General features: G+C 34.0%; 4 protein-coding genes across 8 annotated transcripts; 2 read left to right on the forward strand and 2 right to left on the reverse strand.

Annotated features, from left to right (window-relative positions):
- Positions 1–5,832: 5,832 nt before the first annotated feature.
- On the reverse strand, positions 5,833–7,750 carry LOC7475070 (glyoxylate/hydroxypyruvate/pyruvate reductase 2KGR). Its single transcript, XM_002299676.4, has 2 exons — positions 7,130–7,750; positions 5,833–6,546 (listed from the first exon to the last, which is right to left on the reverse strand). The coding sequence occupies exons 1-2, from the start codon at positions 7,634–7,636 to the stop codon at positions 6,028–6,030; spliced, it is 1,026 nt and encodes a 341-aa protein (XP_002299712.3). The 5' UTR covers positions 7,637–7,750; the 3' UTR covers positions 5,833–6,027.
- A 23,235-nt stretch (positions 7,751–30,985) lies between these two features.
- On the forward strand, positions 30,986–34,304 carry LOC7470557 (rop guanine nucleotide exchange factor 12). Of its 2 annotated transcripts, none has more exons than XM_024581565.2 (8): positions 30,986–31,355; positions 31,486–31,790; positions 31,977–32,093; positions 32,341–32,495; positions 32,593–32,667; positions 32,792–33,064; positions 33,167–33,487; positions 33,642–34,304. In XM_024581565.2, the coding sequence occupies exons 2-8, from the start codon at positions 31,535–31,537 to the stop codon at positions 34,050–34,052; spliced, it is 1,608 nt and encodes a 535-aa protein (XP_024437333.2). In that variant the 5' UTR covers positions 30,986–31,355; positions 31,486–31,534; the 3' UTR covers positions 34,053–34,304. The 2 variants fall into 2 exon arrangements, with proteins under 2 accessions (XP_024437333.2, XP_002298221.3); XM_002298185.3 differs by having other exon boundaries at positions 30,986–31,353; positions 31,469–31,790.
- An 8,461-nt stretch (positions 34,305–42,765) lies between these two features.
- Positions 42,766–46,293, forward strand: LOC112328367 (30S ribosomal protein S17, chloroplastic). 4 transcript variants are annotated; one of them, XM_052453247.1, is made up of 2 exons: positions 42,766–43,301; positions 46,006–46,293. In XM_052453247.1, the coding sequence occupies exon 1, from the start codon at positions 42,816–42,818 to the stop codon at positions 43,296–43,298; it is 483 nt and encodes a 160-aa protein (XP_052309207.1). In that variant the 5' UTR covers positions 42,766–42,815; the 3' UTR covers positions 43,299–43,301; positions 46,006–46,293. The 4 variants fall into 4 exon arrangements, with proteins under 4 accessions (XP_052309207.1, XP_024462193.1, XP_024462185.1 ...); XM_024606425.2 differs by lacking the exon at positions 46,006–46,293 and adding an exon at positions 43,792–44,118; XM_024606417.2 differs by lacking the exon at positions 46,006–46,293 and adding an exon at positions 43,807–44,118.
- LOC7470559 (homeobox-leucine zipper protein GLABRA 2) lies at positions 44,721–49,721 on the reverse strand. Its single transcript, XM_024606411.2, has 11 exons — positions 49,501–49,721; positions 48,872–49,149; positions 48,455–48,572; positions 48,145–48,342; positions 47,633–48,007; positions 47,424–47,525; positions 46,435–46,644; positions 46,052–46,226; positions 45,689–45,960; positions 45,469–45,555; positions 44,721–45,373 (listed from the first exon to the last, which is right to left on the reverse strand). Exons 1-11 carry the CDS (start codon positions 49,576–49,578, stop codon positions 44,993–44,995), a joined length of 2,274 nt encoding a protein of 757 aa, XP_024462179.1. The 5' UTR covers positions 49,579–49,721; the 3' UTR covers positions 44,721–44,992.
- Between the last annotated feature and the right edge of the window lie 11,227 nt (positions 49,722–60,948).

Below are 60,948 nucleotides of genomic sequence, written 5' to 3' on the forward strand. Positions count from 1 at the left end.
AAGGTTTGGATTTCAGGTTTTGACCAGGTTATCCGGGTCAATTTTATTTTTTAAAAAAATCAAAATGACGTTGTTTTAGTAAAAAAAACAAAACAAAAATCAACTAGTTGCAACCGGGTTTTTAATCGGGTCATCCTGGATTTTAACTTTCTCTATTTTTTCTAAAACTCGGCCCGGTTCCAGTCCTGGGTCGACCCGCTAGGCCAGGCCGAATTTCAAAACTATGTAAATTACCTACAGCCCTGTATCATTTTTGTGAAAGCAGTGATTTTAAAAAAATAAAAAATGCAATTGGTAATGGTGACTGAAAAAATAAAAAATTAAACTCAAATACAAATACAAACTCTAAGCAATATTCTAATCATAAACATAACCTTAAATCTAAAAAATAAACTAAACACTAGCACTAATCGATCGCTAACCTTAATTAATTAATAACCCTAAAAACAAACACTAATTAATGACCTCCTAATAAATACAAGCAATTAGTTTCTTCTAAACTTGTTTGCTTGCGTGTTTAAATTTCTTGACAGGAAAGCAAGTTCACCCTTCAAACTCAACCATGAAGATAAGCACCTTGAGACTTGTCAAAAACAGTGAGAACAAGTTGGAGAGAACAAAATAGTGAGGTTGGAGATGATTGGTACCCAATAACTCTGTAAATGATTATGAATATTTGAGATGCTTAAACAAATCTCAAAGATGTTTAGTGCATGGTCGACCGGACCCATGATTGGTATCGAGTTGATTATTGAATCGAGTTTTAAAATTATAATAATAACCACTTTCATTGTTACGTTAACCCGAGAGTCAATGATCCTAACTCTTTTTGGGCTCAGTTCAACTCTTTTAGACTTGGTTTGACCACCGGTTAAACTGAGCCTAACATGGAGGTTGTTTTTACTAAGTCAAACTGAACGTAACTGAGCCCATGTTAGGTTGGGTTCGGCTATTTTTAGGTTCGGTTGGACTCTTTTAAGCTCAATTCAATTGGATTTTTTCATCCTTTCCTTCACTTTCTTCCCTTTCTTTTTTCTTTTTCTATCTAGTTTATTATTCATGTCACCTATTTGTAATTTATAATGAGCTACTCCTTATTAATTTTTCAATTACTATCTTTATATTTTTTCTGATAAAACAAACACATCCTTCGAACACAACACTAACTTAACCATTAAAATGTTATTTTATAGATAACACCCACATCTCTAGCTCAATATCATCCCCGAATTGAGCCCCCATCCACACGAAGTTTTTATGAGCTTCATGAACACCCCTGCGGTATAGCATCCAATCAAAGATAATGTAAATAAAATGATATTGAAATGATCCCAGAAACACTCTTGTACCCATCTTAGGAATCACAGAGTCGAAGATTGCTGCTCGTACGACTATCAAAATAACCCACGAGCCTGCCATTGGCCCATAGACTCTTGGGGATTCAAACGGCTAAAAAGCGACTGGTTATTGACATTTTACCTTGTTTTGAGCTTCCATGAGAATTTTAGCAAAGTCTTTGTAGGAAAAAACTCAACTATACCTCGCCGTATCTCAGTCACAGACATATCAGAAGTCACTGATTGCCGACAGGAAAAAAAAAAAAAAACATTTCAAGATGTTTCACTACAGGTGTACTTCAGCTATCCTTTTATCTCTGAAGCATCAATTATTATTATTATTATTATTATTATTTTTATTAATTGTTACAAAAATCCCTGCAGTTGTCGTTACTAAAGTCTGAGGCACCTTTGCTAGGCACTGCTGATCAAAGACCAATCAAGTCACCATGGGCTAGCCTAAAGCAATCACTGCCAAATAGTGATGATAATAAAGAGACGACGACGACGTTAGTGGGGACCCCTAGAGGTGCTGAGCGGTGACCATTAGCTAGTCCAAGAAGAGACGATCGAATATGAGAAATAAATAATGACGTGGATCATGTTACGTCGCGTATTTGTTTTATTTTTTTACTTAACGTTTGGGGTTATAGTCTTAATATAATATAATAAATTGAATTAAACAATAAAAAAATAGCTAATAATAATAAATAGATCAAAATAAAAAAAATACGATAACAATAGCTTGAAAAAAAAAATTGAAATTACAAAATTGAATAAAATGAATAAAAAAAAACTTGGTCTAAGTCAATCTGAAATAGCGTAATAACATATAACCTGGGTAATAAGAGGCGAGTCATCTCAGGTTAACCCTCAAAACTTGCTGTCTAAGTCATAAGAATAAGATAACTTGATAGAATATAAACCAAAGAAAATCATAAAGCTAATTTTTTTTAAAAAAATTAATATTGAATGATAAAATAAAAAAATAACTCAAAAAAAAAATGTCAACTCGTGTCAACTATTCAAACCCATAATCCGAGTCATTAAAACAGAAGCACTATATATGAAAAATTCACGAAACTTAATCCTAAATAAATCAAACATTAAATGATGAAATTGAAAAACAAAAATCTATTATACAAAAGGATAAAAAAACAAAACAAAATAAAATAACAATTAAAAAATTACAAATCAAATTCAAATAAAAATTAAATTAAAGAGTGTTATGCTGTATTTTAACCGTTCAATAACTAATAATAATAATAATAATAATAATAATAATAATAAAACCCTGTTATCTCTATTATTCAAGCTAAATGTTTCTGTTACGAGGAGTAAAGTAAAATCGTAACTTGACTATTACAATTCACAGTGCTCTTGATTCCTAGAGCTACAGAAATTTGTTTTCTAGATTTCACTATTTTTAAGTATATTTTTTTTGTTTTTTTTTTATAACCCAGAGTATTCGAATCAATTTACGCATATTACAATTAATTTTTGAACTCATTAAACACTCTACAAGCCTAATAAATAGGTAAAGCACTATAAAAAAAACATGCAAAAAAAAATCAAACCCAGATGAAGAAGATGGAACAAGTCCCTTTATGCTAAGTGAATGAGAAGGACAAAAAAAGAAAGTGCGAGACAAGTTGCTAAAAGTCTAAAAAGTAAAATCCACTACCGCGCCCGCGTGCTGTGGATGGGACATTATTAAAATACTATGTTGGGCCACTTACTGGTTATGTTGAACCTCTGTAGATTGAGCTTTGATGAATTTATGATTTCTTGTTGATTTTTATGCATGAAAATCTGTGCTGTCCATCTTCATCACTTGAACTTTCTTCTGCCTTTTATAATTGAACCCAATATTGTGTATGAAAATAATTTAATAATATAATTAATGGAATGATAATGACTTTAATTCAATGGTGTTTTCAATATAGTCAGAAGAAATCATTGTTTTTTTTCCTCTTTTAAGGAAGTATATTGATTTATTAGAAGTGATGTATAATATCTTTAAATTTAATATAATTATTTAAATTATTTATAAAAATAATCACTTTTAATTTTTTTCATTAACACCTTCATCGATCATCCTCATTTCACTATCTCATCAGAGTCGTCACCACAATTACAACAACAACCACCATCATCCAAACATCATTCATTAACCACCACCTAACTATCTTCTCATAATCAATGCTTTTGTTACAAAAACCTCCATCACTTAAATATCATCAAATTAAAAAGAAAATTCATCATTTTATATATGTTTATTCATAGTTAAAATTGGAATTGAAACAAATTTTCAAAAAAAAATGGTAGGCTTTAATCTCTTTTTTAATAAAAATAGGTTATTATTTAGAAAACAAACCTAACTAAACACAAAAGCTAGAAGAGATTAGTTTTTGACTATGCACCAAGACACAATTCATTATGGACTGGAACACTGAAATGACCATTTTATCATTCTCAAATAAGATCAGTTGACTAGCTATTGGGAGTAAAATAGTTTTTCTATAAGGTTCATTTGTCATTATTATATTGATTGGGGGGAGTAAATCAGTCCTTAAATACACTTAAAAATAAGAGAACTAAAGTTGCGATCAAGAGGCTTTTTGGTATGTTAATGCTATGATTGCACAGTGAAATGATTACGTTACCCTTAAAAGAAAAAAAAAACAAAATTGAAATTCAAGGGCTTTTTTTGTATTTTCATCATAGTTTTTTTTAGTTATAATCAATTTAAATGAGAGACAATTTCATCTTTTAACTAATATAAATATACTTAAAAAATAAAAGTGGTTGGCGCATGCAGTGAGTTGGAGCCGCCCACGCTTTTTGGACGGCGTGTGTGGCATCTTCTAGAGATCAAACGTCACCTTTCGTGATGGCGTTGAAAACATTGCGTTATCCTCTTCATGGTGGTCAGGTACGTGTGCACGACGTAGCAGCGGTTGGTCTCTGGTGGATTTCTTTTCTTTTCCTCCCTCTTTTCTCTCTCCTCACCTTAGATTTCATGCCAGCCCTTTCAAAAATTAAATGTGTCATGTCAGTTTGTATTTGTATCGATTTTAATCCTTATTCTTTTGATTGTTATTTGTTTTATTTTTAATTCTTTTTCAAGTTGATTTTTTTTCAATTTAATCCATCAACATTTAATTTTTGTGTTAAATTTGGTCCTTATATTTTTTATTGCTATTGTTTTTATCATTTCTTGATTATTTTTTTTCAATTTCATCCATCAACATTTTATTTCATTTAAGTTTTTATCCAATTTGGTCCTCATTCTTTTGATTGCTATTTTTTTGTATCCTTTTCTTGATTGATTTTATTTTTCAATTTAGTCCCCCATTGTTTTCTTTTATTTAGTTTTTATACCATATTTTATCCTTATTATTTTGATTGCTATTTCTTTTGTGGTTTTAATTTTAAATGATTAGAAATTTTGCTTCGTGATTTTTTTGTGTTTGCCTTCTATGGCGTAATCTCGATCCAATAACTTGAGTCACAAATTTTAAAAATTAACCTAATTTAACTTCAGTTGTTTTAAGTTCTTTTTTTAAATTTTTTTTTTCTTTTCAATTTTATCATTTGACATTAGGTTATTAGGTCTTGAACTTCATGATTTTTTATGCTTTTTTTTTTGTGGGGTTATCCCGATCTCATATATTAGGTCGCAAGTTAGTCTAGTTAACCTAGGTTGACTTGAGTTTTTTTTTAAAATTGATTTTTTTTATTTTTTTATTTCATTATTTAGTTTGCTTGAGAGTTAACCTCTATTATTTTATTCAATTTCTTTGTGTGGAGTTATCTCAATCTCATGATTGGGCTACAAATTTGGCATGCTGACTCGAGTCAAATATTTTTGTCCTTTTTAAAATTGATTTTTTTTAGTTCATCCTTCAACATTTGTTATAATGGTAAGTGATCTTTATATTTCTTTCATTTTTTTTTTATAATGTTATTCTCATTCAATTTTAATCTATTCGATTGTGTGTTAGAAAATGCTCTTTCAGCTGATTCATTTGTGGTGTGATTGGCAGGAGTTTGACCTGAGATATGGAGGGGGATGGCCATGTGTGGTGGGTTCAAATTTTTCTTGTTTTTTTCACTAATTCTAAAGGGACTTTTATCTAGTTAACATTGGAGACCCTCAATTTCCTAATCTTCGAAGGAGCTTCTTCTCCCTGATTGATTAAGTCTCTGCATTTGATTGCCAAGAAAGTTCCATAGAGGCAAGTGGAAGGGAGGAAAATAGGTACTTCAGAATAGTAGAAGTGAAAAAGAACAAAAAAGAGGCCACAGGGCAGTTGCACTGATCTTTTCATGTAAATATGACAGCTAGTGATCATGATGTTCACCATTATCATTGCGCTTTCACATTTTTCCTCGTCTTTTATGGTTTTTTCCCCATGATTTTGTGAACTAGTTCTAGTTAGCAAACAACCAATGGTTGCGACTTGCCAATCTCCTTGGAGGTACTGGGTGATTCCTGGAGACTGCCAATTGGGCTACTAACTTCATTAAATTTCGTAGCTAACAACCAATATGAGCTCAAATGGACTTTTCAATATGCTAGAAAATCATGGACAGAGCTTCTAGCGATGTAGACATGACAAAAATCTGGAGAATCGAAGGAAATCTACATGAGCACCTGACTCAAGCCTTGTCTTTGGCATAACCATCATATAACTGGAGTCAACAGGGACTTTTTGCTAAAGTGTGCCTTCAAGTTTGAAATGACAAGGTCTGCCATTGCGTCGCTGGTTTCTACAGTGTCAGATCCCACATGAGGCTGGAGGACAACATTGCCAAGACCGAGCAATTCTTCAGGTACATCAGGCTCATTTTCATACACATCAAGCCCTGCGCCACCTAGCCGACCTTCAAGCAATGCAGACACAAGCTCAGTTTCATCCACGTGAGCACCCCGTCCAATGTTTATTAGAATGCCCTTTGGACCCAGAGCATCAATGACTTCGCGATTGATAATATGGCGGGTTTCCTCTGTCAAAGCACAAGCCACGATGAGGATTTGGCAACTGGTGGCCAAGTCAATAATGTTCGAGTAGAATTTGTAGTTTGCAAATGGTTTTTGTGACCTGGAGAAGTAACTTATGGAGCAACCAAAAGCTTCAGCTCTCTTCGCAATAGCTGTACCAATTCTGCCCAACCCAACGATGCCAACTGATTTACCACTAAACTGAAAGGGAAAGGAAATATATCAACGAACAAAATTCAAACTCCATATAAAACTACAAGGGGAGGACAGTCAATTCAGCTTCCAATTTGTCCACTCAAGCATTTTGAATTTCTGCAGTGTTCATGGCATGGAGTTTATCCAACTCCTTCCATAATGTCAGCTCTCTACTAGCAGGGCACAAAGAATTCGTGATGTATATAGTTTCTCCCAGTCAATTGTAACCAAAAAATGATTCTCGTAACGAATCGTGGTCCTTTCTGGACATAACCTCCTAGTTATCATTCTATACCAGGATTCAAATCAAGAGAGACAGCAAGTGACTTCAAACAAAACATGAGATCTGTAATGCTAGACGTACAAACGTAAAGGAAACTAATCTTGTAAGTTACGAATGATACAATCTACAGAATTCCTCAAGCTATACGAGATTTTCATATCTAACAAGCCTGTACCTTCCATTCACCAATTATCAATCCAAGAATCCAAAGACAGCAATCCACATCACACAAAATCAATATTAAAATGCTGATAAATAACCAAAAAAAAGAAGAAGAGAGAGAGAGGGAGAGAGAGCTTAGTCGACCTTTGTTGCCAATCCAAAATCAGCATCCTTCCACTTGCCAATCCTGACGTAAGCATCAGAAGCACAAATCCCCCTCAAAACCCCCAATATCAACCCAATTGCTAAGTCAGCAACATCATCAGTCAAAACATCAGGGGTATTAGCAACTCTAATCCCTTTCTCTTCACACTTTCTCAAATCAATTTTATCCAATCCTACACTGTAACTGGCAACAATTTCCAAACTTGGCAATGACGCAATTAGTTCCACATCTGCACCAATCTCAGTGTTACCCACTACTGCTCTGATTGTGTTTCCTTGATGGGTTTTCAAGAATTCAGTTATTGAGGAGTTGCAGTGCCATAGTTTGAAGAGATTGAAGTGGGTTTCTAGCTGTTGTTCTAGGTATTTGTGCATCGGACAAGTCATTAGGACTCCAATGGACTTCATTTTTATGCCTGAGATTTTTTCAAGGTTAGGGTTCTTCTCCTTTTCTGTTTGTTGGGTTGTGTGGTGGTTCGTTTCCATTTTGAAAGTCAGTTAACATGGTTGGGGACCTCCTCAAACGACATGTCAAATCTGTGCAAAACCAGAACGATACAGTTAACATTGTATGCTACGTTTTGGAGAGACTAGGGCAATAGAGAAATACTTTAGTTTTTCAATCACAATATCATGTTCTTTTGTTCTCGTATTTCTATAATCCATGAATTTGGTTCCAAATTCATAATTTTGAAATTACATTTCTTTGTTCAGAATCAATTTTCTAAATAATTTTTTATTCTAGTAAAAAAGTATTTTTTTATAGATTTTCTTTAACATCATAAATATGTATAAAAAAGATTAAATTTGTAGCTAGAAATTATTATATCTTGACTTATTCAATAAACAGAAAGCTTTAAGGAGCATAGTGAGAAGTTGTTGAGAAGTTGTTGATGTTCATTTAACATAAAGAAGAAGGAAGATACATTATTTAGAGATTAAATAATAGTTGACTTTACATTTTATTTTTATAGTCAAAAGATAATGACACGAGTTTGAAATTTTTATTTAGAAAATCCTGAAATTTTACAATTACAATAAAAATTAAAATGTATTGTTATGTTACTGTTCATTCTATTGTGGATACTGACCCATTAGCATTGTGGATTCTCGCATATTGTATTTATTTTCTTTCTTTCTTTCTTTCTTTCCCCTATTCTCTTATGCCTAGACGACATGGCTACCACAGTATTTCTCCTTCTTTTCCTCTCTTTCTCAGCAATGATAGAGCAATATTGCCTTTTTTCTTTTTCTTCTCTCCCTTTGCCTACCTATCTTCTCCACATTAGTGACACAACTATTGACCTATGAGTCATACATTAATATTTATAATATCTTCTATTTTGATGATAACAATTAAACATAAAATAAATTAATAATATGCTTGAATAAAATGAAGTTTAAGCATGTTTTATATGAAAATCACATCAACAAGCATATGGAATTGAATGAAGAAATTCATCAACAAGTCTAAGATGCAAAACAAATGAAGACTTCACTATTAATGATTCAACAAGTCTAAGATGCAAAACAAATGAAGACTTCACTATTAATGATTCATTTTAGAGCTTATTATTAAATATTTATATTTTACTCAATAGAAAACTAAAATGAACTCACATGCTTCGCATTGCATGTATAAATATGATTGATTACACTTAATCAGTTTAAGTTTCACCAAGTTTGAAACTTCAAAACTAGTTTTTAAGTTGAACCAAACGACCGTTTGGGCATACCAAGTGATAAACACCTAAGAATTTTGCAGGAACTGGTCGACCGAATGATATGGTCATTTGAATCGATCGACTGCTTTAGATGTTAGAGGCATTCTAACAACTATAAGCACTTAGTTTCTTTTGGAAACATATATATAACTCTCTTTTATGCAAAATTAAAGAGAGATTTGAACATGCATTATATAGAAGTTATTCCAAAAGAAAAACAAACTAGAAATCACCAATCCTAACATGCTTTAAGTTGTGTAAAATTAAATCTTTATATTCTAACACAAAAGTATAAGATCTCACAATCATTACACTTACACACATTCAATCATACTAAATGCTATTGAGTGAACTATAGAGATTATAGTTTTCAATTATATAATCTACTATTTGAGAGAGTGAATCTTGTTGCAAACAAATCATAATTATAAACACCTGGGAGTTTGGATTAACTCTTGTCATTAGTGAGGTATTGTCACAAAAAAAATTATTGAAGAGGGGAAATCTTTAAATGATGTAATTGCTTGATGTGGATTCATCAAGGTCATTGTATCTTTTACTTGGATTAGTAAAAGAGAATAATATTCAAGCGCAGTTAGTACTTGAGATGTTGATGTAGGCTTGCCGAACCACATTAAAAACTGAGTTTGCAATCTCTCTTTCCTTATCTCTTTACTTTAAGTACTTTAATTATATTATTGGTTATTGTGTTATATATGCTTAGTGTGATTATTTGTATTATTTGACATAATTAGTGGAACACCTAATTCATCTCCTCGTAAGTGTTGTTTTTTCCTTAATCTTAGAACAACAATTGGTATTAAAACTTAGTTCTCATATATACAAGTTAGGTTAGAATTGAGTAGAATGGAAACCATTAGCTATATTGTTCAAAATGAAGAAGCATCTACCTCTAGGCCATCCTTTTTTTATGGCAATGATTATGTCTATTGAAAAGTTATGATGAGTATATATCTTCAATCTATTGATTATGATATATAACCATCTATTAAAAATGAGCTTCACAAGCCTACTAAGATTGAAAATGATATGCTTGCACGAGATTAAATTTAAATAGGTTTTATATGAAGATTACATCAACAGGCATATGGAATTGAATGAAGAAATCCATCAACAAGTCCAAGATGCAAGCAAATGAAAACTTAGTTATTAAAGATTCATTTTAGAGCTTAATGTTAAATCTTTATAGCTTACTCAATAACAAACTAAAATGAACTCACACTATTCACATTGCATGCATAAATAAGATTGATATATATATTTAATCAGTTCAAGTTTCACTAGGTTTGAAACTACCAAAATTAATTTTTAAGCTAAACCGGTCCACCGTTTGGGCATATCAAGTGAACCGGTTGATCGTTGTTCATCTATGATGAACACGTGAGAATTTTACAGGAATCAATCGACCAAATGATATGGTCATTTGAATCGATCGACCGCTTTAGGTGTAAGAAGCATTCTAACAACTATAAACAACTAGTTTCTTTTGGAAACATATATATAACTCTCTTCTATGCAAAATTAAAAAGAGATTATGATACATGATATAGAAGCTACTTCAAAATGCAAAATAACTAGAAATCATCAATCCTAACATACTCAAAGTTTTGCAAAATTAAATCCTTTTATTTTAACACAAAAATATAAAATCTCACACTCATTACACTTACACATCTTCAATCATCCTAAGTGCTATTGAGTGAGCTATAAAGATTATAGTTTTCAATTATATAATCTACTCTTTGAAGGAGTGAATCTTATTGTAAACAAATCATAATTGTAAACACCTGATAGTTTGAATAAACTCATGGCATTTGTGAGGTATTGTCACCAAGAGAAAAATCTTAAAGAGGTGACATCTTTAAGTTGTGTAATTGCTTGATATGGATTCATCAAGGGCATTGTATCTTTCACTTGTATTAGTAAAAGAGTACAATACTCAAGTACATTTGATACTTGAGGTGTGAGTGTAGGCTTGTCGAACCATGTTAAAAACCGAGTTTGCAATCTCTTTTTCCTTATCTCTTTACTTTAAACATTTTAATTATATTGTTGGTTATTTTGTTATATGTGTATAATGTGATTATTTGTATTATTTAACATAATTAGTGGAACACCTAATTCACCTCTCCTTAGGTGTTGTTGTTGTCTTATTCCTGGAACAACAACAACCTCTCTCTCTTTTCATCTTGATCGATGGGTTTTGCATATAGGGATCACTTGATTTTTAGGTTGTTTAGTTGTTTCTGATTTGATGTTGGCTTTTTTTTCCCAATCGATCCTTATCCTTTCATTTTCAATTATAAAAAATTTTCAAAGATGGGATTTTTTTTTCCAGTAGCCACCATTGCGTTTTCTCTACATATTCCTTGTCACAATTTTTATTTGTTGACAATGATGGATTTTTTGTTTTTACATATTTTTATGTTTGGTTTTTAATAGCTGCTATGATTTAGTCTATGTGTTTGGCTTTGTTAAAGGTTGTAGGTTCGTATTGCTTGACAAGTATTGTTTTTTTTTGTTTTGTCTATATTAAGGTTTGTGCTTGCTTGGGAGTTCGTTATAAAGAAAGCTAAATGGCATGCGGACACAGATTATTGTGGATTACGACAGTGAAATTTACTTGGGTATGATGTTTAATTAAGAGGACTATGAGGGGCATTTTAGTATTGTCATGTTGTCTTTTCTATTGTTTATTCAAAAAGCTGTTGGCGCATGTTTCACACATCCTAACGAATGGGCGGCGTTCGCACCATTAAGGTGGTGCATGAGACGCCTCCCGGTGGCCAAATCTGACCATTTGCCATCTAGATAAATGTGCAGGCGTGCTCTCTTCCATATGATGCGGCACGTGTAAACATCATGGTTGGATTGTTGTTGATGATCAATTATTTATGTTTTTTCTTTTTTTTGTCTCTTTTGAAAACCAAAGTGCATATTTTTCGTCCGTTTGTTTGTTATTTGCTTGGGTCTGGCATGACTGCCAGACCCAAGAGCTTATAAAAAAATTAATTAGGATTTATGTCTAGGATACTTCAAGGATAATTTAAATATATATTTTTTTTAAATAAAACAATTTATAAAAAAATTAATTAGGATTTCTATTTAGGATACTTCAATGATAATTTTTTTATATAAACAATAAAAAAAATTTATAAAAAAAATATTTAGGATACTTCAAGGATATTTTAAATGTTTTTTTTTATAAAAAAACAAAATTTTAAAAAACAATTAATTCGGATTTCTGTTTAGGATACTTAAAGGATAATGTAATTTTGTTTTTATAAAAAAATAGAAATAATTTATAAAAAAATTATTTAGGATACTTCAATGATCGTTTAAATGTTTTTTTTTATAAAAAAAATAAAAACAATTTATAAAAAAATTAATTAGGATTTCTGTTTAGCATACTTCAATGGTAGTTTAATTGTTTTTTTATAAAAAATAAAAAAAATTATAAAAAAAATTAATTAAGATTTATGTTTAGGACACTTCAAGGATAGTTTAAATGTTTTTTTATAAAAAATAAAAAAAACATTATAAAAAATTAATTAGGCTAGACCACTAGATCCAAGTTTGTTGGTTTTGACATGACCGCTAGACTTAAGTGACTTAAAACATTTTCTATACTCTCATTTTTTTATATTTTTTTTTAAAATGATATTGATTCATCGTAGAACATATGTCACTACACTAGTTACTACTAAGTGAGTTGGTAAACTTTTTTTTTTCTTTATCGTTAATGGGCTATCTAAGGCTAAATATCTGAATTTTGATTTATAGTTATCCTTTTGAGGTTCAAAGTGGTTTTTTTTGTCATCCGTTTTAGTTCTAGTAAGATTTTATTTTTTGTTTTTTTATTGATTGGTTGCCTTCTTTAGCTTTTTTTTTTTCCCTATTTTTTAAAGTTTGCTTCATGATTTATTTTCTTCTTCTATTGACTGTACATTACATGTCTGTTTTGGTTCTTGATGTAGAGGATATTTTTTTTTGTTTTTTTTCTATTGGTTTATGATCTTTTAGAACCAAACATTTGGTTTTGTGTCACTGGGAAGGTTTTGAGTTTTTTAAGCATGCTAATGGCTGATTTGGGAGCTTTCTCGTGATTAGATTGTGTAGGTTTTAGCAGTTGTTTAATGTCTTCATAGGATTTGTTTTCATTAGAGATTTTGATGAGATAAATGAGGTGACGTTTGAGCAAAGATGGTTCGCATGGCTGATCTATGTGTTATTGATGGGTCTATAGTTAATAGAATCTCTGAGATTCAAAGTGAAACAATAAAAAATAAAGTATTTAATGAGTTTTATAAGGCAAGTGATTTCTCATGAAATTGCAGTGTTGACTATTATGCATTGAATGTTTTTTGTGATAAAACTTTGTCAAATATCCATTACTTCTTGGAACTTGTGGCTCGAGAAGTTTCAAAAAAAAAAAAAAAACTAGGGCAACACCAAGAAGATGGATTTGTTTTTGCAATCCATAACTAAGTAAGATCATAATGAAGTGGGACTTGAACAAATGATTGGGTCCTAAACACTACAAAACTAGGGTTGATATATTATAGTCTACAGGTTGTCTTGTACTCGTTTTCGATATCTGGTGATATTTAAACTAGGGTTTCACTTATGCATTTTTATAGCCACATGTCTCAATCTTACATGCACTCAAGTCTTTCAATTTACATTACTGGAAAGCTAAATCTGACCACATTATTTTTGCACAAATTATATATATCTTGACAAATAAGTACGAGTTCTTGTAGTTTTCTTATCATAATAAGAACCTTTAATCTGGGTGTGGATGGAAGTAAAAGGAATAAACATGATCAAGGTTGCAACATCCCTAAAAGAAAATACTGGATATATTATCAATCCTGAATGTACAAGTTATTTCCTGCCTATCATTTCTTTGATCTATTTTTGCTTAATCTAATTGCACAACTATGAAGGAAGTAATTTAAGCTTGCTAATGACTGATATGAGAGGTCTTCCTATGATTGGATTGTGTAAAATAGACATATGGACCATCATTCCCATGTCGGCATGTAATTCATCACGAAGAACTCAATATTGCTTATTTTGTTAGCAATAAATTATATGGTATGCTTCGTTTACTAGGCTGATGATGCACTCATACATTGACTTTTTCTTCTTTTTCTTTTTTTATTACATGCTTGGTTTGTGTTTTTTTTTATAGATTTGATCGAAGCACTTATAGTTTTTTTTCCTGAAATATTGCATGATTGTTTTATAGATGGTTCCCTTGGTTTACGTGAAGAAGGAATAAAAGAGCACAAATCAATACAAGGAATAAGCTGAGCCTATACATCAATATTTTACGTTGTTGTTACGGTGGCTGAAGGCTATGATAGGTGGTGCTTTTTGTGTTGCATGGTTTTTTCTCTTCTTTAAATGGTTGTTGGTAAAGCAAACGATGGTTGTTGTCTTTGACTTTGCTAAATGCTTTGTGGTTGAGTTGTGTGAAGTTTGTTTAGGGTCTGGCATGCTGGTTTTGGCTAGGTTAATTGTTACATTAAGATGAGAATTGGTGTAATTATTTTTGCTGTGGTATTGCTAAGCTTTCAAGTTCTATTATTTGTTGTGTTTACTTTGTTCTGTCTTGGCTTATTATTTCATTAATTATATTGTTTTTATACAATCTTATCTTGGCTCTCTTCCTTCCCTATAATTGCTTTTATAACTTAAATAACTTGATTCCTTTAAGGTGACTATTGACACTAATTGAAAAACAATGTAGGATATTAAAAAAAAAAAGGCTAAAGAAGCAGCAGGCTATTTAGAGAATAACATATAACATGGACACTTTGTAAGAAGAGAATATGTACCTGGCTTGTTTAATGAAAACAACAAATGCTATTTAGAGAATAACATACGGAAAGAATAAGTGGAAGAAAAAGAACAACTAGTGTTAAAAAAAGTAAGCAAAAGAAGAAAGGAGGCCAAAAACCTAATAAAGGGCAGAAAATGACCATATGAGAGGGTTGAAAAAAGTGTTGCCAAAAACAAAAATAGCAAGAAAGCACGTAAAGGTGTCCCTTCTTCACGCGAAGGGAATTAGAGAAGTGAAGAATAAAATAAAAGTAAGAGCAAAACAATAAAGATAGAAGAAAAAAGTGGCACAATAATAACGTAAAAAGTAATAATATTATCAAATAGAAAGCAAGGTTAGAAAAGACAGAAAGAAAAAGCAACATGGAAACCCTAGTTGAGAGGTTGGATCCATTGTTAGCACAACTTTCCTAAAAAGTAAGACGAAAGACATATAACTCAAAGGAGCAACCTAAAAGAACATAATTCTAAACAAAATTGATTAAATACAACCAGAAAATCAAAGAATAATAAAAGCTTAGTGTGAAGCTAGAGTATATGAAAAACAAATAGTGAACACTCTAGTATAATATGACTGGCTATAAGGGCATCTTTAGAAAAAAAACTAAAAGAAAAAAACAACTTTTTTTTTGCTTTCATCCTTCATTTTTATAGTTATAATAGGAGAGCTATATTGAAGAGCCAAAATAATGTTTACAAGTTGAAGAGTTATTCCTACATATTGGTTAAAAGAATTAAAAGTTTGTTTAATATATTTTTATGCAAAAAAGAGGTTTTGATTGGAGTTATATTAGTTAGTTACTATTAATAAATAGTTGTATCAATATTAAATATATTAAAATACAATTGACTTTATTAAATGGTTTTTTCCATTGGAGTGCATATATGAAAAATGCTATATTTATACTATTTAAAAAGTCATATTAGCAATTTGGCTCTTCTAAATAGCTTCTTTTATTGGAGATGCTCTAACAAATTCAAAAGAAAAGGTGTAATAAATGTTATGAACGAGGACAAAATCAAATAGATAAAGAGGGGAAATGCAACATATACACATCAAGCATAAACAACAGTAGGTCATTAAATGAAATAATCACCTATAAAACTAAAAGACAAAAGTATTGAAAACCTCGATTCTTGTTCTTGGAAAACACATCACATAAATAAAACATCCTTCCAATATAAAACTACATAATAGCCTTACAACTTTTAATGGGTTAGAGAAGTAAAAACCTTTGAGGTATGAAATTAAAATGTTTTTCCCTTAAACAAATAAAATTATCAGATTATTATTCTCTAAATTATAACCTAATCAAATGTGGAGGGAGCATGCTATTATGCAGTAGAAAAGATGAAGCAAATATAAAAACACCATTTCCAACACAAAGCTAAACAAACAGAAGCCAAACAACTTTTTATGAGCCATACGATTTAAAACCTTCTAGTTTTAAAATAAAAAAGTACACTTTTTCTTCCACAAACAAAACTCTCAAACCATTATTCCCTAAACAATAACCCAATATGATATGGAGGGAGCTTGCTATCATGAAGTTCAAGGCAAGTTGCATTTTATCTTTAGAAAGAACATCATGTGCCTTATGTTATTTTCATGTAAAAAAAATAAAAAAATGAAAGAATGGAATTAATAATCTAGTAAGTATCATGGGATTCATATCAAATCCCAAGGAAGTTATGTTTCCTAAAAAACAAAAACATGATTAATAGGTTTAAGGGGCAATTTTCTATCAATTCCAAAAAATGGATTTTTAAAAGGACCTAACTAGAAAAACAAAACTTGTAGAAAAAAACAATGTGGACAAACATTCATAATAACATACTCGGCCACAAAATAACAAATAACAAAGCAACAAAAATGTAAATTCTCTTGATAAATAACATATTATATGAACATAAAACATGAGGCGTGGAAGGAAAAATTTGTGAAAGAAAGACAAGGAACAATTTTAAAAAAATAAATCAAGTACCCTGCTTTTTCTAAAGTGAATTACAAAGCCTAAAAGTAGAGTAAAGAAACAAAGGAGACTAAGTTGAATCACACTTCCTAATGAAAGAACAAAAGAAAATACTGAAGCAAAGAGATGAATTAAAAGAAAAGAAAATGAAAGCAAATATGCAAAAGAGCAAAAACAAGCAACTTTGAACATGGAAAAAACATGTCCCATAAGCTTCTCCACTAATGTTAATGATTGCATATAAGTGTTGAAAAAGGATTCATAATTTCCAATGACAACTATAAAACTAAAAAACAACATACGTATAGTTGAGTAGAAAAAAAAATTATATAAAAGAATAAAAATAAGAACTAAATAGACCAAAAATAATGTAATTGAACTTATATGGTTAAAACATGATTTTGAATTACCTAAATTCAATTATAAGAGGTTTTAATTGACAAAGAAGAATATAGTTAGACACAATCTCATTGTGAGAGGACCAATAATATAATATGCAGTCATATAAAATCTAATGGAAAACACATTCCAAAACTATAGGAGATGATAAAGATGATGACCATTATGATGTGCATTTAATGCACAATGATGGTTGACAAATCAATATATTTTAAAATTTTATTTTTAGCCTAAGTCCATATTTAAATTCCCAAAAACAGGGTGATAACATAATGATAGAAGAGTGAGGCTTACATCCATACCTAACATCTCTACGCTTGTTAGAATGCCAGACCCAAATGACATAGGTCTAGTTTGCTTTCAGGCCCAAAATCATAGTTTTAAAACTCGGCCTGACCTGACGGGTCGACCTGGGGCTGGAACTGGGTCGGGTTTAAGAAAACATAGAGGAAGTCAAAACCTGGGGTGACTCGGCGACCCGGTCAAAAACTCGGTTGCAACCCGTTGAATTTTGTTTTTTTTTACTAAAACGACGTCATTTTATTTTTTTTAAAATCAGAATTGACCCGGGCGACCCGGTGACCTAGTCAAAACCCGGAACCAAGGCCTTGGGCTGGGTCGACCATCGGGCCGAGTTTAAAAACTTTGCCTAAAATTATTTGGTTTAGCTACATACTGAGCCTAAGTATACATGGGTCTAGTGAGTTTCCAGATTCAACATATTTGGGTTTAGCTACGCGTTGAGCCCAAGTACACATGAGTCTGGTGAGCTTTTAGCCTCAACATCCACCAAACCCTTTCAGAGGGTGTTCACGTCGTCATGATACTCATGCACATAGAGAATATTCTCAGCGCCTATTTGGCTACTATGGGATGAAGACTAGCCATTGATACCTCCGCTCCTTACTAGAAACCTCAAGCTCCACAGAACATTGTAGACATAAAAGTGGAAAGCAGACTATAAGGGAGTGTATGCATGATGATGTCTACATCCCTGGTCAGATATGAGATTCTTTCTTATCAAGATGGGTGTTGCATACTCATATTCCCAAGGATTACATCTCCACTAAGATGACATTAGACAACTATAATAGTTTTACTGACTTAAAGGAACACATACAAAACCTATACAGCATCCTTAAATTGGTCATCTATGATAGCAATGTCATATGTAAGATCTTCCTCACAACCTTCAAGGGATCAATACGTGTATGGTATAATAATTTGAAGTCAAGCTCTATTACAAACTTTGGTGACCTTTATACTAAGTTAGTGACACAATTTAGTATAAGCATCCCAGCTAAAAAAAGCTTCACGAAACTCTTTAGGGTTACTTGATAAGTCCACGCTAGCATACTTAAAGAGCTTTAATGAGGAAATGTTCAAGGTCAAGGAATTAATCAAATAAGTGGCTTTTAAAGCCTTGATAAGTGGGGTAAAAAAGAGAGCTTTATGGATACTAAAAAAAGTTGAAAGTGAAACAGGCCATTGAGAACCATATACAAGTGAAAGAGGTAAGTGTGCTGTGTTATGGGCCTCCTTGTTTCTCTAAAGAGAGTCTCTATAAAGGTCTTTAAAGTGGGAACACTCTTCTAGGAGGGATAGTAACACTAGGAAAAGTCTAAAGAAGCTAGCCAGAGAATACATGACATACCCTGAAATGCACACTACTCCTTTGAATTCCACCCTTACATAAGTCTTTATTGTCATTAAGGGTAAAGAAGTTTTTCAATACTCTCCACTTATAAGGTCACCACCTAATACTCACACGTTTAAGAAGTATTGTCTGTTCTATAAGGATAAAAGATATAAGATAGAAAAGTGTTATGTTTTCAAAAAAGAAATAGAAAGGTTGATATATAAAAGTTATCTCTGTTAGTTTGTGAATATGGATTCCTATCTTGGGTAAAGTAAGGAAGAACCTGACCACTTAGAGCCGTCTTAAGCTAAGGGCTAACAAAATGCCCTCAGAATAAGCAAGTTATATTTATCAATTATGCTTTATAAAATTAAGATTGCCCTCGATTAACAAAAAACTCCAAGTACAAATGAACATTATTCAAAGCCCATTTCTCAAACATACATAAGAAATATATAAAAAATATTTCTTAAATATTTTAAAAGGCTTTATTTATAGTTTTGTTCAAGGCTCTCATTCACCTTAAGCTGACTTTACAACCAATCTATATAAGCACTACCTGAAATCAATGTGATCTTGGGTTGCTTCTCAATAGAGGGTGATTCTAGCATGTGGAAAAGAACGTATGGGAAACAGGTTATTGCAATTGGTTTTCTTCAAAACCCATGGCATGACCCATCATTTTCACTCTAGTAAATGGAGAGAGAGAGTAACCTTCCCACATGAGGATGCGTTGGTCATCTCCACAATTCTTTCCAACCATCAAGTTCATTGAGTGTTAGTGGAAAATGGCAATGTGGTCAATATTCTTTCTAGTGAAGTGATGGCACGAATAGGGAAACCCCCTTAAGATTAGCTTTGCTAAAAACTCATCTTATTGGGATAGAAGACTCGAATGTTCCAGTGAAGGGTCCTTGGAAATCCTAGTTATTATTTGCACTCCTCCTAAGTGTGTCTCCTTTCAGGAAACTTTCATGGCCATTGACATGACATTGGCTTACAACACTATTATAGGTAAACATCTCCTACATCAAATCAATGTTGTAATCAACATCAAGAACTTAGCACTAGAGTTCCTTACTCAGAAATGAGTGGGCATAATAAAATGAAATTAGGTGACCTTAAGGCAATGTGCCTCTACCTGCTTGAAAGGCAAAAAGGCCTTAGCACTAGACCAACAAAGGTTCTTGAAAGAAATGATGGAGGTGAAAACTAAAGCTAATGAAGAGTTGAGGGATGTACCTCTAGGAGAAAATAAAGAAGTGGTCATAAGAGTAACTTCTACCCTGACACCAATACAATAGCAATTACTAACGGAGCTTCTCCATATCCAAATATCCAACTTTATAATGAGCAGTACCTCTGATATATCAGTAATCAATCCTAAAATAGCTACTCATTAATTAAAGGTTAACATAATTGTTCATCTGGCCATAAAAAAAGAAGAAGAAATTTTAGGGGTGAAAGATAAAGCAACAGCACAAGAGGTGGATAAAATCCTAGATGCTGGCTTTATTAGAGAAGTGATGTACCCTACTAGGCTAGCAAATATGGTAATGGTTAAGAAAAGCAAAGGTAAATGGTAAATGTGTGTGGACTTTACAGATTTGAACAAAGCTTACCCAAAATATAATTATCCTCTCCCTAAGATTGATCAATTGGTTGACTCCACTACAAGTTTTAAGTGCCTAAGCTCTTTGGATGCCAATTCAGGATATCATTAAATCCTCATAGACCTAAATGATTAGGAAAAAACAACTTTCATAACTAAAAAAGGAATATCTTGTTATAGAGGCTTAAGAATGTTGAGGCCACTTACTAGAGAATGGTAAATAAAGTATTCAAGAATTAAGTTGGGAGGATTATAGAGAGATATATTGATGACATGCTAGTAAAGAGAATAATCTTTGAGGAAAATCTAATAGACATAGAAGAGGTCTTTTCCATTCTTAGCCATCATTAAATGAAACTTAATCTTTTCAAGTGTGTTTTTGCCATCAAATAAAGAGATTTTTTTGGTTTCCTAGTAAATAGAAAGGGAATTAAGCCTAACCTGGAAAAGGTTTAACATTCTAGACATGACTTCTCATCAATCCTTAAAAGAGGCTCAACACCTCATAGGGAGATTAATTGCTCTCAATCTATTCATAACTTGCCTTAAGAAGTGTACTCCACCATTGTTCAAAACTTTAAGGAACATATCTAATTTTGAGTGGACACCAAATTGTTAGAAGGCTTTTATGAAGCTCAAAGTTCATTTTCATATCATAAGGTATTGTCTCAACTTAAGGAGAATGAAAGCCTTTTCCTTAATCTGGGTGTGGGTGTGGCGGACTTAACAATTAGTGTCGTACTAGTAAAATAGGAAAAAAAATACAATGCCTAATTTATTACTCTAACCAAACTCTCTATGATGTTGTAAAGAGATATTTGAAAGTAGAAAACGTGGCCCTTGCTCTAGTGAGTGCTTCTAGAAAGCTAAAACCATACTTCTAACCTCACCAAGTCATAATGTTTTTTTACTAGCCTCTACAATAGATCCTCCACAAGTTAGAGATGTTTGAATGTTTAGTAAAATGGGTCATTGAATTGAAAGAGTTTGGACTTTAATACAAACCTAGACTAGCTATAAAGGGATAGGCCTTGACAAAATTAATTGTTGAATTATAAACCTCGAGATAAATAAAATAATAAATAGATAATAAAGTCATTGAAATTATAGTGTAATGGTATGACAAAAATGATGAGAAGAATAAATTGGGGAAAAAAGTGATAAGAAGATGGAAGAAGAAAAGGTTTTTTGCTGAAAATATCAAATTTCCCTATAGTAAAAAAGGTCTAGCCGTTTTGAGAAATTACTAGACCAATTTGCTGAACCATTCAGGTCGTTTCTCAAAACAATCAGAGTGTTTTGATTATTGTCTTTGTAAAATTGACGAGGTGTTGTTTTGGATAGAAGACCACCTTTTATTTTTCTTCTATTCTTACACCTTTAAAGGCTAGATAGTGAAATTGGGAGTGAAAATAGAGTGTTTTAAGAGATAAAAATACATCCACTCTTGTAATTAAGAAAGATCAAAGATCAAAGATTAAGTTAGATAGACAAAGTGAAGATTAAAGGGGGAAAAAGATGAAAGATTTTGACAAGTTGGGGTTTGAAGACTTGATTATCATTCTATAAGGAGTTCTAAACCTAACCTAACAATTTCATATGAAATGGATAACAATTGAGGTTGAAATCATGAGATTGGTGCTAAGGTTTAAAGTGAAATTATAGGAAAAATGTAAGTTGACTATAGATTGATCAATTGGGTTAGATTAAGTTGTGTTGGGTATTAATTTAAGAAGAAATGATGAAGAAAATCATGAGGTCCTTAAAGGCCTAATGGGCGACTAATGAGGGATAACATTACAAGAAGTATAATTGTATGTAATTGTAAGATCCCACATCGGAAGCGAGCGTCCAGAGCCAGGGCCTTATAAGTGCATGCTCACCTTGACTAGTAAGACGTGTTTTGGGGCCATGCGTGGCTGCCAAGAACAAACCCGTGAGGGGGACCTGGGTGGAAGCCCTGGACATGGGTGGACTGGGAGGCCCAAAGCGGACAATATCTTGCTAGTGAGGTGGGGTGTTACATTTGGTATCAGAGCCGAGGACGGCTCGTCTTAAGGTGGGGGGATTGTAAGATCCCACATCGGAAGCGAGCGTCCAGAGCCAGGGCCTTATAAGTGCATGCTCACCTTGACTAGTAAGACGCGTTTTGGGGCCATGCGTGGCTGCCAAGAACAAACCCGTGAGGGGGACCTGGGTGGAAGCCCTGGATATGGGTGGACTGGGAGGCCCAAAGCGGACAATATCTTGCTAGTGAGGTGGGGTGTTACAGTAATTAAGTGATATTTTGATAGATTAATGTATATATTTATAAAGAAAATGATTTTAAAGGAGTTTGTTCCGTTACGTATATTAACTTAAGCGTTATGTTGTTGCAATTTAGGAAATTCAAGGAGAATTATTGAATCTAAAGATGAATGTTATTGTGAATGTGTTTGACTTCTCATGTAAATGAAGAATACATCAAAAAATTGATATAAATAAGATAATGTTTGTGTGATATAAAGCATGTATGACTAGGATCATACGATTATGAAATTATAGATGTTGAATTGTTATTAAGTTTTGTTAGAACTTTTTATATGTGTTTAGAAGAACGTGTTAAGAAATAAATAAATTTTGTATGCCTAATTGGAAGAAATTTGTGTGCCTAGTTGCTTGTTTAATTGTAGTTGTCCTTAATGTGAGATTTAAATCAGTAATGGTCATAAAAATATAGTTTGAGAAGATATGTGTGTATACGAGTTATAAGAGTTTTTTTTGTTGAGTGAACTAAGAAAAATGGATTTAAAGGAAAATGAAAATTCAATGAGGATTGAATGGGAAATGAAGGTTAAGATGAAAGAAATTGATTTAGAATATTAATATTGGGAATGTACTTGGAATGAAAAATAATATGGTATATTTGTTGATACAAGAGAAGCCATAAGAGCTATGCTAGGCCTTCTCATCTATTTAACCTTTAAAAGATAGTATAGTCTGTCTTATGCTAGGCAATAGCCTCCCTCACTTAGCTCCTCTCATTCATCCAACACCTCTTATAATGAGCACATATCATGAAAGTCTACCAAAGACAAATGATTGTTAGAAATAATAGTGATAAATTAAAATAATAAGATCAGATAAGAGAGTTTCTTATATGGAGGGTCATTTATCCAGTAAAGGCTGGATGACTATTGTAGCATTCATCAAACATCATTAGGTTGTCTGAAGGAATGGTCAGATGCCTCTCTAAGCACTTCACCACCTCTAATCCATCCTCCCATATAAGATAACCTATATGGACTGTTTTTCCTTCTTGGTCAAAAATATCCTCAAACTCAAGTTGTCCAACTCCTAGTAAAGCATCCTGGGTAAAAGTCCCAATAGATGAAGAGGTCTCTGCAGGTAAAACCAAGGGTGAAGGAATTGACAGTGCCATGATAGGATAGGTCTCTACAATTGAGGCTATAACGCTAGATTCTATAAGGATGAAGACCTTTTTTCTTTTAAAACGAGTAACAACACTCACAATCACTTTAGGAGGGGTCAATCCTTTTAATCCCTAGCTATGAAAGAACGACTTCCCCTATTAACTCTGGCCTTCAACTCCACAAGAGTAATGGCCTCACTCATTAACTCATCAAGAGGGATAACAAGCTCATCCATGTTGATAAGGTCATTTTCCATCTCTTATCTTGTTCTATCTCCATTCAAGTTAAGAGATAAAAATCCCCTTATTGACATAGATAAACTCTCTTCTACATACCTTGCTAAAGTTTCTTCTTATCCTTCAAATGTTAAACCTGCATAAAAATAAAGTTAGAGATGAATATTTAGATTCACAAAAATAAATGATAAAGAAGATGTATACTTTGTAACAAGGCCTAGAAATACTTTGTATCCATCTTATTAACATCATACTCGATTGAGGTCGAGATCAACACAAAATAAGTTTTTTCCTCATCCGAGCTCAGACAAGGTCTATTGTTCACCTTATGAGGAGGAACTCTCTAGTAGTGGGCACAACCCTAAACTTCTTGCATTTCATCTCTAAGGCTAATCATCCTATTATATCTCTTTATCAGTCACGCCCCCCTCTACTTCTTGCATTCCATCTTTGGGGTTGATCATCTTATTATATCTCTTTATCAGCCACCTCCTCCTCAACTTCTTGACTTGTGTAGGCTTGCCTACAAGGTCCTCTTCATGGATCCAGTGGGTCTTTGGTGAAGGTAAAAAACTAGTGAACATCATTGTTGCCCTAAAGATAAAGAATATAACCAATCAAGTGGTAACAAGTCTTAAAGATATTTACAATAGGCTCCATTCTAATAAGCCTGAGGAACTTATCAAAAGCAGATAAAATTATTCATGTGTTGCGATGCAATTGGCGTAGACCCAACCTCTAATACCAAAAAACTTCCCTAAAAAAACTATTAAAGAGTGAAGGTATACCCAAGGGCGGAGCTAGGAATGTTTTTCTTCCCTGGGCAAATACATATAAATTGTTTTCCAAGATCAATCATTAACTCGTATATATAATTTTTTCAAGTTTGCAATAAATTTTCAATCCAAATACATAACACAAAATATGAAAAAATAAAATTTAAAGTATATAAAATTGAAGAAAAAATAAAAATAAACTACACTATCGAAGTTGCACCCTTCGATGTTCTGTGGAATAAAATTCATTTATGATCGAATCCGAATCGGTATCATTAACAAGCTCTCGTTCAATGTAAATTATTATAGAATTTGCTAAAAATTTCTCTTCCATTTTATTGCGAAGCATATTTTTAACATGTTTCATAGCTAAAAGTGCTTCCTCTGTGTGACAGTGAAAACAAGCAATGTCAAAACAAAACGAATCAACATGTCAATCAAATGATAATGTTACAACTTATTTATTTCAACTAATCCTCGACATAATTCAAAAATGGTAGATATATTTTGAAAGCTCTTATGATGAATCATATTAATCTGATAATATTCTAGTTGAGATCTCAAATAATACATCTCTTATTCATTGAAATCTTCAGGATAAGATTTCTTAGCAAGCTTGCAAATAACATCAACTTTAAATGATTTAAAGTTGTCCTTAGGTTTTAAAGCATAGCTAAGTACAAGGATTTTCATTGTCTCATCACTGAATCTAGAATTTAATTCTTCCAATTGAAAATATATTGTTAAGTTAAATAGATCATAATGATAGTGTTTGTAAACTGTCACCGATTCTTGTTGCTGACATAAATGACTTGTAACCTTTTTATACGAAGCATTCATATGTGGTATGTCAATCTCATATTATGTGCAAACAGATTTCACATATGCAAGGTGAAGATCAAATTCGACATCTCTCAAAGTTCAAAACAATGCTTTAGTACTTGATACAAGATCCATTACATTTAAGATGTCAAGATATTTTTATTGCAAAGCTCAACAAAATAAATCAGTAATCCTTATTATGTTATGTATCAAATATAAGATGAATATAAATTCAAAACAACCACCACCAACTTCTCCATGTATAGAGTTAGAAGATCCTTCTTGAACCATATTTTCAAGTACAATAATAGTTGCACCCTACATTTCTATTAAGCTACAAAAAGAATCAAAATGAGAGTTTCGTTGAGTAGTTCTACTTTGATGTAAATTACCAATTTTATTAGCTCCTCTACCAGTCTCATGTCCTCTAGTAGCTACCATATGTGTAATTTCTATAGCCTGAGCGTAATGTAACTCGGTGTAATGTTTGGGAGAAACACTAATAAGATTGATAATGGCTGTCAATTTTGAAAAAAAAAAAACCAAATAAAAATCCCATTTCCAGCTGCTGCAACTAATGCTAGTTGTAATCGGTGGGCAAAGCAATGTACATAATATGTATAAGGGCAATCTCTAAGAAATAGAACTCGTAGTCTGTTCCATGCGCCATATATAATAATAACTTCATCATACCCGTAACGTTATATATTGAGGATATGCAAGTTATATCAAGCGAGCACATCACAAATTTCTTTTTTAAGTGTTGAAGAAGTAGTATATAAAACATGTACAATACCAAAAGAGCACTCTCGTAAAAAACCCTGAATGTCAACAAATCATAAAACAATAGCCATTTGTTCTTTATTTGATGTATTTTTTGCTTCATCAACCAAAATACAAAACTTTACATCTCTAACTTCTTCATAAATCTTTTTCCTCACTTTGTTCATGAGAATATACAAAATCTCTTTCTTTTTGAATAGTTAGTGAGGTATATTTTGCATTTTCAGAGCTTTTTATAAGACAACATCATCAATGTTAACATTCAATCTCCCCATAAGTCTTATAATCTCAACAAAATTGCCTCGATTATTATAAATTGAAGATTTATCATAACCTCTATATGCACATGCTTTTAAGTTAAGCCATCAAACACTTTCAATTGTTGTCGTAAGTCGCAACTAATTTTTCTGAACTTCTTCAATATTTTTTGCATTCAACACTTTATCAATATGTCTATTTACTTTTATTAAATCTTCAGCAGATTTCACAGCATTATTATGTGGTGAAGTGAGACTTTCCATATGCATAAAAAATGCACATCTAACCCCATCACTAACCTTCTTCCAACTTCTAAAGCCTTCGATGGTGAATGTGAGATGATAAGGCACTTCATTTTCAAAGAAAAAGCATGGAAAACAAAATACCGCATCCTTTAATGAAGAGTACTCTAACAAAGAAAATTGATCAAACCAAATGTATTGAAATCAACGATACAGTCTCCCTACTTCAATTCTCGGATACTCTACTAACTTAGGTTGTTATAGACCCATTTTGATATAAGTTCTTCTAATTTCATCTTTTTGATTAATAGGATGTTGCCACGATGGAATTCTTATCCTAGGATCTCGTTCAAGAGTATTAACATCAATTTCAACTTTTTGAGATTTGAAAGGGGGTTGGTCATTACAATTTGAGACATCAACATTGGATGAAGAATATCCTTTACTGGTTAATGTTTGTTCGCTTGGTTTAAAGAATGAAAACATAGTTTTTCCTCTCTTACTTTCTTGATTTTCCATTATATTTTACAATCTATTCAAGAAGTACAGGGGATTAGGGAAGCCAAGTGCAAGATGCAGAAATACTAATGTCACAACAGGATATTCATGAAATGTAAACTACACAAGGATAAAGTGATAAATCAACATTTTAATTGAACTTGTTAAACTTCTTGAATACTGCTAGACATGCATGGTCAGACTGAAAATAGAGGTTTTGGTCAAATAACTTAAGTTTCAAAAAGCTTTCCAGACACCCAACATAATGTGGTTCTTTTTTTTTTTGTCAAAGAACTTAAGTTTCAACTTGTCTTTGTGAGAGGCTTTTTTATCTAAAGAATTACATATTTTAAATTTTGAATAATTGGTATGCTTACAGCAATTACAAATTCAAGGAAGAAAGAAATTAAGGTGATAAAGACCAGAAAAATATGAACATAATAACTGGTGCTTATGTGTTAGATGTTGAAGCCTAATAAACAAATAAAGATGTAGACTAAATTGATTTTCTGTATCTATTACGTCAACAAATGGTCTGGTTGGCATAACCTACAAACATTATATATCAAACTTATTGAGAAATTATCAATAAAGAGGGAAAAGATAATAGCCAATAAAGCAAGTATAAAAGTCAAATATACGGTGAAGTATTAATCAAACCTTCAAGTCCAACAGTAAATAGCACAAGCTCTGCAAATTCTCTAATTTGTTTTAGGAATTCATCCAACCCTAAATGCATAAAGATTATAACATAATTGATCTTAGGTTTCCTTTTGCATTTAAACTCAAAATAAAATATGCATGACAACAAATAGAAATTTAGGTCAAAGAACTTACGTTTTAAAAACTTCTCAGCACCTAGCAAAACATGGATTTTTTTTTTTGTAAAGGAAGAAGGTAAATTTTTTTTAAGGTGGGTTAATTGGTTTTTTTAGGATCTATTATTTTTATCTGGGTTACAGCCCACCTTAGCCTTATATGCCCCTTTGCCCTTGGATATACCCAGCTCATACATATATAAAGGGCAGTGATTTCATAGTACCTCTAGGCAATGTTCAAGGTCGATTGGCTAATTTTTTTTAGTCTTAGAAGGCAGTTTGACAATATAGTCTCTTAGTTGCAGACCTTTACAAAGGCCATCTCATCAATGATTAGGGTGTTAGGTGCATTTTCCTTAGTGGCTTGAAGTACTCTCTCTCTCTCTCTCTCTCTCTCTCTCTCTTAGGGTTCGCTAGAGGTATTAAAAAGAGGACTTCTCTGGTGTTGGGAACTACCTTCCCTCTTTCTAGAGGTGGACGCTGGAGTTCCACCCCTTCTAGTCTTAAAGCCTAGTCTAATAGACCATTGTCCTTTACTACTTCTTCTAGTTTCTATTTAGAAGCTAGACTCACCACTAGAGGAAGTAACATCTTTACTTTTAAGGTCATATTTAACTCTTCTGGAATTCATTTTTCTAATAAGAAGGAAAAAGAAAAAAGTTTTAAAATGGAGAATTGCTAAAATAACACAACTTCTTTTTAACACAACAAATCTCACTCAAGGCTTTTTCAATAATTTGTTTTATAGAGAAATTACAAGACTAAAAGTAAAAGAAAAGAATGGAAGTGAGAACAACCAGGGTTATAAACGAAATACCTTTTTATCCTCATTATTGGATGAATAAACTTAATGATACCATGAATCTCCAAAAACCTACTCAATTATTGCATAGAATGCACTCATCGTTTTGTTTCCCAATAAACTCTCTTTCAATGAGGACATGCCATTTAGCCATAAAAATCCTAATAATTTTGATTAGGATAGTCTATCTCATAGAGAAGGTAAAAAGTCTCTCATTAATGCTAACAACATTTTAAATCTTTGAGTATTCAATACACAAAGACTTGGGGGCTATTGAAGGATCAATATATTTTAAAATTATATTTTTAGCCTAAGTTCATATTTAAAAGGGCAAAAGATAGGGTGATAACTCAATGATAGAAGTGTGGGGCTTACACCCACACTTAATATCCCTAAGTGTGGTAGAATGTCAGGCCTAGATGACATGGATCTGGCTTGCTTGTAGGCCCAACATCCTTGGGTTTAGCTACATGATGGGCCAAGTATATATGAGTCTGGTGAGCTGTAGACCCAACATCCTTGTATTCAACTATGCGCTAGGTCCAAATAGATATGGGTCTAGCGAGCTGCTAGTCCCAATATTCTTGGGTTTAGCTACGTGCCACGTCCAAGTACACATGAGTTTGACGAGCTACCAAACCCAACATCCAAGGGTTCAACTATGCACTGAGCCTAAACAAATATGTGTCTGGCAAGCTACTAGACCCAGCATCATTAGGTCTAGTTACATGTTAAGCCCAAGTACACATGTGTTTGGCGAGCTTCCAGACCCAATTTTTTGGGTTCAACTACGTGCTGAGCCTAAACAGATATGTGTCTGACGAACTGTCAGACCCAACATCATTGAGTTCAACTATGCGTTGAGCACAAACAGACATATGTTTGGCAAGTTGCCAACCACAACCCGTGAGCTTAGCATCGTGTCAAGCCCAAACGGGTATGGGTCGGGCAATCATTATAGGCCTCATGTTGGGCTATAAGGCTTCATTTGTTTATTCTTATGACTTTTAATATAAAATATTAATGTCAACGATATACATCTCCCTACACCCCTAGGTATATAAAAGTCTTCTAAGGGCCTACCATATTTCCATTGTAATTAATATTGTATAAGGGATATTTATCCCTCATTAATATGGTATAAGAGATATTTGTCTTTCATTTAATGTTGTATAAGAGATATTTATCCTTCTTAACGCTATCAGGATGAATAACTCTCTAACCCCTTTATTTCAGCAACATGACAAGGTTAAGGAGCCATAAATACCCTTTAAACCAATCAGATAAATTGTTTACAATTTATATTTTAAAGTATTCATATTTTAATTCTCATAGCATTTATCATACAAGAACAAGAACAAACACTTTTGTTCTTGGAATTTAAAACTCATTCTCTCATTTATTGCAATTCTTTACTAAAAATTTACTAACTTTATCATTTAACTCTAAACCCATCATAAAAAATTGTTTTACAAGTGTTAAACTTTTTACCACCAATTATTTACTTTTTGAGCTTTAGAAAATAGAATATTGACATGAATATATATAATTATCCACTATCTAGAAAAACTCAATCCTAAACATTTCGGTTTTTAGAACATCATCAATGACAAGACATGATTTGCCAAGAAAATAAGGAAGGCACCAACATTAAAGAAGAAGAAGATAAGGTCAAATGAGGGAAAGAATAAAGACAGCAATTAACGAGGACACAATGAAGAGAATCCGAGGCAGTGCGATAAGAAAAGAGGAGCATGGAAACAACAACGCTAAGAATGTCATTACATCTTAGGATTTTTGCAGTGTCTCCACAGTAAATCCATGTGAGGAGCTACAAATTAATGGGACAACAGTGAATGTCCGAGCTGTTTTTGTTTTCTTTATAATATAACTATAATTAATTATAAATATAATTAAGCTTCCTAAAATGTGAATTTGATTATTAAAAAGTGGATACTCGAGAAGGGAGAGGGAAAGTTGATTGAGAGTATGTGCCTGTTTTTCCCGGATTCTTTGCAATATTCGACCTTCCATAATCAATAGACAACCATTCAATTTCTGTATCCCTAAACAAACTCAATCTTTAGATCCAAATAAATCATCACTTTATTTTAGTTTATTCCTCTTATTACACCTCATTCATCCAAACATGCACCCCACGATCCACCAACACATGCTACATGGCGCAAGACGGAAACTAGATGCTAAAAGAAAAAACAATACCATCTCCTCCAAGAGATAGTAAATTCTGAAAGAACACCAATCTGTTGAATCATTTGGTAGTTGGGCTTCTCTCCCTTTTTCTCTCCATCCTTGTCTCTTACCAAGGACGACAAGGTGTAAGCACCTCCTAACTCTTTACGTTGTGTTTTGGTCACGAGTAAATTTCTTGTTCATTGCATATATAGAACCTTTTCTTTTCTTGATTTTTGTTTTATTTTGAACATTAAAGATGGTTCGTGCTCTCAGAGAAGAACAAGAAGAAGACTATAGGTCTAGATTGTATCATTTCAAAGGGATGAATGAGAATGCCGGGGGTCAGCATGTTAAGAGCTTGAGCGCGGATGATAGTTCTAGTTTTGAAGAATACTCTTCAATGGAGGACAGAATGACATGTAGAAACCATCAGGCTCCAAGACGCTTAAATGACCAAGCATCAGATCATAAACAGAAAGTGGGAACTTCACCTTATAGGAATGATAAGGGCCCTAGATCAAGGATAGGAAAGGATGAAGCCGGGGTTGCTCCTTCAGGAAAAGATAATAAAAATCTAGGCAAGTCTAATTTTTTAAGTTCGTGTACAAATATTTTATTTCATCGATTAATAATGTATTATCAGATTCAATGCATCATCTTTTCTTGCTTAGTAAAAGGAAAATCATTAAAAGATAGTTATTGTTTACATTTATTTGATTTTGGAAATTAATATGATTTTTGTTTTCTCCTGGGGTTTGATTCAGAAATGGAACAGATGAAGGAAAGGTTTGCTAAACTGCTTCTTGGGGAGGATATGTCTGGCGGAGGAAAGGGTGTCTCCTCAGCTTTGGCATTGTCAAATGCAATTACAAATCTTGCTGGTAGGTTGACTTTTTCCCTTCTCTGCAATTTTCTAATCATTCATGATCTCCAACATCAACTGGAAAACAACACCATCGAATTTTTGCAGATACCCCAACAAACATGGTGGTGCTGTATAGTTAGTTATATTGAATTCAGATGGTTTTCAATTTTTTCTTAAACCCTTTGTATGAAATTTGGCAAGCCAAAATTTTGTCTGTCTTAATGCATATGTTGATCCCTCGTTTTATTCTCTCCTATATGCAGCTTCTGTGTTTGGCGAACAACGGCGTCTAGAGCCTATGTCACCAGAAAGAAAAGCAAGGTGGATAAGAGAAATTGATTGGCTCTTATCTGTAACCGATCACATTGTTGAACTTGTTCCTTCCCAACAAAAATCCAAGGATGGATCAAGTATGGAGGTAACAGCAGTGTCTCTCTAATGCATTCCTTGAATTGAATGTCTTCCCCATTGAATCATCATGCAAGCTAAGAATTTTGTGTTTGTTGATTGAATAGATAATGGTGACAAGACAACGAAATGATATTCATATGAACATCCCAGCCTTACGCAAGCTTGACGCAATGCTTCTTGTAAGAAAATAAGATTCTTGTAGTTTCGCTTAGTTAATTTGAGCTTTAGATATGAACGTTGTTAAATGTGGATTGCAACAGGTTTAGTGTATCCCTCGATAATGGTTTTTCAATATTAATTCAGGACTCCCTAGATAACTTCAAAGACCAAAATGAGTTTTATTATGTTTCAAGAGACTCCCCCGAGTCAGAAAAAGGAGGCACCAAGAGAACAGATGATAAGTGGTGGCTACCTACTGTCAAAGTTCCTCCAGATGGTTTATCGGAAAGGGCCACAAAATTTATTCAATACCAAAAAGACAGTGTGAACCAAGTTCTCAAAGCAGCCATGGCGATAAATGCTCAAATACTTTCAGAAATGGAGATTCCTGAAAACTACATTGAATCCCTTCCCAAAGTAAGAAGAAATGCAACAGTTCCTATTAAAACATTGCATATAACAGAATCTTTAAGTGCCTTGCTAACTCTCTGATCGCATTTCTTTCTGGTTCTTTGGCAGAACGGGAGGGCAAGCCTTGGAGACTTGGCGTACAGGAGCATTACTCTTGAGTACTTTGATCCTGATCAATTTCTGAGCACCATGGACATATCATCAGAACATAAGATACTAGACCTCAAGAACAGAATAGAGGCTTCAATAGTGATTTGGAAAAGGAAGATGAATCAGAAAGATAGTAAATCCGCATGGGGATCTGCTGTCAGTTTGGAGAAGAGAGAACTCTTTGAAGAGAGGGCAGAAACTATCCTCCTCCTTCTCAAACAGCGCTTCCCTGGAATTCCTCAATCTTCACTAGATGTCAGCAAAATTCAATACAACAAGGTAAGAATAGATCCCCTTTCATCTGAGTTCTATTTCATATTACACTTGGAGCTGAATGAAAAAGCACTGGCCGGATGCATATATACTAGCTAGTTTTGCCATTCTAGTCATTTTTGTCAAACCAGGGGCTAACGATATATTCTTGTCCTGACAGGATGTGGGGCACGCCATCTTGGAAAGCTATTCGAGAATTCTAGAAACCTTGGCCTCGACAGTCTTGTCTCGAATCGAAGATGTACTCGATGCTGATTATGTTACTCGAAATCCATCACATGCAGGACATAAGAGGAACACGTTAAAAGAGGCACCACAGGTACCGGCATCGCCCAGAGAAGGGATGGAGAAGAACTCCGAAGATACAAATGCTTCGATGACTCTGTCTGATTTTATGGGTTGGGGTTCAGAACAAAATGAGAGTGCGGCAAAGAAGGATCCATTTGGATCAGATGAACTACTGAAAGATGATGATAGATATAAACAGAAACTCACTAACATATCAACCAACAGGAAACCTTCCTATCTTGATAATTTAGGAGCTTTACGAAGCCCAACAGCTCGCCATTAATAGCATTATATATAGGGGGAGAAAGATGAACACGTACAGAAAAGAGAGAGTGAGGAAGCCCAACACTGAATGTGTATTTTCAGACCCTTAACTAAGAGGGTCTTTTTGGTTTGTGTATTTCGACTTGCTTTCATTCCATTCCTTCCTTTTGTAATTAGGAAGAGTGAGCATGAGAGCAAAACTATGTGATTTGAAACATTTTGTACAAGAAATGGATTCGTAGCTCCTTAGCATCTTGGCCATTTGATTTTACTTTCATTCCTTTTCTTCCAAGACATTTTCGAATATGCTCTAAACTGTTCTCTCCAGTAATTATATCTGTGTTTGAGAATCAATATGCTTGGTTTTATACCAAACAGCAACATAATTAGGCTGAAGCCTAGGCCCAAAAGGATTGCTAGCACTCAAAACAATGTTTACGTGTGAATACGAGTGTAATTTACATCTACCTTAACAGTTAGCCTTGTAATTAGCTGAACCACCAATGAAAAATCCGATTCCAAAATGACCCGTCTAATCCTAAGAGACCAGGCTAGTTCCAAACCAGTGATAACAGCCCACAATTCTACCTTGACAGGTGAACAAATACCTATGTTAATAGCAAAACCCTTACACCATGTACCCAAGTTGTCTCTTAGGATCCCTCCTGCTCCAGCGGTTCCTAGGTTGCCATTGCTACAGCCATCCACATTTAATTTTATCCAGTCCATGGGAGGATACTGTCACCCTACATACTGCACTCGTTTCTTGTTGCTACCTTGATCCGTATGAGCAAACTCCACAGGCTCAATATCTGTCAGCATCCCTTTAATAGTTGTAACTATACTGCCTGTGGGTTGTCTTTGATGCCTGAAAATCGAATTATTTCTTTCTTTTCAAATGATCCACACTGCTACCCCCAAAGATTACAGACCATTTCCATCCATCCGTAGTGATAATTTTACTAGATAAGTTGTTGAGAAGCCACGGTTTTAAGCTTGCACTGAAAAAATCATCCATGTTGTGTTGTTGTAGTAACTGTCTCTATATGTTGATAGCTGTTGGACAATCTCGAAGGACATGAGTGGTGTCTTCTACTTTTGACTGGCACAAATGACAGTACGGGTTGTCAGACCAATTTCTTGCAACCTTTCGTTCATTTGTCAATAATGAATTATGAGCCACTAGCCATAGAAAACTTCTAATCCTTTCAGGTCCTTCCCATTTCCATACCATCCTCCAAGTTGGATCATCCAATGTACCATGGAGCTCATTATTAGCTTGGTGCTTACAAGTAGGGGTGTTCATTTTCGGTTCGGTTTGGTTTTTATAAAAAAGTAATCAAATCAAATTTTTTTTAAAAAAAACCGAAACCGGTTCAAACCGACCGGTTTCGGTTCGGTTCGGTTTGGTTTTTTAGAACAAAAACCGGTTCAAACCGGTTTGGCTCGGTTTTGGCTCGGTTTTTTCGGTTTGGCTCGGTTTTTTTCCGGTTTTTTCCTGTTCGGTTCGGTTCCAGACTTAAAAAACCAAACCGGTCGTTTTTTTCAAAATTTTAATCGGTTTTTTTTCACAGTTCGGTTTTTTCGGTTATTTTTTTTCCAGTTTTCTCGGTTTAATCAGTTTTTTAGGTTTTTTAAACACCCCTACTTATAAGTTGTTTTAATTGTGAATTGGCCACTAAAAGATGACTCCCAATACATACTGTTTGTCCCCATCATAGTACTTGGCACGGGATGACTAGCAATAACCATTAGAACTCTTATGGGGAGAAGATGGGCAAAGTCTTCCCATTTCCATGTGTTATTTCTCCCCACCATATCTGCCACCCGAGTGCCCCGCAAGGGGAGTATCATTTTATTAGTTAGCATCTCAGATAGAAGAATATTTATTTGGTTACCTTTTATTACCTGTCGGATAAATTATACGGTCAAATGGTTTTTTCGATTATTTTTTTATTTATTTTCTCAGTTTAATTAATTTTTTAATTTTTTTAAACACTCGTCGTCATGATCTTTCCTAGAAAAATCAAAGCCTCAGAGCCTACTCTTTTTCACTCCTCATCAAGTAAACTAGGGGATTTGGGTGACCAAGGGCTTATAGATACCCCAGACTAGGGGTTTTCAAAAAAACCGATAAACAAAGTAAACCGATAAAACCGATAAAAAATTAACCGAAAAAACCGAACCGAAAAATAAAACCGATTAAACCGATTAGATTATGTTGAAAAAACCCCGGTTCGGTTCGGTTTTCGGTTTTGTAGTGCAAAAACCGGTCAAAAATTTCGGTCCCTAGTATAAATAGAAAATGTTATCGAGCCGCGTTGCACCCCTCTCTTCTCTCCAGACTCCAGTTTACTCTCCACTGCGCGCAAAACCTAAACCTAAACATTTCAATCTCTCCTCTCACTACTGAGAGCCACCCGCCGTCCCACCCCCTCGCCCCCCACCCTCTCCGGCCTCCGCTAAGGCCGCCCCCGTACCAGAGCACCCACAACCCGTCCACTCTCGCCTCTTCGCCTCTCGCCTCTTCACCTCTCCCTCTCCACTGTCCACTCTCCTTAGACTAAGAAAAGTAGAAAACATAAACACAGATCGACGATCGACGTTTCCTCAGTCTCAACTGGACCAAAATAGTCCGTGTTTCCATCAGACCGACGTTTCCTCAACCTCTCAAAACCAGTAAGTTTTATTTTTTTTTCTCCTTTCTAATTAATTAATTAATTAATTTGGTTAAGGTTATTGTTATTTTAAATACAGTTAAGCTTATTTTTTACACGTTTCTTCCTCAGTCTCCACTGGATCAACACAGTCGGTGACTCGGTGTTTCCATCAGACCGAGCCTCTCAAAACCGGTGAGTTTTAATTTTTTTTTCTCCTTTCTAATTAATTCATACAGTTAAGCTTATTGTTATTTTTAATCAATTTTGTTGGGTGATGAATTTTGGTTTAGTTTGAAACCACTGGATAACGAATTTTTTTTTTCCTATATGGGTTGTTTCTTAGTTTGAAACCTCTGTCGTTTATATAAATTACTATTGTTACATGTTCTAAATCCCTATTTCTTATCCAGTTCTGTTCCTTATGTTCCCTATTCTTCTTCTTCTTTTTAGAATTTATCTGTAATATTATCTGTAATATTATTAGGTGTTGTGCTGTCTATAAAATTTACCAATTGATGCCTTCACATTCTTGGTTATTATTTTATTTTCTGTTTGGTTCCTGTGAAGATTGATTTCTTAGGTATTTTATTTTTCCCTGTTCCGCCTAAAATAGGATACTTGGTTGCAGTTTTTGGTTAAATATAACATAAATAAGACTTTACCTGACATTGTTTTCATTTTGGAAAGGCATTTGGAAGACAATCGATTCACTGGTGACTGGTGAGATCCCCTTGTCACTTGGAAACATCAAGGGTCTGCGAGAATTGTAAGTCTTTTTAGCTCAAGAGCATATGCAAGTCTCATCTTATCATGTTACACGTTGCTTTCATGGCTTGGCTTTTTATCCACTTATTTGCAGTCAATACTGTTTACACCTTAGGAGTTTGTCCTTTAATGTGCTTTTGGTTGTTATGCTAAATAAATGGAACCCCAATCCAAGAGTCTATGATTTAAGTTTTTGGAAATTCTTTACCGTTCAATCATAGATCTAGAACTCGGTGCTATTGGAAATGTGGAACCATTCACTGAACAATTTAAAAATTGTGTTATTGCACACATTGAACCTTTGTTGTTCTATCTCATCATGATTTTTATAATAAGGTAGTGGCATCTGCATGTTTACTCCAACCCTCCCCCAATTGCATAGCACACAATCTCTTTTAAATAGAAGTACCAATGTGGGATTCACGTAGATTATCACACTTGTAACTAAAATGTCAGAGTAGAATCCGGAAGCACTCATCTTTGAGATTGGTAGTTGACCATTTCTGACTTGGTGGACATCATATTCATACAAATTAAGACATTTTATATGGCGCAAGCAACTTTTAGCTCAACACTGATGTTCTCACATAGTAGTTAATGAAATAGACATAAGAATATTTTGAGGAGTTGATGTACATGGTTTAGTTTCCAGGTTATGATACCCAATCTTTTTCCATATTTTATTTTATTCTTTTTCCATGATTTGCTGAGCTAATGTGACACTGTGACAGTTAAGTTTGTGTCTTTTTTAGGATTAAAGTATGATTTTAATGTGTGATTTCTTTGGTATTCGTTTCATCTTTACCTTATTTTAGCTCATTGATAATTTCACCTTATCAAAGTAGAGTTATGTTGTTGATGTTATTTTGATCATTCTTTTAGAACTGATATCTGTCAAACCTATTCATTCCTTGAGAATAATAGTTTTCTAGCATGGCTAAATTTGGATTGAATGTCATCTTTGACAATCTCCTTCTTTGCAGCTCTTAAAGATAGTTTTGTTTTTCATTTTGGTCTGTTGTATGAGGTTTTTTTTTTTTTAAATATGAAGATTGTATTTTAATTCCCTTGGTCATTGATTTGGTTGTTTGTCTTTCATTGCAAACTAGTTTTGTTTTGATGGGTTTTTTTTATTCGGTTTTGTTTTGTCATTCTGTAAAATGTATTCATTATTCTGTTTTGGATGATCTTGATTGGCATTTTGTAGTCATTAAAATCATGTTATTCTTGTATTCATTGTTCTGTTACAGTGTTACTTCTGTAATTATTTTTCCTCCATTGATAGATTTTCTAAGCTTGTTTTGACACATTTTTCTAAGCTTGTTTTGACGTGTTACTTGACTTCTGTAATATTTGTTTCATTTTAATTTTTAAACTGATTTTAATCTTTATGTTTATTAAGTGCTGAAAAGAATTGTGCAAGTGATAATGAACATGTTTGCATTTGGTAATTTACAGATGGAAAACCTTCAAAATCAAAATGCTTCATCCACTGGCACTACCCCAACATCAACCAATGCCCCAGCTTCAAACACTAACCCAACATCAACTACTGCATGATCCACCACGGATAGTAAAGGTAAACAACTTCAAGTCCCTGCATCTAGGAAAAGAAATGTTGATGATAAAAAAAAAGTCACAAATTTGGGATCATTTTACAAAACTTGATGGTGATCCTACAACCTCTAGAGTTGAATGTAATTATTGTGGAAAGGATTATGCATGTCATACTATTATTAATGGAACAATTAATATGTGGAGTCATTTGAAAGTATGCAAAAAGTTTCCTTTTGTGGTTGATAAGAAGCAAAAAAATTTGGTATTAGAACCTAATAAAGTAGGGGGTGAATTAGGAGATCGAAGTGTGGGAACTCTTAAGGTAATAGGTTATGATTATGATGAATGCAGAAAGGCACTAGTGAAAATGGTTATAATTGATGAGTTGCCTTTTAATTTTGTGGAGGGTAAGGGACTTAGATTATTTTCTAGGACCTTGCAGCCTAGATTTGACGTTCCTTCTCGTTTCACTGTTATGAGAGATTGTTTGAAACTTTATGTTGAAGAGAAGGAAAGATTAAAGAGAGCTCTTAAGGGTCAACGATTATGCTTAACAACAGATACATGGACATCAATCCAAAACATTAACTATATGTCCTTAACGGCTCATTGGATTGATAATGAATGGAATTTGCATAAAAGAATTCTGAATTTTTGTCAAGTTTCCAATCATATGGGTGAGACAATTGGTCAAGTTATTGAGAATTGTTTGTTAGATTGGGGGATTGATAAACTTTTAACTGTTACAGTAGACAATGCAAGCTCTAATAGTGTTACTCTTTCATATTTAAAGAATGTGATGAAAGATTGGCCAACTAATATATTGTCAAATGAACATTTGCATGTTAGATGTTGTGCACACATTGTAAATCTGATTGTATGTGATGGTTTGAAAGAGATGAATGTTTCGGTTGTTAAGATTCGAAATGCAATTAGGTTTGTGAGATCTTCACCCTCTAGGCTACTTGCATTTAAGAAGTGTGCAGAAAAGTTGCATATAGAGTGTAAGAAATCATTGTGTTTGGATGTTGCAACTTGATGGAATTCAACTTATCTTATGTTAGAAGCTGCTGAAAAGTTTGAAAAGGTGTTTGTGAGGTTAGGTCAAAGTGAACCTAGGTATGTGAGTTACTTTTTGGAGGTTGATTCAAAGGGGAATAAAAAAAACATAGGGCCACCTAGTTTGGAGGATTGGGAAAATGCTAGAACTTTGCTGAAGTTTTTAAAGATCTTTTACATGGTTACATTGAAATTTTCTGGCTCATTGCATGTTACATCAAATTCTTTCTTCAATGAATTGATTTACATGCATACAAACTTGTTGCAATTATGTAAAAGTAGAGATAATCTTTTGAGTGGAATGGCGATGAACATGATGAGTAAGTTTGAGAAGTATTGGGGTTGTGGAGCAAATCAGAATTTTTTATTGTATGTGGCTAATGTTTTGGATCCACGTCTTAAGTTGAAATATGTGAAATTTTGTTTTGGTGAGTTGTATGATCATGACAAAGCACAATTGCTAACAAAAAAAGTGAGAGATAATTTGGTGAGCATGTATGAGTTTTATTTGAAAACCGATGAAGTGGTAGATGATAATAGGCATAAACAATATGTTAATGATTCTATTGATGACATGGAGATAGATGTTAACACTTTAGCTCGGTTCAAAAGGCACTTGCTAGAGGAAGATAGTGTGGAAAATAGAAATGAGGTTGAGAGGTATTTAGTTGATGGTTGTGAGGATCCTAATGATGATAAATTAGATATTTTAGATTGGTGGAAGATTAATGCTTCAAAATATAAGATACTTTCGAAAGTTGCACAACATGTTCTGGCTATTCCTATATCCACAGTGGCTTCCGAATCAGCCTTTAGCACAGGTGGTCGTATACTCGACCAATTTCGAAGTTCTTTATCTCCAGCAACAGTTCAAGCACTTATTTGTTGTCAAAATTGGTTGCATCATGGTCCAATTCCAGTTGATAATACAACCTTGATGAATGATTTTGAAACCTACGAAAACCTTGAATCAGGTAATGTTTCTTAAAAACTTACATCTTTTATTTTATGATTTATTAATTAACACATTTTTATTCTAACATGTTTAATATTTTATTTTGTAGAATTTGATGGAAAGTTGCATTTAGCAACGAATGATAATTAGTTCACAAATTGTGATGCATATGGTATAAATATCTTTTTTTATTTATTTTTATAGCTTCTGATTTAATTTATCATGTTATAATTCTAGATTATGAATTTCAGGAATCAAAGTGCAATACTCTTGAAGTGCTTTTTTATTGAGACGGTGTGCACATGAAGATTTATTTTTTGTGGCTTGGAGTGTTTTACGATAATGTAATGTTATTTGTTGTTTTTTTGTTAAGCCCTTTGAAGGCAATGGTTTGTAATTTGGATTTAAACTTATTGTTGTGTGATTGTGAGTGCGTGTTATTTATTTAAACTTTTCGGAAGTAGAAAAATATTAGTAAGTTAAAAAATATATTGAACAGATTGACATTAATAATTTCATATAAATGAATATTTAGGGGTAAAAAAATTAAATATATTTGGAATCTTCAAAGAAAATGAGACAATATCAATATTAATTGTAAGCCTAATAGAAATCCATTAGAAGCCCATTACAAAGCCTATTAAAAAGCCCAAAATAAGCCCAAAATAAGCCTATAGGTTTGTACGGTTTTTTGGATAAAAAACCGGACCGGAACCAGCCGGTTTGGGCCGGTTCCGGTTCGGTTTCGGGTCTCTTTTTTTTTTTCGATTTGGCTGTTTTTTTCGGGTAAAAACCGAACCGAACCGAATTTGCTCACCCCTACCCAGACCACCAACATAAGAGTTCTAGATGAATACTTATACAACTATTTCTTTAAATTTATTCTTTTGCTTTTATCTTCTTCTTCTTTTTAGTTTACCCCTCTCTCTCTCCTTTTTATTTTACTAACTTACTTAGAGGATCTTTAATTATATACAAAACTTATTTTGTAGAAGAATATAGAACAACTAAGCCTAGACACTTTGGCCCAAAAACTAAACCTAAACACCTAAGCCCATAAGTAGTTATGGAAAGCCCAAATTAAATTCTTTTTTACTTTATCAATGGCATCATTAATTTATAGAATTTTTTTTTTAAAAAAAGCTAGTTTATTCTTATATCACATATCACTAAAAGTTCTTTCTATGATTGATGACATAGAAATGTTAGGATATAGAAGAGTAATTGACCTCCCCATCGTATAGATATATTAGCTCCTTCAAATATTTAACAAATTTCCTATAAAATAAAAGTGATAACTAAAGTTATTCTAACTATACAAAAATAAATTTAAAAATTTTCACTCCTAGATGACACAATAATTAGATCTATTATATGCATTACTGATCTAGTTTTTTAAAATAATAGAATTGAATGACGAGCAAGAAAATAGATAAGAGAATAATTATCCTTTATCTTTTTGAAAAACGTTTATCATTAATGAAGAATATATATATATATAACTCCTAATTACATTATTTCTCATCAAATGAATTAGGTTTACTATACTAAGTATTTATTACAGTGAGTTTGCTAGCAATCAAATATAATTTTCTTGCTTTACCAATATTAAAATCTTATTCTCTTTGCTTTTCTTTTTGCTTTTCTTTTTTCACGAAAATTGATGAAGAAGACCGTTTTACCCCGCACCTTCACGCTCCCACACAAACACTCAATCCACAAGGATAAAAGAACCCCCCAAGTTCCACTCCTCTTCTTATCCCCAAAAACTCCAGGAAACAGCACGATGCTGCTAACAATGTCCCTCACATCCTCACTCAACTCCCTTACTCTCTCCACTCCATTCCTCCATGGAACAACCCAACTTTCTCACTTGTCAAAACCCACTTCTTCTCTCACTCTCCGACCCGCGAAGCCCTTCACTTTCCTCCCTCCAATCAGGGCCATGAAGTCATTGCAAGGCAAAGTTGTATGTGCAACAAGTGACAAAACTGTGGCTGTTGAGGTTACAAGGTTGGCCCCACATCCTAAGTACAAGAGACGGGTGAGGAAGAAGAAGAAGTACCAGGCTCATGACCCTGAGAATCAGTTCAAAGTTGGAGACTTGGTCCAGCTTGAAAAGAGCAGACCCATTAGCAAGACTAAAAGTTTTCTTGCTGTGCCTGTACCAGCTAGGAAGAAGAAGGAGAAGAAAGAGGGTGAGGAGGGAGGAGTGGGGTCTCAAGAGCTTGGAATTCCATTGGAGTCTCAACAGGAACTGCAGGCTTAATGTGTGAGTTTTCTGTTGTTTGTAATGATTTTGCTTCGTTTTGTGAACTTTTGGGATGTAATTTGGTGTTTTGTACTGTGATGATGTTTTGATTTTTGTGTAATTTAATGGCTGTGAAATTGATATGATTTTTTCAATTTCAGCATCGATTGAATTGGCCATGACTTCTTAACTCCCCCCCCCCCCCAAAAAAAAAAAAAAAATTATATAATTAGTACATTTCATCTGTTGGGAATTCGTGATTGGTATTTCAGTGAAAGAGAAGTTGCTTAAAGGAGCTCTGGGTTCCTTTCTTCGGCTGATACTATTTGTTGTGCTGTTCATTAGCGATTTTTTAATGCATATCGGTGCCTTGGTTTTGCGGTGATATTTGAATTTAGGTGTTTGATTGTTAGGATTGATTTTCGCCATTTTATGTTAGTTAACTTGTATTCTTAGAGTTGTTTTTTGATGGGTTTTAGTGATTCTTGTAGACATGATTGGAATCTTTTAGTTTTGATTTGTCCAGATTTTTGGAATTAGCAGATGGTTAATTGCTGAGAGATTCAAAGCAGAGATGTTTCTAGTCAAGAAGAGCAAGGAAAGGGAGAAGGAAAAGGAAATGTTGAAGTGCGGTTGTAAAGGGGTGCCCAAAGAGCTTAAGATTTCTGTTGGAGTTTCAGCAGGAGCAATTTCATAGAGTGAAATGCTCTTCCTTGTTTGTGATTTTGAGAACTTGATATTTGGTATCTGATTTGTTAGTGTTGTATAAGAGGTACAATATGGACAGGCTTTGTGTTTCTGCAGTGAAATAAATGCAAGTTGCTAATATTTCAATGAATTGGTGGTGCATTTTGAGTGGGGTTGATATCATGGCTTTGACAGATTTTGGTGATTGGTATGAAGTGAACTTACCTTGGTGTTTGGCATTGCTATTATGTTGATGGGATTGCTGATGAGTAAGCAATGGAGAACTGAACTTAGTTGTAGGTTCTGTGGAATGTGTTAAAGTGGTGCCATTTCTTTGGTGATGTGTTTGGCTCTGACCAGTATTTTTCTATCTCCTTTGAATCCAAGTTTGTGTTAAGCCAAGATTTTCATGTCTCTGCTAGTTCCTTTTGGCCCAAGAAGCAGCAGATTTTGCGGGAGATCTATATGATATGCTGCAGAGTTTCCATTGATAAGTTAAAAAGAGTTGTTTGAATGTTACTTGCTGGTATGAGTGTTTTATGTTAGATATGCTTGAAATCTAGGGCTTCCTGTGATTTCTCTTACAGATTTTGTTGATTGGTTATTCCTTGTGTTAATAGTTATGGTTGCTTTACTGGCTTTGGCGATAAAGTGTGAATGTAGTTGATGGGTTTAATATAAGCGGAGGTTTTGTTGATGAGAGTGGCCATTTAAAAAAAATGAAAAAACATTTAAAAAAAACTGCAAACTACGTTAGCAAGTGTTAAATCTATTCATGAAGATGCTTACACTTGTATATATATATGAATCACATGCCCTTCTCATTCTACGGAATACCAATAAAAGATTTATCCAAACTTCAAGCCCTTAACTTAAAAGTTCTAACCACAAACAAATAACATACAAACTCACATAAAGATATCCCTCAATTTAAGATATAAAATATGGAGGGGCTGGGAAAAAACTAGAAACCTATATGAGCTTTACAGTTAATTTGTGTCTATCTAACTAAAAAGCTACTGTAATCAACTATCTTCACATTGCAAGCTTGTCTTGATATTTTTCAATGTGCATGATATAAGTGTATTAATAGAATCCACAGATTCCATGGTTGGTTTGGCTGTGGGAGAGGTATTCGTTAGGATTTGGAATGCTATTGTTAGCAAACATCCTCCTTCTGTGCTCCTCTCCTCTTGCCTAGAAGTGATCACTAATGGTCTTGATTCGTGTCCATCTGGAAGAATTGAGAATCCTGAAGGTAATATTGCTAGGTTGCTTGAATCACATCCAGTAATCACAGATTGCATTCCATTAGTGTCCACTGGAGCATACACTATCATGGATTCATAAGCATTTGTGCAGCTATCTTGGAGTACCCACATATTGTTCTCTTTCGATTTCATCTTCTGCAATTGAAAACAGCTAGTTAGAACCATGAATGGAGAAATGCACATTAGATTAATGGCGTGGTCTCCTCTTATCTGAGATGTAGATAACTTACTAGAATAGCTGCTGCATTGCCTCTATCTTGCCCTTTGATCAAGTTTGCAATGGTTTGCACAGGTCCTCCATTTGACATGATATCCCACTACATTTTATGCAAAAAATATTGTCAGACAAGTTACCTGACAAAACTTGTACTCTTTAAGTTGCGCAACTCAAAGCAGCAATATCCCATTTTGATAGGATTTTAACTGACTAATGGCATTTTTTTGCTGTACCTCATTTCTACGAGCTTCGTCTCTTAAGAAATCAAACAGAATATGAGGAACGACAGGCAACCATACAGAAGAAACTGCACACAAAATCACTCCAACAGGTTCACCAGGGTCATTTAAGTTTTTCCTAGAGGAAACCCTTATGTCTTCTCCTGTTTTGCTTGAGACCTTGTTCCATGTGTGATAGCTTGATGCGCAGATCGCTCGACAAAAGCTCCATGTCATTCTTTGTGCCAGTTTCAGAATGCTTTTCCTTCCAGCTAGAGTAGCAACACCTAGATATTTACAAATTATTTTCATAAACAATGTTATTTATATAGATAGCAGACAATCCACTGGAAAATATGGCAACATAGTGTGGCTTACCAGTTGAATCCTTGGTGGGAACATTGGTTGCCATGAAGAAAACAAGCCGCTCACATTGGAGTTGCAATGTTGCCATCCAATGCCTTGCTCCAAAGGTTAGACCGCTATGAACTACTGTCCGGTACATGGTATGAACTGTGCTTTTCTGGCATTGCAGGTGTTCTACCCAGATCACCTGAAAATATTGTTACAAACTTGTCTATGTTAAACTGTTAAAAAAGAAAAGAAGATGATTAGCATTATAGCACCGTCGTATATGCTTGTCTCTATAAATATGAATTGTTGCCTTTTCTTCTTTCTTTCATCTTCAGTTTCCCCAGTTTCCATTTAAAAAAAAAAAAAACCTGAGGATAAAGCATGTTCAAAACCCAAAGCACATGTACCTTGCAATGGCCATTTGATTTATCCTCAATGATGCAACCAGAGGGGCGTTTTCTGCATTTGACGAGTGAAGCATCAATATTGTCTTCAACTTTGTCAATAGAAACATCAACAATGGCCCATTGTTCTGCATTAAGTTGCTTGCAATATCTCACAAAATAAACTTCTCTGGTGGGCACCATGGGTGTAAGCATCTGGACCTCAGCAAACATCTGCATATAAAAAAAATAAGAACAAATAATTGGTAAGAGCAGACAGGCTAAGCTAAGAAATGAATGCATACAAGCACACAGTTCAAAGCAATAAAGTCAAGAAATTGATGTTTTAACAAACCTGAGCAGGAGTTTTTTATCCATTAATTTTTTTCATTCATCAAAACAGATAAGGGGGTGTTTTAGGCATTTAATCTTTTTGATTCCCAGTTAGTCACCTCTAACCGTAAGTAAGAGGGTAGTCAAACTGTCCAAGAGTTGGACCTTCAGCTGAACCAGCTGAGGAAAAGTAGATCTCCATTAAACACAAGGTCCCACATAAATAAATAAATAAGAAAAAACTCATTTTCTATGACAGCTGGGTGCTATTAAGATAACAACGTAAGGACAGTTCCACAGCAGCCATCCTCTCTGCAGAAAGCAGATTGAAGGAAAGAGGCTCCCAGGCCTCTTTCAAAATATTAATTTCGTGGACATTGCATTTAATGTTAAAAAGGAAAAGGAAAAATATTCCCACTCTTTTTTCTTTTCATTTCTTTTTGTAGTTAATTGTTATTTGAGGTTGAAAGCGTTTTTGAGATAGGGAAAACACAGTCATAGTTCATTGACAAAAAGCTGCTGCCTTTTTCTTCTCCTTCAAGTATGTACTATGGCTTTCGTTTTCACTGAAATGGATGCTGATTTCCCATGCAGAGATCTCTAGCTTCGTTCAAGCTGTACTAGTGCTAGACTGCTAGTTTAATTTGAGATGCATGTTGCTAATTAGAGCTATAACTCACCAATTGCACTGCACCATTTCTACTTGCTCCTTCACCATTGCAGATAACATCAACAGTGGCTGCCTTTGAAATTAAGCATGGAAACATTTCCTTCCACTGATCCTGTTCAAAGGGCAAAAAAGATTATTGGTAATACATAATTAGTTAAAGGGAACTAATCTATAATTAATAATTATATGTGGTATTTGCTAATAATTATAATATCTCACCACATCCATAAAACTTTGAACTAGCCTTGGGACATCAATGAACACAACCCCGGTCTCCCTTGAAGCCTCAATGGATCTCTTTGGCCTTCCATTAATGCTTGAATCTTCAGAACCAAACACTTTTGTGTACTCGTCGTAATTGAGAATTTCACGACCTGTCTCAACACTTCGAATCCAAAGTGGTTCGCCTGCCGTAGCCATTTTCTTGAGCTCTTCCATTGCTTGATTAGCAGTCTCCATGATTCTAGACTTGTCAAGTCCGAAAATCCCAGTGTAAAAATCGAGTGAACTTCTGTTTTCTTGCTCGTTTCCAGCTGAGCATGATGCTGTTGCCCCTGGACTACTTTTTCCCACGACCGCTCGAAGTTTTTCTACCTACATATCATGACAATCAAACTTATGCTAAGCATGTGATTTGATTAATGTACTACAAAAAAAAAAGTTTGATTTTCTGTAATAATTAATATTAATTAACTAATTAGGACCACATTATTATAATCTTAATCTCTAACCTCGGCTTTGAGCTTTGCATTTTCGATACGTAACTGTTGTTCCTCAGTGCTTGTCAAGGCAGCGTCTCTACTAGTGGTAGCGGTACCACAATTTGGGCAGCAAGCTTTGTTGATGGTCTCCCTCATGCTCTTGTTGTCTTCCCGGAGTTTATCCATTTCAGATTTCAATAGAGAGTTTTCATGGCGCTCTTGTATAGCCTGCAATACAATTAGCAACCCCCATGGTCATTAAACCAGCAAGATAACCAACTGTATTAATGAGGGAATTATTTAATTTGATCTATCCTACATATAGCACCAACGTACGTGCCTTGATTTGAGTACGGCGATTTTGGAACCAAAACTTGACTTGTCTAGGAGCAAGGCCAAGTTGCTTGCTTAACTGCTGCCTTTGCTTCTCATCTGGATGAGGAGACTCCTTAAATAGCCTGAGCAGTAATCATTAATCCACATGAATCATTAAGGTGAACGTTCATGGATGATCAAGAACACAATCCTGGTCTTAGATACATAGCATAAACACATTTGTTAATTAACAAGTTAAAATTAGGAATCCTTTTAATCTGTGTGTTGAGCACTGTTGAACAAGGAAAATAAACTTTTTTGAGTCGTCTTTTTAGCCTTACAATCCTGTTTTCTTTCTCTTAATCTTCGCGAGCATACCGTTACCGTACGTACAAAATAAAGGACAACAGCGAGCGAGAGAGGGTGGGATAAGAATACATACGCTTCCATTTCTCTGATTTGCTCAGCGGTATGTCTGTGGTATTTCTTTCTTTTTTTCTTCTTGTTTTTGTCATCACCATCATCATCATCCTCATGATCATGCTCTCCTTCACCTTCAAAATCATCATCTGATTTTGATCTCATAGGCCCTGAGTTCTCACTGCTAATTTCCACTGTTTCTTCCCTTCTTCCTCCTCCACTTCCTTCCTCCCCCTCCTCCACCTCCATGCTTGCCGCTGCTTCCCCATTACACACATTTGCTCCCCGGAATATTCCAGCCTTCAACAATAAATAAAACCACAAAGATGTTTAGGGAGATAGAGTAAGTGTGTGACAAGGGTACTTAAACTTCGATATATCCATGCATATATGTATAGTTATGCATGAGGGATTTTATTTATGAAATCAATACACACATCGATCAACCAAGTAAAAGATTTTCCTTTTCATATATATATATATGCACAACAACTGGATAGGTAAGAATATTGGTAGGATTTGAAGATGGTGGCCGGAAAAGCTCAAAAAGAAAAGAAAAACCAGTAAGTTAGACAAGAAAAGATGAGTTTGTATGTAATACGAGAAAAACTAAATATCGAAAAAGAAGAGCAGTGGTTAAAGGGGAATTACAAGACTAAGAGAAAGAGCAGGCGAGGCAAAGAAGTCCTTGATATGAGAATTGGGTGGATTAGACATGTCGACTCCCATGGCCAGTCCGGAAGAGGTTGTTCTTCATTTGACGATGAAATGGTAGTTTCGAGGAGCTAGCTAGCCAAGGCAACAAAATACTATTGCTGGCTAGATAGAGAGAGAGAGAGAGAGGTGGGGCTTGCTGATTTAAGGATATAAAAACAAAACGAAGTCTTGAAGAGGTGATTTTGTAGAGAGAGTAAAGGCTGGTAGGAGTTGACTGTTAGATATTGCTTTGAGTGGAATATGTGGACGCCCAACTAACTTTAAGCAGTTGAATCTACGCTTTCCAACGGTATTTTCAGTTTCCAATTACCAGGTGGCTTTCAGCTCAGCTGTGGCTTAGACCTAAGCTACCAAATTAATCTCCACTCCTTCCTTTACTTTTTATTGATGATTTTTACCGTTTCGAGCAAGAACTTTAGGTATCCATCCTGCTAGCATTAATCATTGTGTAGCCTAGCCAAGCCTAGCCTAGCCTAGCCAGTTCTCTTATGCATCAAGTTTATGGGAGAGTGTTTCCAAGAACATCGTTGATGAAAAGATTTTATTCTATTTATTATATAAATTAATTTGAGAATATATACTCTTGCTATCGAATCAAAGGAAATTTGTATGACAATGAAGAATAATGCTTTTTAATTATTTGAATAAAGGAATAACGGCTAGCTTTGCCCTATATTGCAACTTAATTATTACACTTGTTAGAATTAATCTTCAATAATTTGAAATTATTTCACTATATACATAATTTGAAGTTGTAGTCCTCTCGATTCTGGAATGGCAATTACTAAAAAAAAGTGTCTAACATACAAGAACATTTGCTAAATAGTATTTAACTAGCTAAATGCTACACCACGAGCAAGGTTCTAAGTTAATTTTTAATGTAAAAAAAAAAATATATATACTAGTATTGCGAACAAATTTCATCATTGAAGTTATCATGCGAGCAACCTTCATATTATTGGTACCCAATTAATTAACTATCATTAGTTTAACTCGAAACTTATTCAATCTATTTTAATAGTACACTTAAATCATTATTAATTTTCTATAAAAATTCAAATTCCTCTAAAAATACATAAATTTTCAACTTAACAATAAAATTAACAAAATATGAAACGTATCCATTAAATAAGACATTATTTACTTCATTATAAAACACCTAAATTACAAAATCAAACTTAATTTCATCAAATGACAAACAAATAAAATTTTTCAAAATCTCATATAAATCCTAACATGTACAAATTATACATTCATACAATAAATTTCTATGGAAAAAAACTATAAAACAAGTAAACACACAAACATACATATATTACATCAAAATTCCAAAAAAAAATAACATTTTAAAAATGGGTTAAAATAAGAAATTGATAGTTTTGCTTACTTGATGTGGTGAATCTTTAAGAAAAATTGAACTGGAACAGGGATATTGATAGACTGAGTGTTGGGATGACGAGATTTGTGATGATAAGAGCTTGATTTATGACAAAATAAAGGTATATTTCCTTAGTATTTCTATCTAAAATATTGATTCATCATTTTTTTATTTTTTCAGTTTCTATTGTAATAGCAAAGTAATACTCCGTCAATAAATGTTACTGTAATTTAACAATACAAATTGTATTGTTAATACTCCGTCAATATGGTTCCTCTATTTGATTGAACTGCTATAATTGATTAAAAAAATCATAAAAAATTAATTTTTGATATTTCAAAATGAGAATTTTCAAATACACCAACAAAAAATAATCTACATAAAAAATAAATCTCAAAAGAATGTTAAGATAAGGAAGCATTTTCTTTTTATTTTTCTCGGATATTAAATAATAACAACATTGAAAAAAAATAGAAAATAATTTGGAATTATCTCAAATTTTGTTGGTGGCCCTAAAAAAACATATAAATTTATCAGTTTAATCCAAGCTTGGAAAGATTAATTTCAAGAATTAAATATATAAAATGATCTATGTAATTAAACTTATGTGATTTTCCAAGTACTTTTAAAAAATGATATAATTCCAGTTTATTTTTCATTTTTCATAATTTATTAAATTTAATTATATTGCTAAAAAAACAAAAAAAAAAAAAACCAATAAATTGTCGGTGCTCCCTTCTCCTCTTATCTGTCTACCAAAAAAAAGAAAAAAGAAATAAATATTTTCTCTTGTAATTTATTCCGTACAGGAAGGGGGCAAAAACAAAACAAAACACAGGCAGTACCTGACAACTAGAAGACAGAAAAAAGGTTGAACTAGGCAAGCCGAGCGGAGCCGTATTTGAAGGAGCAGTTTAGCTGTATCGCTGTGTATACATACATGTATCGTCGTGTCTTCACATCATTTATATGCTGGATTTAGACAATTAATGAATTTGTCTCCAAGCTTTAAAAAATCTTTTGCTGACATGGATAGCTCTTCATCCTACGGTTCGAGACACATATATAAAACAAATCCTACTCCCCTAAAACAAATATAATTTTTATTTGTTTTTAAATTAGAATATCATCAGTTTTTATTTCTTTTTTTATTAAATAAAAAGTTAATAATTACTCTCAGAATACCGTGATTTTTTTCATCTGCGAATATGCTCCCTGTAAAATATGTCTTCATGTAATTTTCTGATACACTCAATGACCATCTATATATATATATTTATTTATTTATTTTATTTTTGCTTTAGAGAACAAGTCCCTGTTAGCTTTTACCTTACCAGGAAAAAGAAAAGGAGGGGACTTTTTACCTAGGGAAAAACCCCTTTAGCAATTTCCGCAATGAAATGAAGAGCTTGAAGATTTCCAATTAAGAATGTGGGTCCTGAGAAAGCTGATTGGCCGGAAGGATGACCTGAACGTCTTCTTATGATAGCGGTTGTTCGGAGTGTGATAATGGTTGTTTTTTAAAGTATTTTTAACTTGAAAATATATTAAAATAATTTTTTTTTAACTTTTTTTAATTTTTAGTTAATTTTAAACAAAAAAAAACACTTAAATTTTACCTGATTTTGTTTAGAACGCAGCACCGAACAGGAGGCAAACCTTTCAGTTGTGGGGCGGGGGAGCATGTCGTCTAAAGCCAAAAAGTAGCAGCTACTACTTTGGAGAATCACATTGATTACTTACCACTCACTCTTTTTACCATTTTTCAATTTCACTACAGCATCAGCAGTGAATATAAATAATTCTGGTGTTTGACCAACAGATATCATTGTTCGTTGTTGTTGCATCTTCTTTCTATTTTGTTCTTAAGAGTGGTGTAAGAAAATGGGTGGCAAGCACAGTGGCGCTGATGGACTCCCCATGCCTTCACATAATCCGCCCCCTATAAAGGAGATTCCTTTTACCATGTCATGTAATTTCTTCCACCAGCTAATCTTTGACCTCTGTATTTCCTGATGTGCACAGTTCTTGAAGAAGAACCTTGACTGCAGCTGGTGCACAGGATCTAGAGGGTATTCCTTGGAGCCATTATTAGCCATCATCTTCTATAATTAAAGTTTTGGTGTCTTATATGTTATGATTGAGAGCTCATCCACCATTCCTCAAGCCATCTGTGAATAATTCCAAGTGCTGAGTTTTCTACTTCTCCATTTACGATCTCGTTGTTTGCTGTTAGTTAGGAATGGTAGATAATATAAAGCAATCACATGATGTGGAACGAACCCAATAAAAACAATATTAATTGAGTTGCGGTTCCTTTTGGATTTCTCTCACTACTTTATCCTCTTCTTTTCCTTTTTCCCTCGCATTCCATCAAGGAGAAAAGCAGAGGGAAAGAAATCTCACAAGCAAGCGTCTCAAACCGCTTGCTTTTCGAGGTTTCTTATGAATCAAGGCTGAGGCGCCCCAAAAACCAGAGGGAAAAAAAATGGAAAGGATTTCGAGAGTTTTGGGAGAAAAGTTGGGGAAAGGGTGGAGGTTTTGATGCTTTAATTCAGGTGGGAAAGATGAAATTGGAATGATGAAGCGACCATAAAAGCTACAAAAAGAAAGGTTTAAAAAAGCTTTAAAACAAAGACAGGAATAGCAAAGAAAATATCAGTGCATCAGCTACTTTCGCAAAGAAAAAAAGGGATAGATCCTTGTATAAAGTTGACAAATTGAAGAGATGCGAGTAGTTCATACCAGCTTGCTGTAAAATTGAACATTAATCCACCCTACCAAAATTATATAGAAATATTGCAGACAGAGCGATGATAGTTGCAGCAGAGGAAATGCTCCAATATTTGAGCCTTGCCTTCAGTACTGCCCTTAACTACGATGGTAACATATCTAAGATTAAGGATCACTGCTTCCAGTTTTTCTCATTCAGATTATAGATTTGTTCTAGTTTCCTTTGCTCGCTCTTCACATAACAAAGTATATTTATATTATTACATATATAAAACACTAAAAGGTGTAGTTTTTTTGGTTGTAAAAATATTGTTCCCTCCCTCGTATTTTACCATGAACAATTCAAAAATCTTTGTTTTTTTTTTAATTTTTAATCCTCAAATTTATTTATTTATTGGCACAATTGCATTTTTTATGGCCACAATAAAGAAAAATCAAATAAAATTTGTTGACTAGGAACAAAATTAAAAGACAGGGGACCAAAGTGGAAAAGGCACCACATATAGACGAAGGTCTTAAAGTTCTCACAAGAAGTTCACTTTAGTCCTCAAACTTCACATATTATACCTATTTGGTCCCTCGGTAATTTTTCAATTCAATTTTGGTACAAAAGTTTATTTTTGTTATTTTTTTAGTTTTTGGTTTGAGAGAGAAGAGAGAGATTGCTAGATTTCAGCAATAGTGAGAGAAAAATATCGTCGGCATCAGTTCCAGCACCAAAACGATCGATCTTTGTGTCAAATGATTTCATTTGATAAATGGAGTTCAACTTAGGTGTTTTTATTTTACTATAAAAGTGCTTAAAAAATTAGATATGAGCTTAGGAATATTTTTTTTGTTTTAGGTTGATTTTGAGTTTTGAGATTTTTTTTAGGCCAATGATGGATTTATTAAGGTGTCTGAGATGTTTTGTATCAAAAATAGGTTTTTGGGTAAAAAAAACCTTCAGCCCTGATTTCTCACTCACCATGGTGGTTGGAATATGGGCAAAATCAGACGACGTGTCGTTTGATTTTTTTTCTAAAGAAATTAGGGTGGATGACACATCTACCATAAAAAAAAATAAAGGACCAAGCACGGGGTCCCTTGCTAAATGGGCCATGCTTGCTAGGCCCAATAGCACAGGCATTTTCTCTTTTTTTTTCTAATTTTTTTTATTTATGCCTTTTTATATGTATTTTTTTCAATTTAGAATTAAATTAATATCCCTTGTTTCTTTTCTTTTGTTTATTTAGTCTCTTTTAAATAATAATTGTTTTTTAGTTAGTTTATATACATTTAGTTTTTGAAAAGATTATTTTAATTCATCTATATTTTTGTCTTTTATGTTTTGTATAAATACAAAATATTTATTTTCGGATAATATTTATAATATATGTAACCTTACATAATATATTTTTCCTTGTATTTTTTTTCAATCAATTTCATGCGTGTCTATTTATATTATCGTTTGCTTAAATAAAAATATAATTTTGACAAACAAAGTTATTAAACACAACCGGGTCAAACACCCGTGTTCCGAGGTCAAATATCTTGATCTATATATGTCTATCAATTTTTTTATTTTTATCTATATTTATCATTAATGACTTTTTTTATTCATTAACACACATAGTTCTTAATTTAGTTGATTACATATATGCATAAACTTTTTGATTTACACTTAATATTTTTTTATGTATAAAAACACATTGAAAAAACCTCAACCTACATATATAATTTTTTATATAGAAAAAAACATTTTGCCCGTGATGAAGCGCAGGTGAAATATAGTTCCAACTCTTTTTCTTGTTCACCTCTAGCTAGTATTCAGTTTGTATTGGCTAGATGTTTGTAAACCTCAAGTCTCTACTTCAACACACACATATTGCATATAGTAACTGTCAAAAAATCAATTCAACCTAAAAGTTTAAACTATTAGGTGCGGTTTCAAGATATGATTTATATTATTCTCTAACACACCTTCTCAAGTGAAAGCCCTTTGGACTTGAAACTTACACAGGCTCACGCTACCTTGTGTTTAGTTTTTATCAAATAAATAGGAATGGTAAGATTCGAACTCGTGACTACTTGGTCATCAAGGTTCTGATACCATGTCAAATAACCAATTCAACCTAATAGCTTAAGCTATTAGGTGAGGTCCCAAAATATAATTTATATTATTATCTAGTACAGTCCCTCAAGTGAAAACTCTTTGGGCTTGAAACTTGCACAGACTCACATTACCTTGTGCTCAATTTTTATCAAATAAATAGGGTTGGTGAGGTTCGAACTCATGATCGCTTGATCATCAAGACTCTGATACCATTTCACTTGACGGGGTATGTTAGAGAATAATATAAATCATATCTTAGGACCTCACCTAAAAGCTTAAGCTTTTGGGTTAAATTGGTTCTTTGACATAGTATCAAAGCCTTGATAACTAAGTGGTCACGAGTTTGAATCTCACAACCCCTATTTATTTGATAATAATTAAGCACAATGTAATATGGGTTTGTACAAGTTTCAAGCCCAAAAGGCTTTCACTTGAGGGAATGTGTTAGAGAATAATATAAATCATATCTTGAGACCTCGTCTAACAGCTTAAACTATTGGGTTGAATTGGTTTTTTGTCATAGCCTTGATGATCAAGCGATCACGAGTTCGAATCTTACCATCCATATTTATTTAATAAGAATTAAATACAAGGTAATGTGAGTCTGTACAAGTTTCAAGCCCAAAAAACTTTCGCTTGAGAGGGTGTGTTAGAAAATAATATAAATAATATCTTGAGAACTTACCTAATAACTTAAAAAAATTATCATAATATGATTTATATTATTCTCTATCAGTAGCTTTATATTTTTTATTGCAGATTCCTCATGTATGCAATCAAGAATATACTTTTACAACCATGAGGGGTAGCTCAAATGGTCAGGCCTTGGGTTTGTTCCCCAATGGTCATGAGTTCGAGTCCTCTCAGGACCACTAGAGGCTTACATGGTCGTTAACTTCAGGGCCTGTAGATTAGTCGAAATACGCACAAGTTAACCTAAACACCCACGTTAATTTAAAACAAAATACACTTTTATAATTATAAACAACAGTTCATGCATGCAATACAACACAAGTCTGCATTAGTATAAATCTTGATTCAAGAATTCTCTACTAAATATACTGACCTGAATATCCATATTAATCTAAAAAAAAAATGCACTTTTACAATTATAAACAACAGTTCATGCATGCAACACAACACAAGTCTGCATTAGAATAAATCTTGATTCAAGAATTCCCGATTACTCTGCATAAAATCTGCTAAAAGTCATGCCAAGAAATGGATTATGTTCTGGCAAGATTCTTCGTGGCCACCACCATCTCATAAAAACTTAATTGCCTCTTTCTCTACTCATTTTGTTTTTCGAAGCTATCGTACATCTCACAACATTTAAGATATCTAGACACAACACAAATTAGCACCTTTCAATAAAGTAAATTGCCGCTGCTAAGACTAATAAAATGGCATTTAATTAGAAATTTGCAATCTCTGAATCAAGTTAGAAATCCTAACACAACACGCAACCCGCATGGAACTGCACTGACGCAGCCATTGGGACCAGGAAATCCTCAAAGGGATGTTGTTGTATTGAGAATCGAGTCAAATAAGGATGCCATGACAGACTGGTTCAGCTCAACGAACATAGATCTCCATTATAAGAGGGCACGGCTGCTAGCTGCTAGTTTCTATCTATCTTTTGGAGACAGTTAGTTGTTGAAGAGTAGATGAAATATATAGTGATTATTGGTGGTCACAGCAACAGCGCCATACAGTGGCAGGCGAGGTTGCGTAGAAAATGAAAATGAATAAATATGCTAACAAAACTTTAATGGAGTAGGGTTGTCAGAGCTAGTCTTGATTTATGCTTACACACTTTCATGTCAATCATTAATCATGAATGCCCATTTCTTTACACAGAGGTCAAGTGAGTCTCCGGCAGAGAGCGATTAGATTCTCCACCTGATCTACTTGTCTCTTCTTCGTTATTGAACTAGTAATTGCTCCAATTAGGGAATTTAGCGTCTCTTTCATCTTCCCTCTCCCTCTCTCTCCCATGGTTGGTTGGAAGAAAAATGTGACCGTTTACCAGTACCAAACAAAGAGCAGTTAAATGAACTATGAGGTAACTCACAGGTCATTGTCACCAAAGCCCATCCTATCATCAATCAAAATGAAGAACTCGTCAACTACCAGTCTACAACTAATTAGGTCAAGTATGCATCAATGCGCACTGAGTGTCTTGGCCTGGCGGTGGGAGGGGCTTGTCTCCTTCCGCTGCTCCTGGGTTCGAGTTCTCATGTGCACACCTGTCATCCCGCGGTGATTTATATGCTCATTGGGTTTGCAGGGTGTTCAGTGGGCCGTGGGATTAATCGTGGTGCGTGCAAGCTGGCCCGGACACCACGTAGATCAAAAAAAAAAAAGTATGCATCAATGCATGTCACTTCTTGTAGTAGCGGTGGAAGTAAAGCCAGTTGGATTCTTACAAGAACAGTGTTTATAACATCATGAAACACACATTTGAAGCTACGTACTGTGACCAATAGCCCTATGAAATCTTGTCCACACAGATCAGGCATGAACCATCAAACACTTGTATAAGAAGATAATTCAGTGTGCGGCAGACACAAGGAGAAACATTACTAGAGAAATGATGGATAAAAAAAACAAAAAACAAATTGAAATTATTGGAACCGCCCATGCTTAGATTGAGCAACAAGTATGGATCTACCTGTATAGTTTTGGACCGACAACAGAACTGATAAATAAAAGCAACTGGGACATGATAATGTGTTTAAACTGGCAAGTCTCCAGGAAAGCATCCTTTGGTTCGTTTCACATACAGCTATGTCGTATAGTATGATGCCAAGAATAGAATTTAAGCTACAATCAATCATGTGTGTAATATATTTTCCTGGCAAGTCTCCAGGAAAATATCAAAGGAAGCGACGAGCACAAATTATGCAAAAGTACTAGTTTAAATGGATTCAAATGGAGCTTAGACGATGTTACATGTCATGTTGCAATCAAAAACATTTAATCTGCAACTTCCCAGAAACCAAGAAATGGACTTTGATTAAATGCAGAATAGATTTAATAAAGAAAAGAACTGAACAAATACCAACTGTTGTTACTCACAGCTGGTTTCTCTCAAGAAATTATGCCTGTAGGAGGATAATTTCAATGCCTCTTCATCAAATATAATACCACCATTGGTTCCTGAATATTCACTACAACATTATCCAGTTTTACCGACGGACTCATTCCGTCGGTGACAACAATGAAATTCGTCGGTGAAAACAATACCGACGGACTCACCGACGGAACACGTCCGTCGGTATAACAGTCGTCGGTAAATCCCTTTTTCCGTCGCTAAGTCTGTCGCAAATAAAAAAAACACCCAACGACGGACACACCGACGGTCTTACAGACAGATACGCGCGCGCCAAAAAAAAAGTTTCCCGTGGGAACATTACCGACGGAATAAATCCGTCTGAAATTTCAAGGGTAATTACCGACGGCATTACCGACGGAAATTCCGTCGGTAATTATGGCATGGCTGGTAATTTTGTTGCAACTCTCTATGTAATACCGACGGATATTATCCGTCGGTAATGCCGTCGGTAATTATGGCATGGATGGTAATTTTGTTCCAACTCTCTGTGTAATACCGACGGATATTATCCGTCGGTAATGCCGTCGGTATGTTATCGCCGACGGATAATATCCGTTGGCGATGTCGTCGGCAATGATGGCAAGGATGGTAATTGTTCGGCAACTCTCTGTTAAATACCGACGGATATATCCGTCGGTAGTTATTTAAAATATATAAAAATAATAATTTATTAATTGTAAAAAACCTTAATAAACAAATAAAAATGCATTAAACATTAAAAATGTAAAAGTAATGTTAAATAATATTCATTACAAATTTAATGTGTTTAAAAAACAAAATTAAAGTAGAATAGCGGCGGAGTTGGAGGAGGAGGCGGAGGAGGAGGAGGCTGGTTGTTCCCGGGACCATACGGCCAAAAAGAAGCTGCACAAGTATCGTCACCCATCTTTGATCTCATCTCCATGACTATTTGACGGAGCTCATCATAATTCGTCGAGAGTTGTTGATATTGTTGTTTCAACGCAATGAACTCCTCAGACTGGGTGTTCGATACTGATGGAGAGCTTCCAACAGTTGAGACACTACGAGTCGAACGCAAGTTGTCAGCCGTAGTGTTGGAGAGCCCGTAGACCTTATTTTTATCGGGTCCACCAGACGATCCCGCCTCCATCCACAAATCTGGATCGAAATCTGGATGGGTCGACGGATTGTCCCCATATCTCTCCCTCAACCGGCTATTATAGGTCTCCTGAAAATTCCATCGGTAAAAAAATCATCAAATGCAATTCAAGATGCAATTCAAGAAAATAATAACTTACAAAATAAAATGAATGAACGACCATACCACGAAGTGCTGAGCACGGTTGTCCACGAACTGCTGCACCCCCTTTTGGCGGTCTTGACTCCGCACATGCGTCTCTAGAAACAGCTCCATTGGACTCGGTTCACGTCCAAGAGACGCAGCCTGTAAGGAAAAAATAGGTTGAAAGTTAAATATATTATAAGGAACGACAAATTAATTAACGATATATTTCATTAAAATTAATCTTACCATCCGCTTTGCATGTGCGCTGAATGGGACGGATCCGCCAGTGTGCGTGGTCACCGAACCATGAATTTGCCGGTTCCGGTTGTCGGCGCTGGACTGTGAGCGCCGTGAGAACCGCTCTGAGGTCACGTGCTCAATATATGCCGTCCATATTTCTCCCGAGATGAATGGCGGTTTGAATTCCTGCCAAACCGCCACCTCATTCCATCCTTCAAGACCGTTATCCCTCGCATGTCTTTTTGATTTTTTTTGGGTGTCATACCAAAAATCACGCAACCTACTTCCATAGTAACAAATTAGAATTTAAAACATAAAATTATAAAACAAAAATAAATATTATTTTCGATGTTACCTAGTTGCCGCGTGATTCTCCCATACCCTCCTCACAACATTGTTGTCCACCCTATCCCACTCAAATTTGTTCTGTGTATATAAATAATTCATATAAAATAAAAATAGTACAAGATATAAAATTATAAAAATCATTTATTACAAATAAGCTGGAAATTAAAAATTAACACCGACCTGAAATCGCTTAAACCATGCATCGATATTAGGTTTCCACTCAG

The sequence above is a fragment of the Populus trichocarpa genome, chromosome 1, assembly GCF_000002775.5.
Source record: "Populus trichocarpa isolate Nisqually-1 chromosome 1, P.trichocarpa_v4.1, whole genome shotgun sequence".
Classification (NCBI taxonomy): Eukaryota; Viridiplantae; Streptophyta; class Magnoliopsida; order Malpighiales; family Salicaceae; genus Populus; species Populus trichocarpa.

What these genes read in the sequence shown, in the direction of transcription:
- LOC7475070 (XM_002299676.4), bottom strand. Translation starts at nt 7,636, where the DNA reads ATGGAAACGAACCACCACACAACCCAACAAACAGAAAAGGAGAAGAAC. An exon ending in ATTTTGGATTGGCAACAAAG is followed by an intron (nt 6,547 to 7,129) that starts GTCGACTAAGCT and finishes TTTCCCTTTCAG; the next exon opens with TTTAGTGGTAAATCAGTTGG.
- LOC7470557 (XM_002298185.3), top strand. Translation starts at nt 31,469, where the DNA reads ATGGTTCGTGCTCTCAGAGAAGAACAAGAAGAAGACTATAGGTCTAGA. An exon ending in AAAAGATAATAAAAATCTAG is followed by an intron (nt 31,791 to 31,976) that starts GCAAGTCTAATT and finishes GGTTTGATTCAG; the next exon opens with AAATGGAACAGATGAAGGAA. An exon ending in AGCTTGACGCAATGCTTCTT is followed by an intron (nt 32,668 to 32,791) that starts GTAAGAAAATAA and finishes ATATTAATTCAG; the next exon opens with GACTCCCTAGATAACTTCAA.
- LOC112328367 (XM_052453247.1), top strand. Translation starts at nt 42,816, where the DNA reads ATGCTGCTAACAATGTCCCTCACATCCTCACTCAACTCCCTTACTCTC.
- LOC7470559 (XM_024606411.2), bottom strand. Translation starts at nt 49,578, where the DNA reads ATGGGAGTCGACATGTCTAATCCACCCAATTCTCATATCAAGGACTTC. An exon ending in CAAATCAGAGAAATGGAAGC is followed by an intron (nt 48,573 to 48,871) that starts GTATGTATTCTT and finishes ATTACTGCTCAG; the next exon opens with GCTATTTAAGGAGTCTCCTC. An exon ending in TCCCACCAAGGATTCAACTG is followed by an intron (nt 45,961 to 46,051) that starts GTAAGCCACACT and finishes GTAAATATCTAG; the next exon opens with GTGTTGCTACTCTAGCTGGA.